Raw genomic sequence first — 64,487 nt, forward strand, 5'->3', positions numbered from 1 at the left:
ATTTAAACATATGCATAACACAATTCAAGGAAGGTTTTTATTTATAAAAACTTAATAGAAATAAAAATATTTTCATTATTATAGGCATCAATTGGTTCAAACAAGTAAACTCTTAGGATAACATTTGGATTAATTTAAGAAGCAACATCGTTCTTTGTGAGATCGATAACTCGAATTCAAAATACAAGTTCTACTCGATATATATATGTATACTAGTGATAATGTGTGCGTCATCGCATATCAAATCAAATTTTTTGTACTGTTGTTAGGGAAATTTAATTCAGTTGTATTTAAGTTTATATAATTGTTGCTTTGATTGTTTAGTACTGTTGTTAGGGAAGGATAATAATTTCTAATTTTAGGATAATATTATTCTAATGTTTCAAGTTTTAATTCAGTTGTATTTAAGTTTATATAATTGTTGCTTTGATTGTGTAGGTATTTTTTTAACTTCTGCAAATTGTTATTTTTTTTGTAGCATAATGCCGTAGTATTATCTTGTTAATGCCGCAACATTATCTTGATAGAGCTGCAACACTTACGTGAGACTCGTGTTGTTTTTATTTTTGCACTTGCATTCAATATTGTGCCTTTTTTTAAAAATAATTTATGTTCACTATCCATGTTTGTTAGTTTGAGGTCACTAGATAGTTTTAAGGTATATACAAATGACTTAATCTGCTAATTTAGTGTTGTTTGAACCTGAAATTAGAAGCGCCATAAAAAAATAGAAAACTAAAAAAAGATAAAAAAGTCATTAGAAAAAATGACAATCCCACAGAAAGAAAATAACTAGCTTAGATGAAATTCACCAGAGTATCAATAATGTCACTATTCAAGTGAACTTTTTTGAACTTAAATCTCCAATAATACAAATGTTACAAAACAATCGGTTTTGAAATTCAGTAGTAGGATATCCTAATTTGCATATAGCCAATTTTCTAAGGTTTTGTGTGGTCTCTTGGTATAATAATGTTTCTATCAACATTGTTAGACTTAAAGTTGTTTCATTTTGTTTTAGAGACAAAGCTAAGGTGTGGCTACCATTACGGTCTATTACTAGGAACGAAATTGCACACAAATTCCTTCCTAAATACTCCTCTCCATCTAAAATGTCCAAACTTAGGAATGATATTACATCTTTCTCTCAAATAGATTTTGTCTTTTTATGAGGATTGGGAGAGGTTTAAATAATTCTTTAGGAAATGTCCATATCATGACATACATGATTGGCTGATTATGTAAGTATTTTATTATGGGTTGGTGAGATTGTTCAGGTATATAATAGATACTACATAGGGGGTTCATTAATATCAAAACCCTTTGATGAGACCTATGCATTTAGTGAGGAAATGTCACTAATAATTTACAATTGTCTTTAGAGAGAGTCAATTCTAATAAAATATCTAGTACATACATACATATATATATATATATACATACATATACATGCATACATATATATACATGCATACATATATATATATATACATGCATACATATATATACATACATATATATATACATACATATATATATATATATATATGGGCAATATGTGTTATCTATTCTAACTTCACTGGTCGTAGCAATTTCTAAGTAATTCGATAACTTAGGCTCAAATTCAATACCATGATCATTAATAACTATTGAAAGTGCTCATACAAAATCTTGGTCACCTACTATCCAGATCGAAAAAATCACAAAAGTTTTGATTTGAATAATAATTAAATTATATGAAATATTCATTGGGATAGTAACCAACAAAACTCCTTAGGCAACTAGAATAATAAAAAAAATAATCTTGCAACCTTGAGACCCACTTACTGTACATTTGGTTTTAATACTTGTAACACCAATGTCTTGTAAGCTTGAAATGAAGTGGGGGAGTCGAGACAAACAAAATAAATAGAGTCGAGAGGAGGAAGAAAGAATATAGGCGGAGAAGAGAGCGAGAAAGACAACGAGAAGAGGAGTCTCATTCGTACCCCAAGTGGCAAAACGACGTGCATGAAGAAAGCCAGAAAGCAAGATTAAGAGGAAGAAAGAGACAGGCAGATACAAATTAAAATAAGAAAAAGAATAAGAAAGAGAAGGAAAAGGAATACTCACCTTGTAGGACGATCTAAAGGAGGCGATGCCGACTAGTGGATGTCCATGGTCGTCATCGAGCAGGTGAAGGAGACAAGGGCAACCAAGCTTGCGATTAAAGATGAAGGAAAAGTCTTCGTTGAGTAGGTGAGGGTGACAGTGTGGGAAAGTTGAAGCCGAGGGTGACTGTGGTGTCTCGCAAGGTCGATGTAGAGAAGGGGAGGAAGAGGGCATTGAGTGCAAAGTTGGGAAGATCGAAACAAACGGGTCTGGGTGTAGGAAGGGCCGATGAATGAGCTTGGTAAGTTAATTTTTTATTTAAGTTAATATAAATATTACTTAATTAATAGTTATGTATATATTTTTTATCATATGTAAGTGATATATAAATGTGAGAGAAATGATTGTCGATTATCCTAATATTGCATAAAATAAATAAATAAATGCTAATTAGAATCAAAATAATTAAATCACGACATAATACTTGATATAAAATTATTAGTAAATAAATAATGATACTATTTGAAACATAAATTTGAAGAATTAAAATAAAATGTCAAAATAAAAATAATAGTCATAAAATTAATTTTTATAAACATTTTTATAGGTGTCAAATTGAAGGAGTTGAAGTCAAATTAAACGATTAGATTCCAGCTAATTGATCAAACTGAAAATTTGTACTTTTAAATTATAATTGCTTTTGTTTCTTCTAAACTGAATTCATTGATTGTTATTAAAACTTGATTGCACTATTTTACTATGATTTCTACGCTCTTTTATATGTTGGTCATATCATTATGATAAATATGTATATATATATATATATATATATATAGACAGAGACTCCCTACATGTTAAACTGAAATAAAGGTTACAAAGCTATATGGGGCTTGGCTCACAAACAAAAAAACAAAGGTTCAGAAATACTAATGTTATGTGTTATTTTGATATAAAATTAAATGAAAAAAATATATCAATGATATGAATTGCATATACCAATTGCGAGTGTATGCTTGACTATGATGAACTCGACGTCGTTATGATACTAACCAGAGAACGCTAATGTACTCATGCACGTAAATATAAAGGGATATTGATATTGTTGTAACTTCATTGATATAAGTTTAGACAGTGTTTTTGTATTTGTTGTATTCATTTTAAAAAGATATTAATATTGAAACGATATAGTAAGACATAATGAATGTTTTGAATTACATTCATATTATATAGTATAAGCCTTCAAATACTCTTCAATTGATTTATATAAAGTTTAACTGACATGTATATTATTCTCTTCTCATTGTGTTACTATAGTTAGGTGTATGTGTATTCACTGCTATTGTTAGCTCACCATTGTTTTAAACTACATTTTAGATTTAATTATTTGATCAAAAGATGAATAATACAAGATAAAATGTTTATAGCATAAGAGGACAACCAGAAATGAGATAAATTTAATTATATTATTTTAATTAATTTTTTTTGTGGCAATTTCATTTGTTAAATGTTAATTATAGAAAATGAATTTAAAAAAAATTAATTTCCAATATCTGATCGTTTGTACTCATCTTGGTTAATTCTAAAGCCTTGGACCGGGTCGTGACAAAAGTAGTGTTAGAGATAGTTTAAATTTAAGTAATGTGAATCTTTTTGAAAGAGCCAATATGATAATGAACCTGAAACTTTTTTATGAATTTTAAGAACGTTGTAATAAATTATGCAATCTTAGATAGAACAATGATATGTAAATTTTGAGGATAATTTTTAGATATTGTAATATTTGAAAAATTAATAGTAATAAAAATTGAGAATTTATATTAATTCTAATTAACTAAGTATGTTAATTCATGCAAATGAATGCACCCGAGATTATAGAAGAGGTAAGTCAGGTTGGAAATAAAGTATCTTTTGTTACAAATGTGAACATAGATTCCCTGACCTAAATGATGGTTGCGGTGATGCAACTAATTTAGGAGTCCATATCATAGTTCATTAAAAATGATACTGTTGTTGTGAATAAGTATTTGAAGATATTTCAAGATCTACGTCCATCGTTATTTAAAGGAACTAGAGATTTGATTGAAGTGGAGAATTGATTGATGCAAATAGAGAAGATATTAGATAACATAGTGTGTCCCTATGAAAGAAGAGTACATTTATCTACATTTATGCTGGATGGAAGAACAGGAACTTAGTGACGACGACATGACATGGTGGGGGACATACTCAGCATGATGACAAACTTGGAGGATTTTGTAGAGCTTTCCATAGAGTGGTTTGTGCCCCTATTCCGCTCAAAGACAGATGCATAAAAAGTTTATTAAGTTGGTGTAGGGACGCAGGACAATCATGCAATGTGACTAAAGTTCATTGCATTATCGAGCTATGCATGACAATTTATATCTACTGCAGCAAAAAGGTGTTTTCAGGTTTCTTTTTGGGTTAAAGAATTCAATCAAGCAAGCGTTGGTGCTTTTAGGGATTAAAGGATACTCAATATTAGTGGAGCGATCTAGAACGTTAGAGATTGATTATTAGCTTATTTAGAAGAGTGAGGAGATACACATGAGGAAAAACATGAGTGAAGGAGAGCAGGTGGTTCAATTAGAGGGATCAAATGGGAAGAGGTCTATTTTTAGCTCAGGTGGATTCATTAGTGGCACGATTCACAGCACTGTAGCCTCATGTGCCAAATGTGGTAGACAACATAAGGGCGAATGGTTGATGGGCTCCAACACATACTACTTGTGTCACCATTCTGGTCATATATTGTCCATCACTTGGTCATAAGACCACTGAAGATCAGAAATCAAGTGGAGCTCTTTCATAGAAGACTGCTGGTGGACAAAGAAAAAGGTAACAACTTGAACTCCCACGCAAGGTCCACCAAGGCAACCAGCTTGACCGTGAGTTTATACCCTTACTTATAGTGAGTATGAAGAACCTACTGCTACTGATATAATTGCTATAGGGTTTGATGAGTGTTGTGTTTTCTTACATATTGGGGTGTCTTTCTAGCGTACTTTTTTGCTTAAGTGATTGTTTTATTTTAGTTATGTCACTTTATTTGAGATATATTGTTATTTTGATTATCTTATCATGTTTCCGTTGTGAGGGAAGTTTAGTTGAGTTGTCTTTTATTAGGTATTTACTTTGTAGTGATCACTTTTCATTTTAATGAACGACCCATAGTTTTTTTCATGAAATTTATGGACAATTCATGTTTATCATTGCGGCTAACGGACAGGATTTCCTTCCTCTGTGAGTTCCGTTAGGAGCTGTACGGCATGAGAGATGAGGGAGGCGAGCGGCTATGGCCTCGATCCCGAGAGGAATAGGTGCGGAGGGCGAAGGAGAATCGAAGCAGCTGTGTGGGATTTACCGTGAGGGAGAGAGGCGAGGGGGGATCTTCAGCGCAGAGGAAGAGATGGCGGAGGGCTTCTGGTCGCACGAACGAAGAGGACCGGGAACCTCTGTCGCGCGAGAGAGGGTCTGTCGAGCGCAGAGAGGGTAGGACGCTCGAGCGGACAGCAGATCTGCTTCGATCGGGGGCTTCGATCCAGTCGCAGAGAGGAGCGGGTGAGCGAATGAGAGTCTTCGGCGCGAGAAGGAGGAGATCGCGCAAGGGGTAGGCGATGCAGGGGAAGGTCTCGGTGCAGAGGCAAGCGGAGGAGATGAATCGTACCGAGACGGGAGGAAGAAGGCGGGCTTCGGCTGAGTAGGCGTGCGAGGGACTTTGTTCGATGCCGAGGAAGGAGAGACGAGCGCGAGTAGAAGACGGGTTTTCAAATCCAGCCTGCTCTATCGAGAAGAAGAAGCAAATTAGTATATCCAAAATTTAGAGCGAGTCGTTACCTAAAGGATTGGCGGGGAATTAATTTGTTTCCATTCACGCAGCCCCTCAAATGGAAAATCCTAACTCTCCATTAAGATAGAGATTAAATGTCACATTTGAAATTCAAAAATTTAAAATTCAAAATGTTTAACCCTTGATCAGCCCAAGTTCAGCTCGAATCAAACCCGAGTTGAACATGAGTTGAGCCCGGGCCCGCGTCCCGCTAAAAGAATGTGCATCAATTTCGGTGCCATTTGCGCGCACGCGTTACCCTAGCAATATGGGTGTCCTTCCTAGCTAAAGTCGACGTCCCGGACGCGTCGGCGCGGTCTGTTTTGTCATCCAGGGTCGTCCGGACGAGTTTGTTGACAGGCAATTCGATTTAAGTCAAAATCGTGTGTGGTGCAGTGAGTGTATGAATTGCAGCGTTCGCGAGTAATCGAGTCACAAAGGGTTCACCTAAGGCTGTTTGATCCTATAAGAACTCAATTTCAGGCCTTCTACATGTTGGTCCTTAGCCTTTGCAACTAAAAGTTGAGTGCTTGGAACCACTCATGAGAGTTCTTCACAAAAATGAGTCAAGAAGTGGATTGAAGTTCTACGAGAGGTGGACTTCATTACTAGTCCGCTAGGATAGTCAACAAGGAACTCCTAAGGCTAGATTATCGGTTCTAAGAGTAGGAGACTAAGACCTCACTAAAAATGAGGTCAACACAACTATAGTTTGATACTTCACCCTAACTCGAATAATTTTTGGTTCCAATATGTTTATCAACGAGAGATGCTTTTTACATCCATTCAAACTTTTATCATATATTTTATGCTTCTACGCCACATGCAGAGACCCACTTCTTTTGGTGTGGCTTAAATATTATTTAATTGAGAAAATGACTAAAATGGTTCTAAAATTCGTGGAAAGTGCTATATTTAGTCATACACTATTATTGGATCAATTTGATTTGTTTTATCTTAAAATTGATCAAAATTAGTCAGATCATTAGAATTTTTATTTAGGGTGATGAGAAGTTCAAGCTAGAGGTAGGATTAATTATATAATGTTTTTCTAAATCTTCTTTTTTTTAGTTATCACAATACCTTAATTCAATTGTTAACTTAGATTTAATTTATTACTCAAGTTGTAGTCATCACCAATAAGAAATATTGGAGAAAGGCTATTGTAAATCATGACAAGCAATGCAAAAAAATTGGAGATCGTGTCAAGCACCACTGCACAAACACAACTTGCCATAAAACTTTTTTGCAACTTCCAATCTTAAAGAATTGTTTTTCGTAATATTCATTCAACATTTGTTGCTCATAGCAATCTCCCATCTCTCTTCTGCTTTAGCACATATAGGTTAGCATGATTAGAAATGAAATTAGAGAATACAATAAGTAATAAAAAAAAGCTACGGAAAAATGAAAAAGATGGATTGTCGGCATTATTTTTGGTATGGGGTTTGCCCGTAAGAAGCTGTCGGTCATCGGAATTGAAATCCCGTTGCCTGCTTCGGAAGGATGTTTTAAAAAAAAATTTAGTTTTGAAAAAGATGAAGTCAAACTGACCTCATAATTTTCATAGTTTAGATGAAAGAGCGCTTTATCTCAAATCATGTATCTATCCCGAAGGATGAATGCAAGAATTGAGAGTGCGGCTCGATCAAATAAACTAAAGAAAGTTATGACATCCGTTTGGTCTGCGAAACCAATGTATTGGCCGACAAATTCCCCTATTTAATATAAGGAATTAAATAGGGTTTATATTATCGTGTGTAACCCTAGAGGCAAAATCGCGTGTGAAGGAAGCCGAAAGGCAATATTGAGAAGAGAGACACGAATAAATAAGAAAGGGAAGGAAGATGAATACTCACCCTCTTGGGATGAGTCTAAGGTGTGGACGTCAACTAGGGACGACGTCCTTGGTCTTCAACTTGGGACAACGTTCGTGGCCATCATCGAGCAGGTGAGGGAGATGAGGGTGGCGATGTTTGTGATTGAAGCCGAAGGAAGAGGCTTCGTCAAGCAGGCGAGGGCAGCAATGCGGGAAAGTTGAAGTTGAGTGCAACTGTGGTCTCCTGCGCAAGGTCGAAGTAGAGAAGAGTAGGAAGAGGGCATCAATCATGGAAGTGGAAAGATCGAACTGAACGGGCTTGGGTGCAGGATAAGGGCGTTCGAATGAGCTTGGTAAGTTAAGGTTTTATTTAAGTTAATATAACTATTATTCTATTAATAGTTTTGTATATTTTTGGTAATATATGCAAGTTATATATGTTGATTATTCAAATATTAAATAAAATAAAAATAATTGTTAATAAAATCAAAATAATTAAATCATGATATAATACTCAGATATAAAATTAATAGTAAATAGCTAATGATATTATTTGAAGAAATAAATTTAAAGAGTAAAAAAAATTGTTAAAATAAACATAACAGTCATAAAAGTAATTCTTATAAACATTTTATGAGTGTCAAACTAAAGGAGACAAAGTCAGATTAAACGATTAGATTTCAGCTAATTGAACTATGGGAGTACTTTTATTTTTAATTTATAATAGATTTTTTTTCTTCTTAACGAAATTCATTGATTGTTATTGAAACTTCACTACACATTTTATTGTGATTTATGCATTCTTTTAGATGTTTGTCATATCATTCTTATGAATATATATATTTTAGAATTACTAATGTTATGCATTATTTAAATGTAAAATTGAATGAAAAAAATATATATGAATGATGTAAATTGCATAGTCATATTGCATTTATGCATGACTATATGAATAAATAATTGTTAATAAAATCAAAATAATTAAATCATGATATAATACTTAGATATAAATTAATAGTAAATAGCTAATGATATTATTTGAAGAAATAAATTTAAAGATTAAAAAAAATTATTAAAATAAACATAACAATCATAAAATTAATTCTTATAAACATTTTATGAGTGTCAAACTAAAGGAGACAAAGTCAGATTAAACGATTAGATTTCAGCTAATTGAACTATGGGATTACTTTTATTTTTAATTTATAATAGATTTTTTTTCTTCTTAACGAAATTCATTGATTGTTATTGAAACTTCACTGCACATTTTATTGTGATTTATGCATTCTTTTAGATGTTTGTCATATCATTCTTATGAATATATATATTTTAGAATTACTAATGTTATGCATTATTTAAATGTAAAATTGAATGAAAAAAATATATATATGAATGATGTAAATTGCATAGACATATTGCATTTATGCAGGACTATATTGGAGTCCGCTCTTTTATGGAACTAGCGTGGGAACGCGAAAGTACATGGGCACGTAAATGAAAAAAGATATTGATATTCATGTACCTTCATTGTTACAAGTTTAGATTGTGCTCCTGTGATGATTATATTCAAATTAGAAAGATATTGAAATTTAAATGATACAGAAAGACATAATGAATGTTCAGAATTACATTGAATGAACATTTTAGATAACACAAACTTTCAAATGCTCTTAAATTTATTTACATAAAGTTTTACTGACATGCACTTTATTCTCTTTTCATTGCATTACTATTGTTTAAGAGTATGAGTATTCAGTAACTATGAATAGCTCACTTATGTTTTAAACTACATTTCAGGTTTAAGTATTTGATTAAAGATGAATAATAAAAGATAAAATATTTATGACTAATGCAGACAACTAGAAATGAGAAATAAATTGTTTTGCTTTAATCTTTTTAGTTCCTTTTTCATTTATTAAATGTTAGTTATAGGAAATGAATATATAAAAAAAAAAATTAATTTCCACTGTCTGATTGTCTGTGGCCGCTTTAGTTAACTCTAAACCTCGGATTGGATCGGGCCGGTGACACTTACCCACATGGTTATCATTGGAAGGTGTTGAAAATGAAAAATCAGTTGTAGAGTCAAGTTGCAACCATTAGAAATATTGAAATAATGTTTGGGTAATTAGCTAACTTATCAAGTCATAAACCCCAAGTGATGTTATCAGGCAACACTGAGGTGAATCTTAGGGACTAAGGTGTAGAACAAAGTCATTAAACTTGGGAGTTGGGAGTTATAAAGGATGAAGATAGAGCAGCTAGATTAAAAGAACCTGAGCATGAGAAACTTGTTGAGAATCCTACTCCGAACTTGGGGAAAGAAGCCCACTTTTTAGGAAAGTTGCAGAAATATCCCCATCACATTTTCCTCTGAGATTAATAAAATAAAATTGTATCAACAATTTTCTAGATTCTTAAAAGTGTTCAAGAATCTCACTATCAACATTATATTTTCAGAAGCTTTTGAACACATGTCCAATTGCATGAAATTTATGAAAGAATAAAAAAAAATTTAAATTTGAAACTGTGACATTAACTGAAAAGTGTCTAGCTATAATTCAATAGAAACACCCACGAAAATTGAAAGAATTGGGCAGTTTTATTATTTCGTGCACTATAGAACAGTTTATGGGAAATGCATTATGTGATTTATGAGCTAGCATAAATTTAATATCATTTTCAATATTTGAGAGATTATGATTAGAAGAGGTTCAACCTACGATCATAACTCTTCAATCAACTCGATCAATGGATCATCTTAATTGAGTGTATGAGGATACTTTAGTTAGAGTTGGTAAATTTATGAGTTTATTATTTTGGATATAGAGAAAGATGTTGAATATATGAGGATACTGTAGTTAGAGTTGGTAAATTTATCTTCGCTGAGTTTATTATTTTGGATATAGAGAAAGATGTTGAAATCTCAATTATTTTAGGAAGATCATTTTCTGATTGAATATTAATTTATATAAATGGGAATGGACTATTAGAGCATAAGATCAAGAATTGATTTTTCAAATATATCATCCAACTCTTTCTCCTATATATCTCCTTGAAAAGTTTTATAGAGTGAAAATAGAAAAATTGTAAGAGATATTGAAAGATAAATTAGAGAGTAAAGAATTAATTATATTTTAAAGGAAATATAAGTTGGAATCACAAATAAATGATGAGGGAAAGTAACTGGAGGATAAAAAATATTGGGAGATTGATACTAAACGATTAGAAAGATAAATTAATTTTGGAGAAAATTTTTAGGCATAATTTGACTGTGCTAAGTTGATGACATAAAATTAAACAATCATTGAAAGGTAATCCAAGCATTATCTTGTGATAGGATTGAATGTTTATTTTATTTTATGAAGTATATGTTATTTTATTGTTTGGTCAAGTTGATGACGTAAAATTAAGCATTTATTAAAAGAACGTAATATATCTTTTCTTACTTTACTCTTTGCATTCTTTGTTGGTTAACTTGTATCTTCAGAGTCATCTATCGTCCACTCATGTCAGGAGCAAAGACCCGATCGAATTATGGAACTAGATTATCAGGGGAAGAATACAGGGTGTGTGTGTGTTTTATATTTGTTTATTTGTGTTATGTTTGTTTTTATTGTTGAGCTTATTTATTTTATTTTGTTTGTATTTATGTTTTTGTTTTAATTTTTTCTTCTAGTAATTAATTTATTTAAGCATTTATAACTAGAAGTAAAAGCAACTTAATTAATTTACGATTATTCACTTATGAATTAATTAATGAGTATTAATAATAAACTTTTTAAATTTTTTGAAATTCATATTGACCTAATAATAATTAATTTACATGAATTAATAAATCTTTTAATTTCAAGAACCTTAGCCACACTTGAACATAATTGACTAAAATTTAATTTAATTAAGTAAATTTAAAATTTTACAAATATCAATTCATATAACTTAAAAAGATCATGATCATTTAAATTATAATAAATGAAATGAAAAATGAGAAAGCATAATTAATTTTAAGTAATGATAGTTAAAATATTCAAAATTATTAAGTGACTTGTCAAAAATAATTACCTTAAAAAAACCAAAAGGACAAAAATTTCATATTACTATAAGAAAAGTTATATAAAAGAGTAAGAAAGGAAGAGTCAATTATAAGTCTTTAATATAAAAATTAGCACCTATTATCTTCTTTAATTCAAACAATTCAAAATCTCCCTGAAATTTTATGTGAAAAACTAAGTTAAGCTTATATGATTGATTAAGTTACATTTTATATCTACTGATTAAATAAATTTTGGTCAATATTGCCCCTTGAGTACTTAGGAGTCTTGGATTGAAAGAATATCAAACTTTTATAAAAAATAATTTTTAGTTAATAGAAATTCATATATTTTAGGATTTTTATTTCAGCTTTAGTTATACACTCACTAAATTATTCATGTGATCCTAATTGTTAAAAATTTTTATTCATTTCCTCTAAAATATGAACCCAGATAAAAAGATTACTCGATGACAAATAAGATGTGATTTTGGGAGAATTTTTTAAGTATAAAAATATGTAAAAAATAGTTGTGTATTTGTGCATAAATATTATGTTACTGTATTTTTTTATGGTGTTTTTGTTCAATGTTATACATGAAATTTACACGGCAACAAGTTGAGAAAAAAATTTCAAAAATACTATAACAAAATTACTGTAGTTGTGCTGAGGCCCAATTATAGCAGTGCCAGGGGATCTGACATAGAAAAAAAAGTTGAGAAACCCGAAAACTCAACACTACGACGCCCGGAATGTAGCACTGCATCGCTTATTGGAGCGTTGCAGTGCCACAAACCAACAATTTTTAATTTTTGATGTGTTTTGATGGTTTCGGCGCCAATTTTTTTTCAAATTGAATAAAAGGAGGTTCTACAAGTTGTATGGAAAGTTCTAGGTGTGTTTGCTAGTGAGGGTGTGTAAAAGATCAATTGGAAGGATTTTTGCAAGTGATTGAGGCGATTTCAAGTGAAGATAATGTTAGATGTTTTCCTTAACACTTTCTTTTGTTATAGAGTTACGATTTTCACATATATATTTATTCTTATTTTGTAAACATGGTTTGAAACTAAGTTCAGACTCCTGTGTGCAGTGTTTGTGCTTCATTTAAATTCAATATGATCAATTGATCTATTAAAACTTATTGTGTTCTTTGAGTTTAAGGAGGAAACCAAGTGAACTTAGTTAACACACTTTTTTGGAGAATACGAATATTGCTTTGAGGATAGTGCAATCAATAGGGAGATATAGAATTATGAGAGGTTTTGCATGATTTAGGGAACTAAATTTTAATATGACATCTCAATACTTTGTATGACTTCAGAAGAGTCTAAGAAGTAGATTTGTTCCGAATTGTCAACCACACCAGTAAGACTTGTATTAGATTTAAATATAATCATAATACTACTTAAGGTAGGTTTTTATCTAATAACTTGATAGAAAATAAAAATATTTTCATTGTTGTGGATATTGAATTTTCAACCCCAATTTGAAATTGATTTAATTTGATAAAACAAGTAGACTCTTAAGTTAATGTTTGGCTTAATTTAAGTAACCTCGTTCCTCGTGGGATCTATAACTCCTACTCAAATTCGAATACTACTTTATCGACGCGTATATTTGTGTGATAATGTGTGCTTCATCGTACATTAGATCATATGACTAGATATCATGTGTGGTTATTATGTTTTTATGACAAGCATATGCCTGATATGGTGCTTTGATGATAAATCACAAATTACATGGCCAAAAATATGATCTTGAAAAATAATCTTCTTCTCTAGCCAGTGTGTCATGGATCCTTTCACAGATGAGATTCTTTTCACTACATGGTTCTCTTTTTTCATGATTTTTTAGTTTACATGGTATGCATTTGGATTCATAGGCTGCCTTATCATGTTTTATGTTTGCTATATGGCAGCAACTGAATGCATGACAGTTCAACCAAATTTTAATTCTTATTAATTCAATTGCCGTTATATATCTGTGATCTTTTTGCAGGTTTATATCATTGATTATGGTCTTGCAAAGAAATATAGAGATCTGCAGACTCATAAGCATATTCCATACAGGTGAAACTTGTATTATTTTTATTTGTTTTGTTGCATTTAGAAGTCACATTTTTATCTGCTAGTACTTTTGGATAATGATCATCTAAATTGCGGTAGTAATGGCCTCATGATCATTACCCTTATCACCAATATTACTTTTTTTTGAAAGAGAATTTATTACTTATTTTTATTTCAACTGTATTGAGTGTTGCATGTCATGCTTATTTTAGTCTTTTTTTATTCCGCAATTTTTGACCTGAGTTTTCATGCCTTGCAATGAATATCATTTGTAAGATGCTTAATTTTAGTGTATGAAATGGATAACTATGAGTTTGGGAGATTAAATAATATTTATGATAATTTTAAGTATCTTATATCTATTGGAGAGAGGAATGAAAAATTTGAAGTTAAAGCTAATCAATTGGAAAATAAAGAAAAGCTGGAGAATTATTGGTAAATTTGATATAATCATGTTTTGAACCTCAATGTTTTATGGATTTTAGTAAATAAGTCTTTGGCTGTCAATTTGAGTTAGGCAGACATGTGAATGTTAGATGAAAGCGTAGCGATCTATGAAGGATATATTAAGAATTATAAAAGAGGTACTATGGAAGTAATATATATTATGAAAAGATAGTTGAAAGAAGGTTTTGATGTTTTATATAGATACACTACATGGTAAAATATGTGGTAACAAGAAATGCAATTAATGTTGAACGATAATGAGAAAAATGGATAAACCAAATATTGTACATTTTTAATGAAATTTCAAACGTTTAATGGTCTAGAGTTCCTAATGCAACTTGGATGAATTAATGAATGTTAATTACACAAAAAGAGGGATTTACATACCAAAGACCAATGGTTACACAAAATTGCTTTCTTTAGATAAAAAACTAAAAAATGCTAGAAACTTGGAACAATATGATAAAACATGAACAATCAATTGGAAAAAAATCACCGAGAAATTTCAAATTTTTCAAAACACAAAGCAATTGTAAATTTTATGCTCCAATTGAACTTGTAGTTGTAGCAAACTTAATCGAAATTGGGCCTTCTATAGAACAACAACTATGTAGTTAAGAAGGAAAAAAGTTAAGAAAGTGATTTCGTAAGTAAAGCAAATTTAGGCCAAAGATTGTTTATCATACTCGTATCACACTCGGAAGAATTTCACATTCAACAAGCACTCTATAAGACTGAAAATTGAAATATAAATTTTTAGTGATCAGCATCTACTTGCAATAATAATCACATAACTCCAAATTAGATGTGACAAATAGCAGTCAATAGTTATCTTTGTTTCATGAATTAGAACATGAAATCATAGCAGCTCATCCTTTTATCATTTATACAATTACAAAATTAAAATAAAAATGGTTTAAATTTGCTCGTCAAAGTATGCACGTTTTGCATTTTCAGCAACTGTGAGCCCTATTATCTCCATTTAATTTGTCCAGATTGGCAAAATTTGGCTCTGTTGAACTTATGATTTGATATTTGCCTGATATATTAGGGAATAAATTTTGTGCGTCATGCCAAATAATTCATTAGTCATATAAATAGATTTTAAATGCCATTGTATAAAATATCTTTCAAATTCACCATCAATAGTGAACTTAATGTTATCATATAGAATAAGCATACAAGCAAGTTATATAGATTTGGCTGGATACATGTTCGATGCGAATTCATAGGAAGGAGATCCAAAGATAGAAAATTTCAAAAAATTGACATCGAGTTCATAAAATAAGGTCAAATCAAATATGTTGAAGATTAGATTCATTTCATATATTCTAATTTATGAGTGTTAATATTAATGCAAAATTTTAAATGGTAATTTCTTTTTGAATTCAATTGTCTGATTACTTCAATTCCAATTCACTTAAGCAAAAAATTTAGATTTATCATAATCAATAGTTCATATTCTACAGATATCTTCATATTCCATCCAATAAAACAAATTGTGGAAGAGACAAATTACTAAATTGTTTCAAGTGATATTAATCAAGACCCACAACTAATTTCTAGAATTTCAGATGTTAGTTAAAATTAAAGTGGACAAATCACACATTAATGATATGTTTATATATGTGAACATCTTTAAAGAAAATCCACATGATTTATGCACAAGAAATTGTGCATCTTTATTGACCGGATAAGCATTTCTAGGTTCGTTTAAGGTATTAATTAATTATAAATTTCTTGAAATATTGATGCAACTAAACTCTGTCCTGATGCCGGAGGAGCAAGCCCAAACGACAAATAAAATGCGAATAATAATATTTTTGCTGAAATTCAAAACGGGGACAAGACTTGTCAAAAAATAGGAAATAAACGTCAACACAAACAAGCACTGCCGGTTGGGAGGCGGGTGGCGACTGATGCCGGGGCAGCAGGTGGGAGTAGAGGGTTGTTGTCACTATATCAGGGGAATAGGACAATGGCTTCAGGTAGCAGAATAGGGTTGTGGAGGAGGCTGGCTTTGGGTAGGAGGGCAGGCAATGTACTGGCAGTGGAAGAGATTGGTCATGCGATGTTGTGGGCAGGTGGGGGTGGGAGTAGTGGTAGGTTGGAGGTCACGGTAAGGCAGATTGAAGGTCTTGCAATTCGTGGCGGGAAGCAGATACGAGATCTGGGTTTCACGGGGATGGGACTGCGGCACTGTTTTACTGGAGAGGAAGGCAAGGCTGCAGATGGAAGGAGTAACGCGATCTGGGAAGGAGTTACGGGAATAGGGAGAGCAAGGTTGCGGCTGTTTCACAAGAGGAAGGAGATCTGAGACGGGTTGCTGTAGTGCGGGGGATTGCGTGGAGAAGGTTGCAGCGATCAGCGACATAGGCAGCAAAATTGCAGGAAAACCTGTAGGCGGCTAGGAGGGGGGAGGGAGGTGGACGTCGGGATGATAAATGACCACCGGGGAGAGGATACAGCCGGAGCACCACCCAACCGTTGGATACAACCCTCGAGCGAAATTAGGATGCAGGCGGCTGTACTTACAAATCTGAAATAAAAAATAACATCAAACTGTTTTCCTAAGACCTAAAAACACATGTAAATAGAAGTGAGATGGGTGGGAAATGAAAATAAGAAGGCGGGAAATTTTCTCGCCTAATGATAAGAGGGGAGGAGGGGCCAGTTCAGCCCCTTCTCTCAACTGAATCAGTTCAGCTTTTGGAGGAAACCCTCCGTGTCATCTCCATAAGGTTTTTTTTTTATGAACCTATGCTACTAAATCAAAAATCAAAGAAAACCAAATCGTTGTTTGATTATTCGGCAGAGCCGCATAGGGATAATTTTCATTGTCACTCATCATAGTTTATGCTATCAAATTGCTTGATCATTCTTCTATTTCATTAGTCAACTGTTTCTATTTTACATTTATGAATACTCAATTCCTGTTAATATTTTAGATATAGATATAATTTTATACTCAATTTCCATTTTATATTTTGACTTGTTAAGCTCAATGTGAATTATTTAACCGGCCATACTAGTTATCACAATTATTTCACTAACACCTTATGTTTTATGATTGCCCAAACTAAATCTGATGTTATTCCTACGCTAAGTATTATTGTATTAAGTGAGAATAATGTAGATTTTAAGCATAATATTTATGAAACTCTACAAAATTACTAGACAATTTATGGTGCTCATCAAATTTATCATGCAAGCTTAAACAATTATATATGTAAATAAATAAGAATGAACAAGTAAGCTAAGTCATAGAGCCATTGGGGCACAAATCTTTTATGTGATTTAACCTCTATTACATGCTAGTCTTCCATTCATCTAGGATTCTCACTATTCTGGTCTTACTGCCACAAGATTTTCTTTCTTTCTTGTCGTGGAGAAATCTTTTGCACATTCTTTTTTAATGGCGAAAGTTAGCTACTTTTAAGCTACCGCAAAATCTATACTGAAACTTCACAACCCCATCTCAAGGGTACAAACAAATTCTTAAGACCGTTTTTTCTTGAACATTGAAGGTGATAAAAAAAAATGCTTACAAATCTCTTTTTCACAATCCCAAGCCTTACATTGTAATTATACAATAAAAATATCTTAAAAAATATAAATTGAAAGATAAACAGAAATAAAAACTAAGGCATAAAAAAAAGTTTAGCAGCCACAAAAACACCTTGCCTAGATGAACACTTCACTTTGGTGATTTTTTCTCCAAGATATATAAAAGTTTTGAAGCCCTTTGTAAAATAGCATGAATTTATTCAAATTTTTGGGCAATTTCTCAAAAATGCTTCCATATGCATTTTGGATGAAGATAAGCAGGAAAAGTGAAGCATGGAAATGTATGAAAGTGCACATAGATGGCTTCATTTATCATCATAATGTATTTTGTTTGGATTTTTTGATCAGTTATTAATTCGCGGGGAATGATTACTGAAGAAATAAAGCAAGTGCGATTAGACTTTTCTTTTTAAAGTAAAGAGTGTAAGTATACAACTTGGTGGGAAATTATCTTTTTTTTGCATATGAAAAATATTAAAATAAAACAAAGTTTTTAATTTAAGTAGATATTTTGCATACAGGCATACAATGAAAGGGTTAACTTTAGAACTGCATATAGGAAAAGTCAAATCTAAATAACTATTATTTATAATAAGAATTTGCTTGTTGCATCTCTATATTTCTTTTCACTGAGGTTCCCATGAGCAATGTTAATTATTTTTACCATCAATCAAGAAATTGTGTTGATTTCTGCTGTTCATATCATAAATTTGTATTTTTATTATACTAAAAAAATTGTATAATTGGCAGTTTGTTTTTCTCATTACACTACATCCTCAAAATACACAAATTAAATTTGACTAAGCATCTTTGTTTATAAACATTGTAATCAAATTTCAATTTGGTACAAAGAACTGTCAAGATTTATTAATTGGTTGAAGCACAACTTTTCAATTGAAAAATGCTTTGTGCAGTTGTTCATTTGATTAGAGAAGATAATTGATATATAATGGAGTAGACATAATTTTTTTATTTTTTAAATTCTAGAAACCCATTTTACTTTTGACTTTTTACACTGAAATATTTATTATTGTCCAATGTTAAGTCAAGTGTTTTGCTGAATTCTGGAGTAGGAATATTGCTTGCTTCCTGAAATCTTTATCGTTCTTTTTTAACAGAGAGAACAAAAATCTGACTGGAACAGCTCGGTATGCAAGTGTTAACACTCATCTTGGAGTTGGTGAGTTTCCATAGTAGATGATTGTAAAGATTATTTTTTTCATGCTAGTAAAATGCCAAAAATATTTACATGGGGTCATTTTAGTCTCAAGGGTCTATAAAAGCGCCAAATTTGTCCTCAGACTTCTTAAATATGGGCTAAAATAAATCCCCATGGAGACCTTTTTCAGCCTCAATTAAAAAAGTGTTGGGACTAAATTGACACTTTTATAGATTATAGGACTAAGTAACCCTCATGAAAAGATTCAGGGGACTATTTTGACCCTTCTTTTGTCTTTATACTTTCAAACATTTATTTTACTCCTTAACTGTCATGATTTATATACAGAGCAAAGCAGGAGGGATGATTTGGAATCTCTTGGTTATGTTCTCATGTACTTTTTAAGGGGAAGGTTGGACTTGGATGGATGAAAGCAACTAACTTTATTATCTTTTTTAGTGATATTTCCTTGAATATTATAATTTATTTGTCTTGAATTTCAAGTGCTAAATATCAATTTTGTCAGTCTTCCTTGGCAGGGATTGAAAGCTGGTACCAAAAAGCAGAAATATGATAAAATTAGTGAAAAGAAAATGCTTACCCCGGTGGAGGTAATCGGTGCATGCCCCTTTCCAAAAAAAAAAAAAAAAAAACCTTAATTTTTTGTAAGGTTTGGTTTGTTTAAAAAGCATCAGGTAATTGACACCCTCACTCTTTAAAATCAGGTATTGTGTAAGTCTCATCCACCTGAATTTCTCTCTTATTTCCACTATTGCCGTTCGTTGAGATTCGAAGATAAACCAGATTACTCCTATTTGAAGAGACTTTTTCGTGACCTTTTTATTAGAGAAGGTAGCATCTTTCTGTTACATGCAGATGCATGTGCCATAGAGAGAGAATCATTTTATTTATTACAGCTAATGTTCATTTTTTAAAAGATTTAAGTTGTCATATCCTACTGCAGGTTATCAGTTTGATTATGTTTTTGATTGGACTATGTTGAAATATCCTCAAATCGGTGCTAATGTCAGGGCAAAAGTATGGTTTTTATATATGTTTGCGCTTCATTGTGTTTTGATGCTTTTTCAGATTGTCTGGCTATTGTTTTATTTTTGGGCATAAGCTACAGGCCACCCAATTTTTATATACTTACATATCTAACACCTAAACTTTACTTTTTAAATTTAAACTACCCAAATCTTTCATATCACATCAAAAATACCACTATTTTAACTTTTAAAATGTGATGAAACTTTTAAAATGTGAAATGCACCTTTTCATGCATAGGCAAGGAGTACGTATGTAAACATTAGGGTTTAGGTGTAAGATATGTAAATACACAGGAATTGATTGTTATGTATGTAAATCTTCTTTTATTTTTTTTCGCAGCCTGTGGGGAGAGCAGGTGGAGCTATTGGACCTTCTGTGGAAAGAACCGAGAGGACTTCAGGTTTTCTTCTCTCTCTCTCTCTCTTTGACACACACACACACACCACTCACCGTCCGATTCATTTTGTGCTTCTGGTTTTAGCATATTTACATGTTCCGTGATCCAGTGGGACAGGAGATTCGAGAGAAATTCTCTGGCGCGGTAGAAGCTTTAACTCGGAGGGGTGGTGGTGGTGGTGGTCATCATGGGGACCATTCTAAGCACAAAGGTTTAGAGGATACGTCATCTAAGGATGTAAGTTATTTTAATTCATTTTGTATTTTCTTAGATTAAACCTTAAAGTAGTCACTTATTCGTCCATTGCCAGTTTAGTCCTATAATATTACATTTTTTTCATTTTAATTTTTTTACTATATAAAGTTGATCCAAAATGGTCTCTCATTTGAAAATTGTATGCAAAATCTATCTCATTCTATTCCATCAACTGTGCAATTTTAATCCCAATTCAGTCTCTAAGGGCCCATTTTAGATCAAATTGGTATGGTCAAATTGGACAAATATGATTCTCTGAGACTGAATTGGCCATATGTTATGTGAATAAATGTGGGACCATTTTGGAATTTATTCGTGAGATCCTCTGGCATAATTTTTGTTTTTTGTAAATTTTTTTTTTTTTGTATTTCTAGCTCCTGATTCACAAAATGTCTCACATGTAAATCTGATTTACATGTGAGACTGTCAAACGACCATGTGTGCTCATAGATTTGATTCTGTAGGTTATGGATTATTAGAAATGCTTTCTTGAAATAGGAGATTTATCAACTGAGAAGTCATCCAACTGATTTTCACTTAAAATGTTTTGGAATATTTACATACAAACCACGCAATTCCTATGTATTTACATTTTTAACACCTGGACTTCAATTTTTACATGCATACCAACTTACCTATACATGAAAAGGAGTATTTTACTTTTTTAAAGTTAAAATGGTGGTATTTTTTATGTGATATGATAGGTTGAGTGTTATAAATGTAAAAAATAAAGTTTAGGTGTTAGATACTTAAATACATAAGAATGAGTGGTATGTATGTACATGGCCGTAATTTTTTTTAAAAAATCTAGTTAAATCAAGCTACCATATCTTGCTTTAAAACAAAGTTAAAAATTTATGAAAAGAATACCATAATATATATATATATATATATATATATCTGTGTGTGTGTTCCCACTATGGCGCGGGGGCTTTAGAATTTTGGGTACATGACGCGGGCTCTAAACATGGGGCCAAAAAACGCATGAGAAATCGATATTTGAGTTTCTGCCAAATATTGATTTCCTTTTAAAAAATGAAAAATACATATTTATACATACATATTTATATAACTAGTTACCTGAAGGAGAGCTTCAAAATCTACTTCATTGCTTGTGTTTGGATTGGATTCATCCAAGATTGAAGTGATCTCTTCTTCTGTAAGTACTTCATTTGCTCCCTTTAGCTTAACCATGAAGGATGACAATTTGCTATGATCACCTTGTGATTTCCCCTTCAAATTTATAAACTAAACGCTCGATGCAAGAAAATAAACATTGCAGAAGATGAATAAATCATTTCATAAGTAAGGAAGATTGTAGCCTTAAGATTACGTGAAATGGTTTTGGAGCACGGGATCGAAGAGATGATCTTGACATAACTCGTTCGACATAAGTCGACATTCTTTCTACCTATGTCCTCTTGATTGGGCAATTGCATGAATGAAGGTAAATGCATAAATGTGCAATGCATAATTACACCCTAATGTTCAGCAACATGATTTTCAAGTATTTTTTCATGGAACGTGATTATTTAAAAATTAGTTCGAGTATTTGAAAAAAAAAAAAGTTGATTTTTTTCTTAAAACTATTATAAAAATATGTGAAAATAATACTAAAAATGTATTTTAAAATTAAAAATAAAAGTGATCCCAATTGGTCCCTTAGCGTGTCTCAACATGAATATGCAATCATATAAAATTCAAAATTCCGTTCCCTCTTCTAAGTTCTGCCCACATAAACCCGCAAAGTTAGTGGAGAACTACATTATACACATGAACATTAGAATTTGAAGACTATATTAATGATATTCTTCTCATCCATTTTAACTTGCTTTCTAGTTTCCATGCAATATAATTCTCCCCCCTCCTAATAACCTTTTTCTGTAGGTGGTGGATTCAGAGAAAGCTCGAGCCTCCTCTTCTCGACATGGCAGCACCTCTAAGAGGGCCGTCATCTCAAGCACTCGGCAAAGCTCTGCAGAGCCGAGCGAGCAGCAATTGAGCCGTGCTAGTAGATTGGTCTCGAGCAGCAGCAGCAGCCGCCCAGCCATTGCCGTGCCGAGGAACGCTCAGCCAACCGCAGCACCTTCCTCGCTCTCTCGAGCAGCGATTGCAAGAGGTTCCCGTGCCGAAAACCCTATTCGAAACTTTGAGCTCCTCTCTGTTAGCGCCGGTAAGAGGAAATAACTGATTCAAGGTTCTTATGATTTTGCCTCCCTTATTCGTGTTTTCGGTGTGCCTTCGACCAACCAAAGGTATTGATCCTTGATAGTGAAGATTTATAAGCAATTTGATATTTTTGCCTTGGCGAAGAAGAAGAGGGAAAGAAGGGACTAATCCTGTTGTATTGCAGCTCTGTGGTGATCCCATTGTTCAAGAGCCTGAGACAAGCAAAGGGCTTCTGGGATAAACAGTTTTATGAAAGAAATGTTTATTACAAATAAAACCTTTTAAATTTGCCTTTTATATTCTGATTTGTTTTTATTAGTGCTGCTGCTATTTGTGTGGAGACTAATGGCAGTCAGGACTAGGGAGCTAAGCTACATGGGAATTCATATCATTCTTTATGAAGTAATAATATTACTTGAATTTCATAAACCATGGCTTTTAGGTGACAAAAAAGCAAATAAAATCCATATATGAACTATCATACAACTTTGCAGTGATCGAATTCAGGCTTGATGACCACAACCTGAAGCTAAACCTTACCAAACCTTTGTTATGTTAAGACTTACCCATGGATTCTTGAAGTTAGTAAATATAAATGTTGGCATCATTTTTTGGTTTATTATTGACTATTGGTTCTTCTATATATTGTCCTTTTTTTATAAGGTTTGTCCAGTAGTTGTCTCTTCCTCTTATATATTTGGTTTTTCTATTGCGGTACATACGCCCAATATAGTTGATTTACTCACTCTTTAACACATACATTAGAATTATGAATCATTTTCACATTCTTCTGTTGACTGATCGACTTAGATCTCTCCCCCATATATTTGATCCGAGTCATTCTAACGTATTCGTGGTGCATGTTCATGACTAACTGTGTCATTTACCTGATCAATTATACACTCTCAATCAGGTTAGACTCACTAGCCTTCTCTGATCAGACAATTGGTTTGATCCGGCCCGCTCTTGAAACAGCATCACACATTCTTGGATCTTGTACAGTCATATCAGCTCACATACTAACACTAGAGATATTTAGATTAGTATAGTTAAATTATGAGTTGACACTCAATTAGTCTTGGATCTAAACCATCCATACCACCTTATGACAAAACTTATAACTTATAGATTAGCCAAATGCACTTCATATTGGTTCAAGTTTTCTTAGATTTGGCCCAACCTAATTCCCATCAAAATGGGTTACATTAGGCCAATCCAAAATTGCTGACCAACCCACTTATTAACCAAATCATCCCTCTTAACTTTTTGTTCATTAGGGATTACAAGACTCATTAACATGTCTCTAGACCCCAGATGACTTAACTTGGATCCATTTAGGGGGTTTTTGGCTGCCTTTATGATTATTAAGATCAGTAATCTCAGTAATAGAGATGTGTTCAACTCATAATGAGTATAAGCATTTAGAAAGGATTAATAACAATGTTAACATCAATAACATCATAACATCCACTCTTGTGATTTGTTATACCTGTTTACAAATTAAAATCCATCAATTACTTCTTCTTCATATTTTGCATAAAATCATCTTAATTAACCAAAATTTTAATGGAGATTTCTTCATTAAAAGATTTAAAATAGAAAAAAAATTTATGTCAACATATCCTCATAAACTTATATCAAGATGATTATAAGAATTAATGAACTTGCCTTAAAATTAATGTTATGTATGATGAGTATTTATTTTTCATAACACTAATTTTGAAGCAAATATCATAATCATTTAATGTAATGTTGATATAATTTTTATTAGGATATTTTGCAAATTATTTGTTCATTAAAACATTCTTTGACATTTTGTTATTGGTGTCTAGCTTCATATGTATATGCAATATGCTTTTTTACAACACGCTTGCATGCCAATTTAATTAATGAACATTCCAATTGATGTTACATTTGATCTTGTATGGATTTATATAGTTTACAATTCAATTCCAAAATGATTTTATCTCTTTAAATGATTTAATTATTCATGAAGTTATATAAGTGTAGCATTAACAATACCTAAATAAAAACTTGTACTTTTATTTTTATTCATTAATACTACCAATAAATTATAATTTATGGGAAAGTGCTCACTCAATGAAAAACTCATCACATCACTTTCTCAGCACTAGGATGAGTTTATTAATCTAGTATGCAATGGTATAATGTATAAAGATATAAATAACATACTAGATTGGGGCAATTTCTTTAGAGCAATGGCCTTGTAATATGGTATATTCTTTTTTAGCCCACTTAATGTATGCTCCCATAACATCATATCCCTTGGATATAAAAAATGTTTTGTCATCTTCAACAATGCAACTTACATCTATGAAAATAACACCATAATTTTATGGTCAAGGTCACATTTTATAAAAATGCTTAGTCTAGTCGTTTATGGTCAAGGAGGTCACATTTTATAAAAATGCTTAGTCTAGTCGTTTGTGTTTTGTCTATCTCAGTGCACTAGAAGAAGTTAACATATTTTTATTTTTAAAGTTATTATTCTAATCTGAGTTATTGAAAATCCTTCTAATTCTTCTCTTCCTTGTATTTTTAAAGTTATTATTCTAATCTAAGGAGTTATTGAAAATCCTTCTAATTCTTCTCTTCCTTTATAACTCCTAACATTTGAGAATTCTTTATGAATGTAAATGAATTGAGTTGAGCTCGAGCCAAGGAAGTAAATGAATTGAGTTGAGCTCAAGCCTTGAGTGCATGGCTTGAGCTTGAGTTTGATAAATTAAATGGGAATAAGCTTGAGCTGAAGCTTAATTCTACGAGCTTGAGCCGACTACCTAGGTAAATCATTATTTATTAAAGATGAAAAATGATTTTGATTTAAATAATTATTAAAATAAAATGATAAACATAGTTATAGGAGAAATAATTAAAAACCATTTAATATAAAAATATAATTTTAAAATAGTTTAAATAATTTATACTTAAATGGTAAATATTAATATATTGTAAATGCATTTTATATTAATAATTTTCTAAAGTAGCTTGCTCATGACCTAACATGCCATTTTGAAGCTAAACTAAGTTTGTTTTATTAACTCATCGAGCAGTATGTGCAAACCAATTATTGGGTTGAGCCCGAGTTGGCTTATGTGTTGTCGACTTAGCTTAGTCGCACCCCTAAAATTCCTTAAAGGTGCAACCAATTGATCAAAGTAAGCTTAGTAGCTTTAAATATTATGTATTTTTTTTAGTATTGAATATAATACAGTGCCCCACATTCTTAGCTTCATTAATCATCTATAATTACAATTAAGAACTTATAACACCAAAAGATTGTACTTCATAACCTTTGAAGGACTGATCAAAAAAGGATTTTTGAGTATCAACAATGAGATTCTTATCTTCAAACTTTCTAACAAAATTTTTCAACACACCACCAACTCTGTGTAATCAAACACTATAATGCGTATCACCACCACACAGCTTCATGTATAACAAATAATTCAAATAAATTAATTTTAAAGGGATAATATTTCTAAAACATGCCAAATCATATTAACACCATATTTGAATTATGATTCACTATTTTTGAAGCATAATTGAATTATGATAAAAAAAAAATTATATAATCTTCAAAGTATCTTTAAGCCATAATCAAATAAGGGTCGATCTTTTTTTGAATAATGATTGAAAAAATTCAAATAATTTAAACAAAATATAAACTTATTTGAAGCATCTTCAAATATTGATCAAAATATTGAGTAATAAATCATTTTTAAGCAATGATCAAACAATCATAAAAGGATCAAATAGGAATCAAATAATTTTGAAGCATCTTTGAATAACGACTAATCAATCATCAAATAATACTCATATCATTTTGAATAATCTTTAGAGTACTATCAAACCATCTTCAAATAATGATCGCACAACTTTTGAAAAAATCTACAAATAATGATGAAGCGATGAGTAATGTAGCTTTATACAATGATCAATTAATCATTGACTATTATCAATCAGTATTTGATTTATATTTGATCATTGTTTGAACATTATTCAAATACTAAGTGCACCATCTTTAATTCACCTTCGACTAATCGATACATGATCTTAATAATTAATTTGAAGACAATTCAATCATTTTTTATCATCATTCAATCAAAAGTTTAATAGTAATTTTATATCTAACAATGTTCTAAGTTTATGGTATATTTATCTTTTGAATTCTGGTTTGTCTGTTAATGACTAAGACAGGAGAGAGATCAAGCGAGAGAAGTGCAAAGAATGAACAATAATTTTAATTATTGATTAGCCCCATCGCATGAAATAATCACCCTATTTATAGAGTAAAGGGAGGGGAGTTGAATGGGGGAATTATATGTTATTTTAAAAATTTACATGTATGGGTCTTTGACTCGATAACTCTATAACTTAGTGGTTGAAATTGATGGGTCTTGGTTCGACACAATCCGCTCATCCAACTGTGTTGAATTAAGGTTGTTGATCGACCTTTGATGGTCTTCGGGTTGGCAAGGCTCGACTTGATCAACTTGGCTTTGTCGGCTGGGTATTATAGTCTGGTTGCCGACTATTGAAATATGAATGATGAACTCCTATCTGCAAAGCAAGTCTAGGTTATCAAGCAGTGAGTGAATCACCATAATCTAATATGTACCTCACTTCTTGATAAGATGATCTTTTCGGGATGCTCCGTGTGATTATGTTGTGGTCAGTTCTTGACCCTTGATGAGGAATCTCAAGGATGTCTGTGAGATGACTAACAATGTTGAGCTCTTTTCTTGATTCAAGTTGTGGCGAGAGGGAGGTCGATGCCTTCGGTCTGCTCAATTGGCCTTGGTCCTTAGTTCAGATGACATGCATTTGGTCGACATCTAACACCGTTTCATGAGGGTTATACCTAGTCAAGTAAGTCCTTTGATATTCCGCTAGTGGAATCTTGGAATTCCACTATGGGCCCTTTGATCTTCTGCTTATGAGCCCTCTTTACCCGCATTCCTTTTTTCCTTTTATCCATCTGATCTCCTCAAATTTTGTGTTAAAGAATTTCTGATGTACACTCGATGCTCTAAGTTTAGAGTTTAGGTTGCGAATCCATATTTGATCATAAATTAACTAAAAATATTATCATCAATCTTCATAGATGATAAATGGAGTGAAACTATCATTTTAGAGTATTGCCGCAACCCACAGATGTATGGTGAAGATAGAGTGTGTACTTAGAAGAGAAAGGGTCGAGAAACACTTATGATTAAAATATTACTTACCTATTCCATGAGGGTTTAGATTATTTTCTAAAGAGTGGGAGCATTTAAAAATTGTAATTTTTTCCGTATAACCAAACATTAAAACATATTTCTCCAATACATTAAACAATGTTCATATTTCTTCAATCCCCCCAATTTTAGGGCGCATAAAGCTATAATTTTCTTATATACATATACACAAATTTTTTTAAATTGTGAGCAATAAATTAAAATACGTGCGACTCAACTCATAACCTGACTAATCTATCTCACACAAACATACTTTATGATTCATAGTTCTTCAATTTAGGGCAAGAAAAATGCTATAACCCTTTGTATTCTACCTAATCTTTATATGCCCAAAACCAAAAAAAAACTAGATTAAGATTAATAACCACTTCTTTAAGAATATAATTAACATATAATTATAATAATAAAACCCAGATTAAGATAAAATTCCTTAACCCCTCGAAATATGGATCAGGAAAGCGCAGTATTAAAAATGGGACCACCGGACCCTTTTCGGCTTCGTTTCTAAAATTGGGACTTTCTTCCTCATTCGTGCTGTTCCACCGAGTTATTTGAAGCGCCCATCTCCTCTTCCTTCCCCCGTCAATTGTTCCTGATCCCCCGCTCGATCTGAATTTCCGTTGTTATAGCTTCCTCTCTCTCTCTCTCTCTCTCTCTCAGCGGCACGGTTCCATGTCCCGATAGCGAGGATTCCGCTTTCTATCGCGTTGTATGATGCCGGTGTGCCTCGAAAGATTCTGGCCTCGCGTGGAAGGGTAGAACCGATTGACATTTGGTAGACCAGAGCGCGTTAGTTGAGTTTTGCGTGGAGTCTAGTGAGGAATGGTGGCGAGACCTGTAGGTTTGAGGATTTAGGGTTTGTGCTGCGCAAGCGTTGAGTGGAGAATCTGAATTTTGGCGTCTGTCTGCTGGTTTGCGCTGACAGTTGTTACATGAGAGATATAGGTGAAATCTGAGTTGGGATGGAGGTGAAGTTATCAAAGGACGGTGCTTCTTTGGACCCTGATTTACTACAGCTGGCGGAGATTTCTCCCTTGGCTTTGAAGGAAAACCCTCATGTTGCGGAGCAGCTGTATGCCCAGTGGCTTTCTATCCCGGAGACTGTTCGTCTGGTATTGGTTCTTTGGCATTTGTTTTCTCGCAGTTGTTGGTAATTTTCATAATGTTTTAAATTGAATGCTGTTCTGGATCAAAAGTATGTGTAAGTAGTGCTGCTAATTAATTTTTTTTGGTTAGCGTAGTGCCGTGTTTGTGGAGAGTAGCAGTGTAATTGACATCTAAAGCCAAAAGAAAAAAAAAAAAGGAATTTAGAGATCAGAAATAAAACACATGAATTCATTTTTTCAATGATATTGCTAGAATATTTAAACTAAATCTTTTGCAAGCGGAGGAGATGCATACATGTTGAAAAATGCTATGCTTTTAAAAAAAATTATTTGAAAGATGAGCCCATATAACTTTAGTTCTAGTCATGTTGGTGCCAATTATTTTTCTTGTTGGAGCTACTTGAAATGAAAACATGAAAAATGCTTAGAATTACGTTTTTTAACATTAGGGTGTTTTTTGTTTTTTGTTTTGCTAACTTACATGCAAAGATTGTAATGCAATGTCGGCATAGTTTTGCATATATTGCCATTAAAATTAACCACATATTTAATAATCTGCTAAATTTGGCTGAAATAGTTAAAATGTTTGTGTGGTCGACATATATTCATAACCTGCATTTTCATTCCAGCCATACTTGTTACTGATGAAGGGAAGCAAGGTTCAAAACCCCTCAAAGATACTGGTGATAGATGAGACTCAGGCTCTAATATCTCCAAAATAGTAGAATGGGTTTGGTTGCAAGCATTTATGCTACTGGAGTATTTTAAATGCAATGTGAATTAAGTATATTGCTTTTTTTTTATTTTGTAAGATAATTTGGTTGGTCTTTTGTTGATTGTTAGCGGAAATTATTTATAGGGCATAGAATTATAGACAAATAGGACAATGAAGAGTCATGGGATCACAGTGAGGCTTACGGGTTGCTTGGGGGCTGTGAATCGCCTAAGGGGCATGGGTAGCCAGGGATTCAAATATCAGAGAGAGTTTACTGGTCGATATAGGGTTTAGTTGGCGACGGGGTTTTCAAATTGTATATTAACTTGCAATTACATGAATTTTTATATTAGTTCTATCCAGTTGGCTTTATACCATTGTTAAAATAACCATTTAATTTTTTTTCCGTATATCTAGTTTATGGAATTTCACATTGAGATTTCCATTGGGGTTGGTATGGGACATGCTGTGAGCAGAAATTTTATTCTAAAGCTATAAATACTTTTTATTTTGGGTTTTTTTGGGTGAAAATTGTTTCTTGTATGTGATTGGATTGGATGATGATGATTTTAAACTATATATATGTATGTATATATATATATATATATGTATATATAAATTATTTTATATCCTTCTATTTCATTATTCTAACATTGAAAACATTTTTTTTCATCACTTTGCTTGATTTTTATAATGTTGATTTTAAAAGATATTAATATTCATTTTCTTATTTATCGTCCACATCTGTGAAGATATGTTGATTTAAAAGATATTTCATAGATATATTTTTTTATATTTAATATATTATTAATTTAAACTATATCATTTTTCATTGTTCTCTATTAAAAACAACACAAAATAAAGCATGCAAGAGTAAAATTTATCTTTATAAATTGAAAAATTGGCTATTTTAAAATGAGATATATTATATTTTTTGAAAAAATTTCTCCAATTTATCTATTAAAATTTAAACTGTTCTACGATTACACCTTTTTCAATTAATCAAGTTAAAATTTAACTTTTAGAATTAAAATAAATACAAATTTATAACTATTATCTCATTAAATATTAAAAAATAAATATAAATTATCACGTATAGAATTGAGGTGATTTTGACTCTTCGATGAATAGAGGCTTTAGTGCATGCATCGTAGGGTTCGACTAATGCTTCAACGCAACGTATAACATCAACTTCCACAAACATATTCAACTCTTGCTAGGTTGCGACAAAGAAGCTTGCGGCTTCTTCTTTAGTGAGTGCAATTTTAACTTCGTGAATAAAAAGGAACTCCAACGCTCGACTTCGACGAATGCAGGATGAACCTTTGACTTTTGGGTTTCATGAACAATGAGGGGACTGCCAATGCTTGGTTTTGATGAATGTGGGATGCACTTTGGATGCTTGACTTCTTCGACCCTGCTCTGACAAATGTTGGAGAGAGTTTTGGCACGATGAGAGTGGAGACATGTTCGACTATGAGGTATAGTTAGGGCTACAAGTATATTTCTAATTTTCTACTTTTCGTGCCCCATTTTTCTTCAAAATCGTGGGAGCTTGTGTCTAATGGCATGCCGAGGCATGTCCTGAATGTGTTCGGGTTTGAAAAAAAATTAAACATCTTTTGCAATGTTGGACAATTGTCGGAGTCATGTCTGTGTCCGACATAGGTAGAACACTTTTTTAGAAGTGTCGGTGCTACATAGATCCATAGTCTCTTTGACTTTTAAGGTGAAGATAAAACTAATGCCACACATATCTAGTGAAAATTTTAGGACTTGTTGCTATGAAAGTTGTAGTTGAAGCCTTAACTTTCACATTTTGCTATCATTCTAGTGGTTTACCTTAGATGTGTGTAGAGTGTCATCCATCTTCTTAAGAGTTTGCAAGGTTCTTCTGCAGAAGATGCATGTTACCTCAAGGTCTAAGAAGGTGGAATTAGGAAACGAGGCTCTTTTCTTAGCGAGGCTAGGCATAAACCTCTAGGAGGATTGAGAGGTTAGCCTTGAACATGAAAAAACTCATAAAATAAAGAATAATTAGGAAATTATCGTATCATAATAAAGAAACTGTCATATTCTCATTCAGGATATCAAATATGCAGACTTTTAAGCCAAACAATAAAATTATTATATTATTAAATTCTGTTACAATAATAGCAAATAAAGGAACCCTAAAAGAAACTATAATAGCCATATTCAATAAGAAGTAAATAATACTAGCTATAAAAAACTATGAACAACCTTATAGCAACTATAAGCATTAAGAGTTATAAGAAGAAAATAAAAAATAAGATTACTTGAATAAAGAGACTCAGATTTCCCATCCTCCTATTCTTGATTGTTTCTTGCCTCACGCTCTGCTCAAACACCTCTTGCTTTCCGCCTCTACAGATACTCCCTATCTTTCTCCCTCAACTCTCTTGCACTTGCATAAGGAAGATGACTTGCTCTATCATTCTTGGCCATAGATCACATAAGCCCAATGTCAAGCTATTGGATATGAATGAATTGTTATACTTGACACACACACACACATGTTGTCTCATTAGTTGTGGTATACTTTTTCATGACATATTTCATTGGAAGCCTAAAGCTAAGCATAACTCACTCTTAGGGAGGGTTATAAAATAAAGTGATCTATGTTCATAAACAATTCATGTTTTGCACAACAGGCTTGATTTTATCTTATTCTTTAAATAAATGGCAAAAGCTTGAACTTGATTTCACGGCTCTTTTACTGAATGAGCCAAAGTTAAACAAAAGCTACTTGATTATGTTTTTATCAAGAAGACCTTGATTTATTGATATGCATAAATATATTTATGTGTATAAGTTATATTTTACTATCAAAAGCAATCAAATGCATGCTTAAAAAATCGTGGACATCACATGTTTTACGGTTCCTAAAAAGACCATGCTATGAAATTCACAAACCTTTCTTATTCAATCAGAAACATCAAGTTAAAACTTGGCCTTGGATCAATAGTCAATCCCTCGACTTGTCGTTTGTGTTTAGCTTATTTTTAGCTCGATAATAAATTAGCCAAGGTTGAACTGCTTTAAATTTTTGAACTTGATCTAGGTTTGTTTTGGACTTATGATTAATAAATTGAGCCAAATAAGACCCTACTTTATTCATGTTGGTTCTTTACACCTTTTCTCTCCATTTATCCCTATCATGAGTTGAATTTTGCATGCATTATTCTTTTCCTTTATTTTTTGCTTTCACGTGATCTGAGACCTTAACGCGCAGTTTTTTTTTTAATTTATTTTGAAATGTTAGTCTTCACATCTATAGGTTAGATCTTTAATTGAAGATGCGAAGGATGGACTGCCATTGAATTCTCCTAGCTGTACCGGTGGTGCAAATTCTGCTACTAGCAATGCATTGCCTTCTTTGTTCCCTGCTGGCAGTGCACCTCCTCTTTCACCAAGAAGCAGCTCGGGATCTCCTCGTTTCATGAAACGTGGTTCAGGTGCAGGGCCATCATCTCTAGGATCTCCATTAAAAGTAGTTAGAGAGCCAGCTAAGGAAGTCATCCCTCAGGTATCAACTGTCTTCTCACTTTTTTTCTAAGGCTCTGTTTTTATACTGGGAAATTGAATGAAAAGAAATGAAAAAAAAAGAAGTTGAAGATCTTATATCAATCGCTGCTATTCTTTCTCAAACCCGTAAATTACTTATATTTTATATTTTATTTTGTTTCCTTTAGCTTTTCCCCTTCCAAATAGAGCCTAGGTCTTTATTGTAAAAATGCTTTTATCCTTTCATAAGAAACAATTGATATTCAGCTCATCTGAACATTGTCATTTCCCTTATTGATACTGTATCAATGTTTCCTTTGTGTGTGTGAACAGTTCTACTTTCAGAATGGACAGCCACCCCCAAATGAACTAAAAGAGCGGTGCTTAGAAAGAATTGCTCAGATTTTCTCTGGCAAGTTGGATGGATTGCAAATTCAAGGTGCATGGCATTTCTATCTTATTTGTATTTGGATGATTTGAATACATAGCACTCAATTCCTATGTATTTACGTATCTGACGCCTAAACTTCAATTTTAGCATATATGTCACTTACCTATGCATGGAAAGGTGTATCTCACTTTTTTAAAATTTAAAATAATGGTATTTTTGATGCGATATGAAAGGTTTCGGTGGTATAAAAGGAAAAAATAGAGTTTAGTTGTTAGATATGTAAATAAATAGGAATTGTGTGGTATGAATGTAAATGTCCCTTTTATCTTCACGTTAAATTGCACCTTAAGAAGGTGAACTATTTTCTTTCTATGGCATCAGAATTTAAAATTGTTACTAAAGAAATTTGCAAGCTGCCGTCCTTCTTTTCTAGTGTTCTTTTCAGAAAGATTGATGCTGACTGTGCTGGAACTGTAAATAGGTGTGCAATCTTCTTTTACCCTAAATTTTTTAAGCGGTATTTTGTATAATGATAAGATCAACTAATGAGAGTTTCTCTTCCATATTTGCTTGTTTTTTTATGTAGGGAAGATCTTTGTTTATTCTATCTAAATTAAACTGCAGTTGGTTGGGTTCACTTTTGTTTGCGAGTCTTTGCATCAAACCTAATTTTTATATATAATTTTTAGCTCAGCATTTACCACCATCTGCATTCAACTAACTTTTTAGGGGTTGGGCTCTGAATATAAATCTTTTGTGTCTTTCAGTGGTTTTTTATTTTTCTATAGTGGCTGGTGTAGTTATAACCGTAAATGCTGTTTTTATTGAAATTATGTTCCTGTAAGCATAGGTTTATTTGTCGTTCTTTAATTTATATGATCTCTAATTTGCCAGTTCGACTTTGGTATGATGATAGGGATGCATTTGTTAGTTATTGGGTGAATAACAATATGATGACTATGGATACACCAACTCAAATATTTAATATTTTGAAGCATCCGGACCGCAACTACCTTATTCAGGTTAGTTTTTACCTTTAATTATCTTTCTTTTTGTTGAAGCATTTACATCTGGCATTTTTGAGCTTTTACCACCATATTTCTTCTTATTTTCATTTTATACATGTCCGTTGTTTGTTTCTACTTCTTACACTTCAGTTCAGCAAGGTGATGAAGCACTTGGTGCTACGTTGTCTTACTTTTCTATTTCTGAGTGGATTAAAATGAATTGGTGCAGGAGGACTTCAAACCGGTACTTAGGGATCTTTTGGCAACTCATCCTGGACTGGAATTTTTGCAGGGTACTCCTGAGTTTCAGGAAAGATACGGTGAGGTTTCTCAGTAGCTTGCAAGATATTAAACAATTTGTTGTTGTTCCCACTAGTTGATGTTATTTTATTTTTGTATGAATTGTCAACGTTAATTCTATTTTGATGTTCTTAATGAGGGTTAAGTTCCCCATGTTTCCCCTCAAATGTTGGAATGAAGAGGGACTATCATGGGTTCCATTTAAGATTGCGATTCTCTTTCCTCATGGCAAAAAGCCCACACCTCTTTTGTTCATTATTTTATTCAAATTAGTCCTTCTCAGATGCCCAATGCCATTCCTATTAATTTACTCATAAATAAAATCAGTTAAGTGATTCAATATTATTGGAAGCCTAATGCTTCTTGCTTGCTGGTGTTGTGATAACTTTTTTCCCTTTGCCCAATACCCTTCTAGTAATAATGAGGTTCTGAGTAGTAGTTATAGCAACCTGTGGAACTTAACCAAGATTGGGGACTCAACTAAGATGAATTTTACAAATAAAGAAAATACCAGTTTTTGTTTTTTTGTTGAATGTGATTTTTGGTCTCAAGTTGAAGTGGTTCAAAAGTGCATGGAAAGAAGAAAACTAAACTTGAACACTGGTGGAAGTAGAACGATAAACAGTAGGCTTCTTGTAATGGTATTGCTTTTGAATCAAAAGGTCAGGATTTTGGATCCTGCACTCAATTGCAGTTCTTGATGGATAGCGCCATGCTATTTTTTTCAGTAATTTTATTAAGTAAAAATAGAAGCTGCTAAGTCTACTCTATAGAAAATTTGTGATAGGTTGCACCTTGATTCACGTTCTACAGCAGGCTAGTGCTTAATAGGGGTGTAAACGAGTCGAACACTAGCGAGCCCAGGCTCAGTTCGTGTTCGGCTTGTTTATATTTCGAGCTCAAAAAATGTGTTAGTGTTCGGCTCTATTATTTAGCGAGCCGAACACGAGCCGTACACGAACAAAGAGTCGTTTTGAAAACCCTAATCACGTAGTCATAAGATGTTAAGGATTGGGGAAATATTTAAAACATCATTTGAATCTAATTTAATATTTTTTATTCTTCTTTCTTAATTAATACTTTTTATTGATTATAAATCTTTTGTAGCCTTGTATTTAATTAAACTTTTTAAAAATATTACAAAAAATTAATTGATTAGTAGTATTTCGAGCCAAAATGAGCTGAACGCGAACGAACGAATATTTATTTGTGTTGTTTGAGTTCGGCTCGTTAACTTAGCGAACGAGCCGAACACAAGTTGTTCGCGAACAACGAGCTGTTTTGACAGCCCTAGTGCTCAATAGGGCGTGCATCTAATCATGGTCGACCTGCAACTCTGGTTTAGCCTTTGTCCGCTGCAGAGCTAGTTTTCTCCCAATTGAGGGGGCCAAATAAATGCTCTCTCTTGAATCTTAACCTTAAATTCTGAGTGCCACTCACGATTTTCTCATTTGAAATTAGTCCTTCATAACTCAGAAAAGCTAAGGGGGGCCCTTCCTTCTCTTATAAATTGGAGGGGATGAGACTGATAGACACATGAGAAAACATAATACCCACTTGGCAACAAATTGTTGGTGGATTAACATTATGAGCCTCTCCAACAATATGTTATCCCATATTTCTATCTTTTTTCATATGCCTCCTAAACTTCTAGCTCGCTAGAGCATACACTCTCCCATAGAGCTGATGCAAGAATGCTGCGAATGCCTACTTTTTTTTTGCATTGAGGGACAATGTTTTGTCGCCTATATGACCTAGGCCCACTATGCATGCTTTTCTTGGCTTGGGTATGATTTGCTCAGCTTGATACTTGTTGCCCTTTCTTTACTGGGAAGCACTGTTGAATTTTTCAACAAAATTTAAAATTAGAAAAAATCACAATTTCGCTCTGCATTGCTGGAATGGAAATCATATGATCGATGCATAGCAAAACAAAACATTGAAGAAGGAATAAAGAAAAAAAATGGAAAAAAGCCTAAGTTCACAAAATTTGTACGAAAGTTTAAATAAGAGCCCAAACATATATTTACTTACAAAAGTTTGTTTCTGTTGCTGGAAACACAATCAAGTTTGGTCTTTTAGTAGGGGAGGTCAAGAATGAATCATGCTTCCCAGTTTATTTAAAAATAAATAGAACTAAAATCTCACAAAAATATCATCCTTGAGCTCCCTTTGTTCTTTGTTTTAGTCATCCGTAGTATTTCACTAGTCAATCACTATCTAGTTGTAGGAATCCTTGACAATTTTTTTGGAATATATTCAAAAAGGGTGATGAGTTATACCATTGCATGACCATCTACAATGTACCACAGACATACTTGTTGCATGCCTTAGGCCCGATCAAATGACTCAAAATGATTGTGCTTCAATATTTGATGTGTGCGCTTGAATTGTTGTTATTTGTTGGAAGGAGAAATAGATTTCTTCAATAGTTTAATGGGAAATAGTGGTGATGCAATCCGTTATTTGGGAGAGTACTATTATGGGTCACCTAAATGTTTGTGGGGATGACGTCAATATTGGAATTGTTAGGATATAGGACTCGTAAGGAAGCAGGGACATGATAATTGCGTCGTAGTTGTAGATAGGGGTGTAAGTGGGCAAAGCCAATTTATGAGCAAGCTTGGGTTTAGTTCGATAAGTGGCTCGTGAATTGAGCTTGATGAACTAACAAGCCAAGCCCAAGTCAGCCTTGACTCGACTCTTTGCTCGTGAGCCGACTCATTTAAAAAAATATTAATATAAAATATACTCAAAATATATGAAATTTCAAGATATTATCTTTATACTATTAAAGTATTAAAAAAAAGATATCTTATATTTTATAGAAGTAGTTTATCATTATTTATCTCCCAATTACTCATTTTATTATTATTTTATTTTAAAGTCAGTTTAAATTAATATTGTTGCCTTTTATTACAATAAAAAAGGAAGTTCGTGAGCCGGATTGAACTCATAGACTTATGCTCATACTTGATTAATTAATCAAGCTCAAGCTCAAGCAGAGTGTGACTTGAGCTCGACTTTACTTGTTTACACCCTTATTTGTAGAACAAGATCACTATGCATATGGGTAGTAGGGACTAGGATGCAAGTGTAAGGCTCTAGTATGCTTTTGTCATAGTTTGTGCGAAATAAGGGTGCATTCAAAGTCACATGCATGATCACTTGCATGATCAGAGGGTGGTTCTTAGCACAAGCGTAAAGTAGTATGGTGTGACCATGACAAGTAGCTATGGGCTTGAGGTTATGTGTTTGGGATTGATGCTAGTGGCCAATGTTCTCCAATTGCAAATGGGATTGTTGACGAGGTCTGGGAGTGCACGCTTAATTGGTCTAGTGAAGAAAATTGGAGGATTGTCAAGGGCGTGGAAGCCTATGCTGAGTGCGAGCATGAGGCTTGCTTTGGTGGGTGTGCGATTGAAAGGTCGGTTGATTTGGGACGGTGGAGAAAATGATCAATTTTGGCTTTAGACACTAGTAGATGAGTGTATGGGTGAGTTTGATGGATTTCGATTATACAAAATCATAAAGGAATAATACTTGACCACTGCACAAAAAATTTGATGAGGAAGAGGGAATATCATGAAGGGCATCCATCCTAAGATGCATTTGGGGCAAACAAGGCCATAGTGATGTTTTTAGAGATTTACGTCTCCCATTATTCTCACTAGTACTCAAATGAGAACAAAACTTCAGCTTCCATATTTTGTAGCCCATGATAGAAGAGCAACAAAACAAAAGTTATAAAGGAAGGAACTTATGTAAAACATCCCTCTATTGTAATTAATAAACAAAATAGGAAGTGCTCCAGAAAAGGAAATCACATATAAGTCTCTCAAAAAGCCCAAACCAGTGAAGGTATAGAGCCCTTTAAAGTAAAAAATAATCAAATCAAGAATCTGGATGCAATTAGATGCAGTTGCTCTGAGATACCAAATAATGAAGGAAATATGTAGAGAGAGGAAGGAAAGTTATTTTGAGCATTAAAAAAATATATTTATTCACTTTTAGTAACAAAAAAAAAAAAAAAAAACACCCCAAAAAAATATCCCAAACAAATATCCTAAAAAAAAAAAACTGAAAAAGAAAAAAACAAAAAACAAAATTGATCCCAAGCAAGCCCTATGTTTAGGGCCAAACAGGAACTGGTTCCACAATTTGTTTGGGTCATGCAAGTTTCTCCATTGTTATTCCCTGCTATATTTAGCTTCTTACTGAAGGCTGCTTTTAGAGGCTTCTTTGATGGCGCTTATAAGGACTAAAAAAGCCTCCTACTTCAGTTGCCTCTGGGGTCCCTCGTATATTTTGGGCTCTAATTGCCTTTTCAGGTTCAGCGTTAGTTCACTTTAATGTAAGGTTGTATTTTGGTCTTTGTTTACTTTAATGGTATTTTTAGCTAAAGCACCTATCAAGCATGCAACCCAACATAAAAGTAGAGAGACTTCTGTACTCTATAAAACTTTGATTCCAAATTCAGTTGAAACTAAGAAATGTCATTGCTTTTAAACTCTTTCTTATTTAACATTATGTTCTTATATCTTGCCTTTTTATAAAAGTAAATTGGGAAATTTACATACTTAGCACTTAATTCTCATGTATTTATATATCTATCCCAATCTTTCATATTTACATACATAACACTTTGATGCTTTAAACCTATGCATGAAAAATGAATATTTCACTTTTAGATAGTGGAAATAGTGCTGTTTTTGTTTTGATATTAAAGTTTCAAGTGCTATGTGTGTAAATATGAAAATTTTAGGTGTGAGATACGTAAAGACATAAACATTGTGTGCTATATATGTAAATGCTGCCAAAAATTATGTTTTTTGTTAATTTCTTTTGCAAAGATACTTTAAATCTAGTTTATGCATGGGCGCAGTGTTGCGGATCTTAGTTCATTCGTGTTGTTTGACTCACTTCCTTTAAAGGCTTGAACCACTGCTTGTAAATTGAGATCTAACAACTCCCATGCTTGATTCAATTCCAAATGTGCTGCTTATTTCTTCAATGAACATTTTTCATGCTAATTTATGCGCCACCCAAATCTTTTTTCCAGCTGAAACAGTCATCTATCGAATATTCTACTATGTGAATAGATCGGGAAATGGTCATCTAACCCTCAGAGAGCTTAAGCGAGGAGATCTAATTGCTGCAATGCAACATGCTGATCACGAGGAGGACATCAACATGGTTTTGAGGTGAGAAACTCATTAACAAATTCCTAAAATTAGTCATATCCGAAAAAATGCTCCACGATGAGTATACTTTCCTTTGCCTCCCTTTGACTGGATTTCTGATATTCTATTTAGTGGCGGATGCTGCTTTTCATTTCTGTCATTAATTTCCTTGAGATCACGTTGAAGAAAAACATTATAGTTTGATAGATTTCCAGGTACTGTGATCTGATGTACTGATTTGTCGTTAATGTTAGCATTTTCATAGAGACTTGATAGTTATGAATATCTTAACCCTCAAATGGGATCTTTCTTAGAAAGTAACTCAGCCCACTCAAAATCTGAACCATTCATGTGTTTTCTGGAGCATGGAACATCGGATATTCACATTTACGCAAATATTGAAGGGAACTAACATATTTTTCCTACAAGCATGACGATATCTTAATTGCATTTTTCTTATCAAACCTACTTGAAAGAAAGAATATTGAATAAAAAATTCTCTCATATAAACGGTATTTCAAGGTTCCCCTACTGATTGATCTTACCCTACAGATCTAACACGTCTTTCTCTGTAAATATTTTAAATACCCGAAACCTCAACTCAGTGAGAATGGACCCACTTTGACAAACCCTGAAAGATGAGAAACTGTAGTCTACAATCTGGTCTACAGTCTCTAAGTGAACGGAACTATATTATGTTAGAAGTCATATCTAAATTAACAAGTGCAACAAAAAATAATTACATAGACCATGTCTGGATATTTTTTGCTTTCGTTTTATTTTTAATTTCAATTTAAACTCTCACATATTTAGGCTATCTCTCTATTTTATATTTGTAAAACAATAATATAAGACATGTTTGCAGCTAAAATATAAAAAGAAAAAAAATCTAAGCAATTATCGATTAACTCTATTTAAATTTTAATTAATTTTTGCCATGATTAATCTAATTAAATATTATTTAACCCTTATTTAAATTTACCTATCATCATAAACACTTGGTTAATTAGTATTTGAAGTAATTATATTAAATTAGTCGGTGAAACTTTCTTTTTATTAATTTAAATAATTATCTTCTTTAAAATCATAATTAATTTGTAATTAATGATGATAGATATCTAATTATTATTCATGAGTTATTAATTATACTATTTATAATAAGCATAATTCAATACAGATAAGCTATAATGATTTTAATAAAACCTAAATTAATCCCTAACTAACCTAAATCATTAAGAACTTAATTTGCATAATTAATGCTAATAAAATATTTATCAGCTTAACTTAAACCTTGTTAATAGTTTATTAGATTAAATCACACACTATTTACCAATTACTATTAATTATTTAATCATATCATGCTTAATTTTCATAATTTAATACTGCCAAGATCTTAATAAACGTAATAAAATACTAATTAGTTTCTAATTAATTTAAAAATTTAACTGCCTTTTGGCTAATTAATCAATTGGTTTATTAACATAGACTTTTTCATTAAAAAATAAAAAAAACTTGTGATCTTAATTAACACACTGATTAATTTCTAATTATATTTAATATACAAGATGATAAGTTATTTTGATTGATTAATTAATTAGAAATGATGGATAGGAGAGTAAGAACCCCCCATACCCAACTTGAAGTGATTTGTTTGTATAACTTGGAACTTAGGAGCACTCAATTAGCCACACAAATAATTTGATTTTATTCTCTAATAATCAATAACCAATTACACAGCATGGTTTGTTTCTTATAGAAATAAAGGATAAGGCCAAATATTTGAAATCAAATTCAATCTTAATAAATGTTCAAATTTCAAGCACTCTTTCTGAAAAGAAGATACAATCCTATAAAATAATTTAATTTTAAAGATTGAGAGAAATTGACTTAAATTGACTTAAAACATGCATGGTTCAATTCTGTTTTGACTCTTTGTAATTGGTTTATGGCCAGTTTTGTTTTTACGGGATGATTTGGGTAGTTTACAGGCCGATATTGTATCAAATCCTCCAGGGTGCAAAGAACTCTTCTCTGGAGAGTTAATATCCATCTAGTCATTCAAGATAACTCTTTGTAATTGGTTGGTTTTTGTAGTTCATCTATGGTTTTATCTAGAAAAGGAGGTCTGTCTTTTATTTGCTAGTATTACTTATTTGAAATGATACTTCTAACATCCAAGACAGCAGATAGCCGGACATAATTAGAATGAGATCAATGACAGAGAGAACTTTAGTAGAAATTCCTCTTTGGAAGAATCAACAAGAAATTTTTGAGGTTGCAATATTCCTGGATAAGATAACATATCCTCAATGTTGAAAATTAGATTAGTCAACATATATGAGACAAATTTAACATATAAGCATTGAAACTGATTTTTTGCTACTTTTGAAAACCTTATGCTCTTGCATTCGATTTCTTATGCTTGTTTTTACACTTATATGACTCATGATAGCCACCCTATTTATATGATTACAATTGTTTTTAACATTCATAGTATTAAAATATTTTTTTGTTAAGAAATTCATTTTACTTTCTAATATCATCATGTAAAGCATTGAGATATTATGCAAGGGATGCAACACAATCATAATTTACATGTATTTAGAAAGGGAAAAGAACTCTAGGCTTTCTAGGGTCCGATCCTTGAACAATTTAAAATGATGCCTTGCCCATAGATTTGCATATAATGTTATTGTATGTATATTTAGTAGTAGGAAGATATATATCCCAATTACCATGATTTTTTCTATCAAACATTTTAATAAATTTCTAAGACTTTTATTTATTGCTTCGTTCCAACCATCAATTTAATGGTGAAAGATTGATGAAATCTTAAGAATAGCATCTAACAATTTTTTTATGGTTTTTAAAAAATAAGAAACAAACTTGTCATCTTTATCAATGTTCTTGGATAACCTAACAATTTATTTGAAGAAAGTTCAGCTACATAAAATGTATCAATAATCCTGGTGCATGATATGAAGTGAGACATTTAAAAAAAAACTACATATTGCCACTAGTACACTATTCTGAACACAAAAAATACTCATTAACAAAATTAATCTAGGGAGTCAAGGGTCTCATGGCGCTTAGCAACTTGATCATTTGTTCGTTCTCTTGGTTCTTTTGCCACGCTCGCATGCTTATCCCTTGTCATTCCATTGCACGTTTATGCTTTTCCTTGTGCTCAAAACTCTTGGCTTCATGCAGATGTTATATTCTTGAGCCCCGTGCGTCTTTTCCCTTTGTTGTTCGCTCATGCATGTGAATGCTTTCTCTCATGTTTGTGAGTGCTTACATGCATTGTAGCTCCTCATGGTTCTTGGGAAGGTTCTTGGTGCTTCAAACTTGTTCTTTGCTATGACTAATTTCCACTCTCCCTTTGAGATGCCTTTCATCTCTTGCTTTAGATTATTGTTATTTGTAACCTCATAGCTATTTGGGTAGCACTTATTGGCTCTCCATCTTCTTTGTCCCATCTCCTTTGCATTCTTTTCCTTCCATGAATGTTCCTTGGGTTATAGTGGTTCTTCAAAATTGTCAATTATCTTCACCTTTGGTGTTGATAGCTCCTATTGCTTTGGAGAGTCCTCTTGCTGCTTACATTTCATAGGATACCAAACCTTTTATTGCTTATAATTTTTGTTGTTTTGCAAAAAATTGTAGGTGGTTTCATCGGACTCATTTCCAATAAAATTTAGTTATATTGAAACATAAGCAATCACCTTTATATGAACGCAAAACTATGTTCATTTTTTTCTGAGAGTGATATATTTGGGCGTGGTAGACTGCTTTTGATATTGTAAGCTTATTCCCTTTGGGCCACAATATGGAGTTGATTAATGAATTCCCGTTAAACTTACTTTTTGTTGGTTAAAATTCAGTTGGGTTTAGTGATTCTCATCACATCATAAAAAGACTATAGCAGTTACTATATTTAACTTTTCTCAAGATGCACTCATTGGGAAAAAAATTGTGGATTAGCTCAGTGTTGTGGATGGTGGCATAAAATAGCATTTGAAGGCATCTCCTCATATTGGTCCTTTTGTATAATACTTCAATACAAGTTCTCTGATTGTTTTAAGACTCGTCATTAGTTCACATTTTGAACCCAAAATTTAGAACCTTTTGACTTTCCTTAGAATCCTGAGACAATTGTGATTTCGCATGCTAGCCCTATAGAAATGTTCTCTGTAGCTTTTGCAAGCTAGACAATGGAATTTAATTCTTCAATTATATAAGTTCCCCTCCTTATATCAGAAAAGATATAGATGATCATGATATTCAACAATCTAAATGATTTTTATGGGAGTATTATGAAGGAAGACATTCTGATTGATAGTATATTTCAAATCCTATTTGCTAGGCGTAGTTGTAACTGAAAATCTTATAATTCCATTCTCCTATTTTTACTAGGCTTTGAGAAGGCAGTTCAATTAAGCTTTTCTTCCTCATGATTGATGGTTTATCCTTTAACTTCAATTTTTTATACTTTATTTGTGCTCTTACAATTCTAGGTAATTGCTCTTGTTATGCTTGTTATTACTTTGCTTTAAACATGTGCTTTAAAAAAATTCTATGGAGTCGAAGGGATGGGAAGAGAAGTGTGCATGCTAGCAAGTTGTTTAATAGTATTTCTTATTTTGGCATGCATGCATTGACCAACAGTTTTACTGGTATTCCTTTTCAACGATGTCTAATGGTACTTGCATTCAAGTGAATGTATGATTTCATATTACTATAAACAACAACAAGCCTTTATCCCACAAGTGGGGTCGGCTATCTGTATGGTTTTATATTACTTTAAACATGATAAAAAATGTGTAAGCTCATCTTCGATAGTGAGAATTGCATGAATGTTGTATCAATTTAGAACTTCAATTATTCAACTTAAAGGCCAAAATCACATCTACAATTTTGCAAATTACACTTGGTAGGTAAAACTATAATCTTCATAACCCAAAGATACTTTATTCGCATTATGCTTGCCACATTTACTGATAAAGATATAGTTAGTGTTTTCAGAGCGTAAAGCGCAATACGATGCACAAGGCTTTATTTTTGCTTCAAATTGCAAAGTGCAAAACAAAGTGACGCTTTAATTAACCAAAGCGTTAACAAATTATACAAAATCTTTAATGTATAAATATATTCATTAATAATCATAAAATATAAAGTATGACTTAAAAGTTTACATAAAATAGAAAGAAATATGGTAAATGTATAGTATGTAACTTGAAGGAAAATATTGACGGTAAACCTGTAAATTAAAATTTCGAACAATTTATAATAGTTGCCGTAATAATTAAAAACTTAGCAATTGCAAAAAAAAAAAAAAATCCTAAAAATTGACTTCAACCCTTCAATCCTAAAAATTGACTTCAACATCCTAAAAATTGACTTCAACCCTTCAAAGCACGCTTAAGCGAGACAAAGTTGGCGTCATGTGCTTTGCTTCACTTTAATCGTGAAACATGCTTCAAACTACATGTATAAAAATGTTGGATATAGTGTCACTCTCAAAGTTTTGAGAAAAATAGGTTGAATTCTGAATAGGCTCGATACCATTTTTTTGCTTTCATTCCATTAAATAATAATCTTACAACCTATTTTAGGTACAAAATATTCTGTATAATCTATTTTAGGTAACTTAATAATACATATTCCTAATATAAAGATATTGGAAATAATTTAAATGGGAAACTCCTAATTATAGAAAAAACCTAATTTAGCTGTCTGATTTTCATCTTTCTTGATTGACATCCCCCCTCAAATTGATACTGACTGATCAAGAAACATCAATTTGTCAACAAAAAATTAATAATATTGTCGGGACCAAAAATCCTCAAGTCGTGAGTGTCGAAGCCTAAGCGATTTGTAGTCCGTTGACCAGGAGAGACCACCGATGAATAGACGAAATTCAACATCGAGAACAACCATGATAGAAATACTAAGAGCTTTGGAACAATAACGAAGGAGAGATTCTGTCCAGACTGGCTGAGTTGAAAAGGAAGACGAAGTAGAACGAAGACGATTCAGGCGAAGAAATAATGAGACGACGAGCAGAAGAGCGAGAATCAAAGCAAAGAAATAATTCTTCTCTTCCCGTCCCGCAAGAGGGCTGGTGGGAATGGAGTCTTGATAGTACTCTAACGATTATCGGTGGTTAGGGCAAAAATTTGGCTTTGATACCATGTCAAAGTTTTGAGAAAAATTGACTGAGTTATGAATAGGCTCGATGCCCTTTTTTCCTTTGCTTTCATTCCATTAAATAATAATCTTACAATCTATTTTAGGTCCAAAATATTTTGTATAATTTATTTTAGGTAACTAAATAATACATATTCCTAATCTAAATATTCAGTTAAAAGAGAAATAATAGAATAAAGATATTGAAAAGATATTGAAAATAATTTAAATAAGGATGCTCCTAATTATTAAAAGCTCCTAATTTAGCTGTCTGATTTCCGTCCTTCCTGATTGACAGTGATTTCTTATCGTTAGATGTGCAGGTGCTTTTATCAAGCGGCCTTAATTTTATGATTTGGTTGTCACTCATTCTGGTAAGGGAATATTAGGAGGATCACTTCATATCCTAGCAATGTTAAGTCTTTTTGCATCAAAAAAGAATTTAGCATATTTAATAAACTAGAGAAATCTCTACATATTCTTAACTAAGACGTTTTTTGAAATGATACGAGGTTCACTTTAAATCTAGCAAGCTCAAAAGTCTTTTAACATCAAAGAATTTAGTGTGTTTAATAAACTAAAGAAATCCTTACATATTCTTAGCTAATATGTTTTTCTTAAAGGAGAGTAGAGCTGAAGGAGTAATACATTCCTTGATTGCTGTTGAATTGAACCAAGATGATACCAAAAGAACAACAATATCTAAGGATTTTAGCTAGTTATTATCTCAATTTAAAGAACCGTGTCTTGATGAACTACTTGAAGAAACCATAACTTTTAGCATACTCTGGATCTTCCTTAACTATTTTACTCCATTATAAGATGAATCCTACTAAACATGCTGAGCTTAAAAAAATTTTGGATGAATAATTAAATATTATAATTTATTAAGGAAAATATATTTTTATATGCGGTGCTTGTTCACACCTTAATTGTACAAGGGTAAGAGAGTGTGTGTGGATATTCTAGATATAAATACAATTATATTTTAATATCAACTTACCATGCCAAAATTCGATGATATGCTGGATAAAATGATTGAAGCTGTGATTTTCTTGAAGATTGTTTTACAAGTAAGAATTAGAAATGGAGATGAATATAATATTACTTTCAAGATAAATGATGTTTTATATGAATGGTTAGAGAGTTTTTTTAACCTTGAGAGCATTTTTTATGAGAATCATAAGCCATGCTTTGTGACTTGTTATAGGAAACTTTCTAGGTTTATACTTGGACGATGTTCTGATTTAGTTGAAATCAAGGAAGGAATATCTAGTACAGCTCAGGAGAGTCTTTGAAAACTTGCAAATCAAAAAATTGTATCTAAACTTGATGTACTGCTTTTTTTGCTCCATTTATTATATTCTTTGGACTCTGGTGACGGATTAATTGTTGATATAGATAAGATTATAGAAAGTAAAGAGTGGCTTATGCCTATCAATATGACTTTATTTATGATATTTGGAGTTTCCATGATTTGGCTATTTCTTACTAATGATTTATCAAATTATTGAAGTGCTTTTTTGACCTAAATTACCAATTGACTGAAAAATAGAAGATTCAAATGAATGAAATCTACTGAGCATGCCTTGAATGACATCAAAGAGAGACTTATCAATGCACTTGTATTATGACTGACCGATTTCGATAATTTTTTTTTAGATTTCCTTTGACTCATTTGGAGTAGGGATTGGGAGATTGTGGAGTTAATATGGATGCTAATTGCTTATTATAATAAGAAGATTAATGATATAAAATAGAAATATTTTAATTATGCCAGAGCTTTCTATGCTTTAAAATCACTTTGGTATTGTAGGCATTGCTTATACCAAAGGATTTTTTTGTATTTCTGAATCATCAGGCTTTAATATACATTCTGAAGATAAACTAGGTTATAAGCATGCTAACGGGTTTAATTTTATAGGACTACACTTACGTGCAAAGCCATAGCGTTGTAACTGTAAATAAACCTTTAGATTCCTTAAGTATGGTTGGCATTATTTTGCACACTATACAAGTTTAGGGAATAAACTTCGATCAAATTGAAGTGGATTGTGCTAATTATGAGGACTGCAATGAAATACATCTCATTTTAATTGGTGCCTCACTTATAGTTGATTAGAATTTGATGATTAAGGATGATCTTATTTCTAAGGGAACTCATTTTTGCATTCTCATTCATTTTTTTGATATTTTCTTAGAGATAAGTTTATGACCGTGATTGAGGATTTGTAATAATCGCCTATTTAATGCAAGTTGTCGTGTAACGCATGATTGCTAAACAACAAATGGAGAAAAACATAATACTGGGCTTTATATTGGTACCTGTCCCTTATAAATCTTGGGGGAATGTGAGCATTGACATTGTTCTAGGATTACCACGAATACTAAGGAACATGATTTTCTTTTCGTTGTGGCTAACGACTTTTCAAAAATAAATTATTTTATTTAATAATTTCATATTGTTGAATGCTATATAGAAAAATTATTTTTCAATGAAGTGTTTAAGGGTCTGTTTGGGGCGGCTGCTGATTATTTGTAAGCAGATTATTCTGATAATCTGATAATCTGTAAATTATCAGAATAAACTGACTTGTTGTTTGAGGCAGCTGCAAATTATCAGAATAAACTGACTTGTTGTTTGAGGTAGCTTATTCAGAACAGCTTTCTGGGAGCTGTTGTTGAATAAACGACAATTTTGCCCCTGTTTGGTTAAGCAGTTTGCAACAAAACTGTATATGAAAAATAATAGATAAAATAAATGTCTCAAATATTACACAGTTCAGTTACAAAAATTAAAATACATTGCTCACCACTTCGTGAGTATCAAAACAAATAAAATAAGAAGAAATACAATTACAAGTAAAAATATTAAAACGTATTAAAACGTTCAATTAATTTAAAACTCTGATGTCGTCTGTCCTCAGCGGCACTGTCCTCTTGGAAAACCATCGTAATACGATCACTGTCGGCATGAGAGTATGTCATAATGTTAGCCCAACGGATGAAACTGCATCTTGCTGAAACACTCCTATGATAACCGTAGAACTGTCTCCCACTGCTATGCAGCTGGCGTGACGTGAGTGAGGGAGCCGGTAGTCCGCAGTAACACAAGACCATTCGGGCGGTCCCTAAAACCCTAGAGCTTATACTGCTACTGAGATAAAAAAAATCAAAAGATATAATCTGTCAGATCATAAAAATTTCACACGAACGATCACAAAAAAAAAGATATAATCCTAGAGCTTAGACGAAGGATCCCAGTAAAAAAAAAAGATGAAATCCTAGTGCTCATTCTGCCCAGTAATAGCATTGCCCAACGCATCCCGGTAATAGCATTTCCCAACTCACCATAATTCATACCATCCCAGGCAACGATACAAATAGCGATTCTCTACAGGGAAGAGGAGATACCTGCGAAAATTTCAAACAACTTTCGATCCACCAACCTAATGCCAGACGGGAAATGGGAGTGCAGAGGGGCGCACGGGATCGAAGAATCCGATCACAGACGGGATCAAGGAGCAGAGACGAGATCAGGGGAGTCTGATCGCAGATCTAGGTCAACGACGTCGAGACGGGATCGAAGGGTAGCCGAGTAATAATCTATCCCTAAACGCGGAACGCAGGGTAATAGTAGAGGCGAACGATTCGGTGAATAATAGCATAAATTCTTACGCGCGTATTTTTACCACCGGCCCGAATGCGTTTTTCAAACGCCACCCCGGCGTTTCGAAAACGCTGAACGCAGGTATAAGCCCAAACGGACCCTAAATTTTATTGCCTAAAATAGTTGTTTCTAACATAGATGTAAATTCATGAGCTACTTTGAAAAATTCTAGTAATTAAAATCTTAACTTTTTATCACCCGCAAATCATTGGTCATAATGAAGTATTTAATAGAAGTTTGGGTGATTCGTTATGTTGTTTGATTAAAGAGTGCACATCCGGTTGGGACATGATGCTATCAGTGAGTATGAGTCCAGTTGAAAGTGCTGTAAGGCATTAAACTCAAAATGCTGTAGGTCTTATTGAACTTTCTATTTAATCTCAACATAACCAATTTGCATAGCATATATATGATTTATATGAAGTTATTCATATGAAATTAAAAATTAACTTTGTTAATTATAAGCTTGTTGTTAGGAGACATGGAATACTAATCGGGATGAGGCAATGATGCATCCAAATATAATTTCAAGGGTTGAACTAATCAAATCTTGTATTCTCGAACTCATTAAATTTTGATCTAGTTTTGTAAAATAAGCTAATTTCATGCTTTTGATGATTAAGAAATAGGGAGAGCTCTACCTGAAAAAGTGGAACAAGGTTTCCATGAAATGAATCCTTGATTTTATTTCTCCTTCTTCCAATTCCTTATGATATCCATCTGCTGGGACCCAACATTCTCTATGAAGTCTCAACTAGGAAATGTTTATAGCTTTTCCATCACATCCTTTTTATTGAACTGAAGTCGTATTTGTTTTTTTTATTTTTAATATTAGCCAATTGTAATTACAGAATTCAAATTTAAAATAGGTTGTTTTGGCTAACCTGGGATATAACAGATGCAGGGCATTTCTGACTTTTTTAATGATTTTCTGTGATGGAATGGAAGTTATAGTTCCTAGGGATGATTCTTTTACAATTGAGTGATGCGACTGTTATTTCAAGTTTGCTTCAAATCATGTACTTAAGATGTGGTTAATATAGACGCATGCAAAAATATAATAATAATAATAATAATAATAATAATAATAATACTTAATTAATTAATTAAGTAATTAATAATTTAATTTAATAAAATACACGCTTGCACCTTAGTAGTTGGTACAACCCACAGTACTTCCACAAGGATTTTGAAATGCTATATTTCTAGTTTTTTTTTTCCTTTTTATATTTTGAAATTGCATTATGCATGCGTCACAGGTACTTCTCATATGAGCACTTTTATGTCATATACTGCAAGTTTTGGGAGCTGGATACAGATCATGATTTCTTGATTGATAGAGAGAACCTTATAAAATATGGTAATCATGCATTGACCTATAGGATCGTTGAAAGAATTTTGGCAGAGGTTTGTTTCTGTTATTTGTGCTAATTTGCTAAAGTTAATATTTTTAAATGTTTACCTGTGGATTCCTGTTCTTTTCCTTGAGAATGTTTTGCTTTGTGTATTAGGTTCCTAGAAGCTTTAGCAGCAAGGTTGAAGGGAAAATGGGTTATGAAGATTTTGTTTATTTCATACTGGCTGAGGAGGATAAATCATCTGAGCCTAGCCTTGAGTATTGGTATGGTATCGATAATGTTAATAAACTTTTATAAGTTGTTGAAATGTGTATTCTCTGTAATGTTTATTTCAACTAGTTTTAGTTTTTTATTATTTTCCCTTTTTTGGAGAGCAGTGGCTTTTGAACAATGATATAGCTTTCAAATTCTGCATAGGCTTGCCGTTGTTTGCTTCATATCAAACAGTAAATTTGATCTAGTCTTGGTATTTGCTCTTTCTTTCTTCCATCAGAGAAACGAAATTTCATCTCAGATAAGCATTATATTGGATTAGTATATCAGTTCATCATTAGATTCATTACATTCTTGAGAAAATAAAATTTGGAATCTTAAATTTAGTGCCTTTAGTGCTCACATAACTTAAGAAATGTTGACAGTATTACGGTGATAGTTAGAAAACCTGGTTTAATCCGGATATCTGCTCCTAAATTGATCAGTCCTTTGCAATAAAAAATATTTCCTCTTTTACCTATGAATTTATTTCGGCCCACTTTTTTGTGTTGTAAATCATGAACGTCTTGATTCCTACGCAGTAGTTCGGGAGAAGTGATGCAATCTAAGTAATCTCAACTTAGATATTCTGTGCTTCCTGTGCAATATGCATTGTTTAATTTATACTTCTACCCCATCACCACTCTTTGTTCTGCATCTTCCACAACTTAATTTTTATATTCATTTTGGGTATTTTGTGAATAAGTCATGGTTCACAGCTAAAAAACAATCTCATTGTTATGCAAGGGAAGGCTGTGCCTTGTATTATAGAGAACTTCATGTATTAGATTGCACCCTTTTTGTTTTGTTTATGTTAATTTTTTATCCACCATATTTTTCTATTCTCTTTTAAACTTATGGCTGGATCGAGCCAATTTGAATGACGCTAGACTTAAATCTAGATTCACATCTAAACGCATCATCAGCCTTACTTCATATCCAACTAAATTATTTAAGGAAATGGCACATTCTGATTTTGACACAACGAGGGTGATAGTTGTGTCAACCTTGAACAAAACTACGATATACTAGCTTGCTTATAGCAAAATATGTAGAAGAAATTTGGTCAAGAAAAATTTCATCATAATAAAAGGAGACATTGCTAATAAAAGGAGACAACTTACTAGTCACAGTTGTGCCGTACTCAACATAATCAGGCTTACAACTAGCACACACAATATTGTAAACTAAATGGAGTTTTATTTAATTAAAATTATCAAATTACATGCCTTTGATAATTTATTTGTAGACTCATCTTCCATAGGGTAATAAACATGATCAGATGATATAATTGGCCCAAGATCAATCCGTTTAATTCTATATATTCTTCCCATTCAAACTGAATTCCACAAGTCACTTTTGAAGTAGTATCTGGGTGGAATAGCTGCAACAAATAACCCATGACATAGAAAATTCTGAAGTTACAGCAAACAGGGAGGTGGTTTTGATGGTGTTTGACATTGGCTTCTAACTATATGCAGATAAACTACAGCCTACATTATTATTTATTTTATCTTCAGCTACCAAATTGGACTATATCAACCAGTTTTATTATTATTATTATTATTATTATTATGTTTTTTCTTGTGGAAACTGTTAAAGATGCTCCAAGTTTCAGTACAGAATCAACTTACAATTCATGTACTTGAAACTAAACTTTAAAACCGCATGTTTTTGCTGGACTTTTTCATCTTCTAGTGGGAAATGATCATTCTTTGATTGATTTAGTATTTTCCCATTGTTTTATAATGACTGCAAACTAAACATGATGTTTGATTTTAATCTATGGTATGAAAAATACTTGTGGGTCAAGTTTCATCAATTTTCCTGAGAATTTAACAAACTAACCCTTGTTTCAGAATGAGTTTAGGGGAATTTATGGACAAATTTTTTTGTTTATCAAACTAATTCATAGTCCAAAACAATTACCACTGAATCTCTTTATTCGCTCATTTCATTGTCAGCTCATCGAGAATTTAATAAAAATAGTAGTTTTAGGTTGTTTTTGGTCATGGTCTTCGAGATTAGGGGTCGTACTATTGCAAATAGGTTGAGTTGGATAATTTTATAAATAACTAAATTTCAGGTTCTACATTGTAAATCGTCCAATGTTCTTCGTGCTAGCTGAAGGCGGCTGATACTGGAGTCAACCCAAACCATGATAGGATGCAAATATTTATTGCTGAATTCAGCAGTACAACGACTCTTCAACATAAACAACAGAAACAAACAAACGGTCAAGTACAATCATGATTCTGCAAAATAAGAATAAAAACAACACAAAATACATAAGCATGTGTTGGGTGAAGCTGACAGTGCATAGGACTGTGGTGGCCTGGACAACAATAGGAAGATGGTCGGTGGACTTGACAACCATAAGATATCACGGTGGAGCGGACAACAACGGAAAGTGTGGGCGGTGGACTGGACAGCAGCAAGAAGGCTTGTCGGTGAACTGGACAATAGCGGGTGGGATGGAGGGGATTTCTGGTGGTTGGTTAGGTAGGGGCGGAAAGAAGCTGATAACAAGAGGATGGCAAGGGGGGGAGGGCGGTGGGTACAGGGAGACAGCAAGGTAGCTGTCAGGAGTTTCTTGTGGTTAGAAAAGAGGATTACAGAAGCAACAGGGTGGATGCGAGGGAGGGAAAGCCGAGGGACCTAAGAGCAAGATACAACCGGAGTATTACTCACCCTCAAATACAACCCTATAAGGAAAAAGAGGACGTCGATGGCTTTCTTGACAAAAACACTTAACAAAAATTGAACCCTAATGACAATAATGTAATATATATATATATATAGTAGATAACCCCTTGGGCGGCAGTGTTGGGGTGAAGCTGACAGTGTGCAAAAGGACTGTGGGGGCGTGGACAGTAGCAAGAAGATGGGTTGTGGCCTGGACAACAACAAGAAGATGGTTCGTTGATTGCACAACAGTCAAAAGAGAACGCGAGGGATTTGATAGTAGCAAGAACGGTGGGCGGTGGATTGGACATCCACGGGAAACGTTGGGGGTGGACTGGACAACAACAGGAAGGGTTGGTGGTGGATTGGACAGCCACCCGGGAGGGGTTGGGGGAGCTGGGTACAAAGAGGGGAGAGAGGCCGGTAACCAGAGGATGGCAAGAGGGGAGGGCGATGGGTGCAGGGAGACCGCATGATAGCGGTCAGGGGTCTCCTGTGGTGAGAAAAGAGGACTGCAGTAGCAACAGGGCAGATGCGAAGGAGGGAAAGTCAGGGATAATCACCACCTCAAAGCGATATACAATCGGAGCACCAATCAACCTGGAATAGAACCTTAGAAGAGAAAAGTAAACGTTGGTGGTTGTCCTGACAAAAAACGACAAAAACAAAACCTTAATGACAATAACATAACATATATATAGTAGATAACTAGGAGGGGGAGGTTGTTACCTTGGAACCTAGCCTAAGGAAAAATTTGTCTTTTGTACACCTAAGGGCAATTTAGTCTTTTATTATTATTATTGGGTATAAATAGGTTTTTTATGTCTATAATTAGGACATGCATGAGTTTGATGATGTGTCTTAGTTCTAGGGTTTGGGAGAGATCTCCTACCTCTTGAATTATAAGAATTGAGATAGATTGCCTACCTCTTGAATTGTAAATGTTTATTTTGTATTCTTATTGTTTTTTTATTTATTGAATAAATATTGTGTTTGCTCTAATTTTTGTGGAAAAATGTGCCAATTTTGAGATCATATCGTATAAGATTGGTATTAGAGAAGTCAGTTATGGGAATCAAAGAAAAAGGATCGAGAGGCATTGCTTCGATCCATGATGTGACAAGGAAAGTAACGAATATTTCTGTGGAATGACGAATCCTTGCAGTTGGGAAGCTAATTATGATCAGGAAGAAAAATGATCGCGACATTTAGTGATCGCGTCGTTCAAAGTTTAAACAGTCACGAGAAGCATCACGACGTACACAATCACAAAGGGAAGAAATGATCGAGTTGCTATAGTCGTTGATAGCTCTTGTGTGACCGATGTTCACCATACACTCGCGATTACATCGATTTGGGAAAGCAACAATGGGATCATGGCTTACCAATTCACTAAAGCGGACAAGGGATAGCGTCTTTCTCCTTTCACGTGGGAAAGGATCACTTCTTTTAGTCGTTTTGCACGGCTTCGACGTGAAGAAAAAGTGACTAATCGTGCAAAGCAGAGCATGCAAGGTGCCCACAATGGGATTACGGCGTGCCTCGTGTGGTACAATCGCGACTCTCGTAGTTGGTAAGCAAAGAGGATATCACAGCGTATTGAGTGATCGCACCCCCGCCATTTTCTACAGGGACATCTCTGAAAATTTAGGAATTTTCAATCATTTTACCTCGCCCGATAATGCACAGGTGCTTTCGTCTTTTGTTGATCAATTTTTTTTTTCTTGGAAGAATGACAACTAAGAAAATAGATAATTTGGATAAAAAGTTAGAGGAAGTTATCAACTAAATTAGATATGGGATATAAGAAAGGTTTGTCGTCATAGAGGATAGGCTTTCTTCCCTGGAGAATCAAATGGGGGACCGATTTGAGAGCATGGGAAAATTTGAAAGATGATAAAGAAACTTATTGTGATGCAATCCAAGACTTTGTTTGAGTTTTAATTTGCAAACCCTACCGAACTGTTGACTAGAGATTCTTGGCTAAATCGAAAGGAAAAGAGATCGAACGTGAGAAGTACGTGGAGGAAAGCATCTAGCATCACAAACCCCCTCTCAGGGCTCTGATTAGGAGTAGATTAGAGATTTTTAATGAAGGCATTTGGGCTGAAACATGGAGAAGATATTATGTAAGAAGTATGGAGGAGCGCGAAGAAGAAATGAGAGTAGTGAGGGGATATAGCTACAATCGAAGGAGGGAGGTTTACCCTCACGACATGGGGGAAACAACAAAGGAAGAGGAAGTTGAGATAGATATCTTAAGAATTAGGAAATTGAAGATGTCGACTTTCGAGGGGGAAGACGCACATGGGTGGGTGTATCGGGTGAAGCGATACTTTACGAGGAATGAGCTTGATGGGGAGGAGAAACTCATGACAACAGGGTTATGCTTGGAAGGAAAAACTCTAGCATGTTTTAAGTGGAGGGAGTTTAGATGCCCTATTCTTTTTGGAAGGGATTCAAGGATTGTTTGTTGGAGCCTTTTTGAGCAATTCAGGAAGGAGACTTACATAAACAATTCTATGTCTTGATTCAGGAGGAGACTGTCATGGAATAAAGAGAGATTTTGAGCTATTGTTGGGATAGTTGAGGGGGATTTTTGAAGCAGGATTGGAGGGAGATTTCATAAATGGCTTAAAGTCTAACATACGAGCATCACTCCGACTATTGAGGCTGCGGGGATCTAGGGAGATGATGGAGCTAGCTCGGGTGGTAGAGGTCAAGAATCAGATGAAGAAAGCCAGCATGAGCAAAAAAGATGGAATGCCGTACCGAACAACTACAACCACGAAAATATCAAAAGCTCAAACAGTAAAAGTCCAGAGGGAGGCTACACGGGACATAAATAATGGATCAGAACCGGGAGCAACACTTAAGCATCTTACAGAGACGAGATTCGGGAGAAGCGAGTTTTCGGAGTGATGAGAAGTTTACCCTAGAATACCATTGTAAGGATCGAAAATAACAAGTTCTCCTAGTTCATAACGAGGAAGCTATGAATGAAAAAATAGAGACAGCTACGGGTGCGGAGGAACACTCATTTTTTCCCACCTTTAGGACATGGTTTCATTTGGGGGATGGGGAATTGTTACATTGGAGCCTATGCTAAGGGCAAATTTGTGTTTTGTATGTCTAAAGACAATTTAGTCATTTATTATTATTATTGTTGGGTATAAATAGACTTGTTATGTCTAGGGTTGGGATATGCATGATATTGAGTGATGAGTTTGAGGTCTAGGGTTTGAGAGATATTTCCTACCTCTCGGATTTTAGGAATTGGGACCTGTTGAATTATAGGTATTTATCTTTGTATTCTTGTTGAGTTGTTTGATTTACTGAAGAATTGTGTTTTCTCTAATTTTTGTGGAAAAACATGCCAATTTTGAGGTCAGATCGTATCAAAGGACCCTTCCCTTGGGCGGCAACCTAGCCCATAAACCTAGAACGGCAGCCTTGCTCCCCCCTTGGCTGAACCGTTTCAGGAGGTCCAACCGGTTCAACCCCCTAGGGAGCCCTGTATCAGTTACTTTTTATTACACCAAAGCATAATTCATTCAATGTTTTTCATCTTCATTTTGTGATTCTCGTATGTAATCATTAGCAAAAAAATCATAGAAATCTTATGTTCTGCTCAATTATCATGTTGAATTTTGATACAACTTCTGTATCAAGTTCTTGACAACGAAGTCCACTTATTAAAACTAATATGGATCGGAAAAGATTGTATTTTTAAAATTTTTTCGCATTTTTTCATCATTTTATACTAAGCTTAAAAACAATTCAGTTCACTCTTACTGTAACTCGTTGAAAAATGTAATTAATCATAACAGGTTCAAGTGCATAGATTTGGATGGAAATGGAATTATAACAGGTCCTGAGATGCAATTCTTTTATGAGGAACAATTCCATCGGATGGAGTGCATGGCGCAGGATCCAATACTCTTTGAAGACATGCTATGCCAGATATTTGATATGGTTACTCCCGAGGTGCTTTTCCTCACCGTTCATGCTGAATTAATCAAATAAAACCCCAGAAATGGATTCAAATTACCCTATAACTGTCTAACAACAATTTTTCTTGTGCAGAATGGAACTTTTTTTTCTCTACGAGATATAAAAGCATGCAAGCTTTCAGCAAATGTTTTCAACATTCTTTTCAATCTCAACAAGTTCATGGCATTTGAAACCCGTGACCCTTTTGTAATACGTCAAGTGAGCACCGTTCATCTTTTTCATTGATCACAACTCAGAAAAACTGGGTCACTATGGCCATTAAAATCTTCAAATTTATTTTGAGATTAAGAAAAGTGTCAAAATGGTCCTATGATTCTTTGGAGGTAGCTATTTTACTCCCAGAGTATATAAGCGCCAATTTAATTTTTAGACTTATTTAAAATGGGTTGAAATAATATTTTAATTTTCGTTAAATCAGTCCGGGAATTAATTTAACACTTTTATAAACTATAAAATGACCTAATGTAAATAGTCGGGGAACTATTTAATGATTTTTTCATGCGGCCAATATGCTTCATGTAGGAGCGGGAGAATCCAACGCTAACTGAATGGGATCGTTTTGCACGTAGAGAATATATTCGGTTATCCATGGAAGATGGTGATAATGCTTCTAATGGAAGTGGGGATATTTGGGAGGAAACATTGGAGGCACCTTTTTAAGGTAGAACTATTTGTCTGCCTTGATTCCCAACCATTGTTGATATTTTATTATCCATTTTGTGATTAGGAGTTCATTTTGGATAGTTTTTATGCAATTTTGTTTTTAATGATACAATTTTCTCAGAAGTTTTTATGGTGAAAAGCTGTTTTTTTAAACCAAATTCACTATTGTGATGGTTATAAAAATGTTATGGGCATTCACATGCATACTGCCCCAATTCCTACGTATTTACATATCTAACACCTTAATTTTATTTGTTTACATTTACACCACCCAAATCTCTTTCATATCACATCAAAAATATCACAATGGTAACTTTTAAAAAGTGACATACACACCTTTTTTCATGCATAGGTAAGTTTGTATGCATCTAAAAAAATGAAGTCTAAGTGTTAGATATGTAAATATATCCGAATTGAATGATATGCATTTAAGGTTCTTTTTGGGGCAGCTGCAGCTGCAACTTATTAAAAATTGCTGTGAAGTTGCTGAATAATAATCCGATGCTCAAAAATTTCGATGGCAATTACAATTTTTTTTAACTAGTGAGACCGCAGTTAGAAAGTTGCAATCGCACCTAGCCAGTAGTAGTGGGAAAACACAGATTTTAGCGGCAGCTTTTTGAAAAAGTAGCCAAAACACAGTTTACCCAAACAAACAAAACTGCGATGTTGTGCCGCACCGCCACCGCCACCGCACCGCCAGCGCCACCGCACCGCCGCCCCAAACGGAAATCCTTAAAAAATTTTGTTCGATTTTTCGAAAGTAAATGGACTGTTTCTTTATAATTTTTCCACAGTAACTTTTAAACTGTCACCGCCACCTTAAACGGACCCTAAATCTTACCCCTCAAAAAATTATTAAATCCAAATGACACAACTCTCGGCGTGCCTACCGATTATAAAGTGGCATGCCTACACTTATTCAAAAATAAATTTCACATTTTTGCATTTGTGTCCTCTTCATCAAATTGATCGGCGGCCACCGCCCCCACCGCAAACAAAATCTCATCATCTCATTCATGTTTTTTGTAGGTACACATATATTGTTTCTTGAGGGCCTAATCTGTAAAGACTCTTCTTTTAGAGGTGACCTGCTGCTCATCCTTTTTGTGTTAGAATCTGGGTAACTTGGATTTGTTTATCTTCTGTAGGTCTAACCTGATTTTCATTGCTTTCCCTTTTTTCAGGAGATTTTTAGGTCAGAATTACTCCCTTTTTTTTTTTTTTGGTGCGTTTGATTAGTATTTTTTTTTCTCTATAGTATATTGTCTAGTATTATTATTGTGTTAAATATCAATTCTGAATAAAATACTGGTCAAACGCATAAGAAAATTTTTTAGCTAATTTTTACTTGAGAAAATTGCCTGGTTTGTGCAGCTTTTATGTTTAGTGTTGATGGGGCCAAGTTCTGCTGTTTCTTATGTTGAATAGGATTCATGCATCAATTCTTTTTATGAAAAAATATTATCTCACTAGTATTGATGCATCAGTACTCCAATGAAGAGGTGCCACGTGGCATTATGATGGGACCATTGCATACGTGGCACCTCCTCATTGGAGTACTGATGCATCAATACTCAATATTTTTTCTCTTTTTATAGATATTGTTGTAGTTTTTTCATTGTTATTTTTAAAATGGCATTTTCATTAGTTTTTAGCCCATTTCTTGCATCATATTTAATGGAATTTAGATGCATGTCATATAATTCTTATGTATTTGGATATCACTTTCAGCACTGCAGCACTTCAGTGCTATAAATCTGTGTGAAAGAGGTGTATTTCACTTACAAAAGGTATATTAATGGTGGTGTTTTTGATGTGATGCAAAATATTTGAGGGGTATGCATGTAAATATTAATATCAAAAATGTAAATGCATAAGAAATGTATGTAAATGGGCAGAAGGTATTAATAGTCGTCCCAACTAATAACAAGCGATCAATTTAATTTTAAATTTTTAAAAATTCTAATTTAATCACATATTATTAAAAAATTATTATTCTTAATTGATACTAAATAAATATTTACTTTTAGTTTAACGTTGAACTTCATAATTTTAAGAATTGAGGGGTCTTATTATATGCTCCTCTCACTGATCCACCACTCGTGAAGTGGCATGTTGCTCCTCCGCTGCAAATCTATCTTGTTGATAGAGATTATTATGTCGGTTGTCTGGACGTCGAGCTGAGTCTGGGTGACGGCCGTGATACAATGCTCGGTCGTGACTCGGCGTCCGAGCGATCGATGTAATAATTTTATCGCAGATAAAAACTGATGCAAGTTTTAGGTGGAGCAACATTAATCTGTTGTACTTTTGATTGTAATTACTATTATTTTTTTTTTTATGAAAAGTTTTTATTCTTAGAATTGTATTTCTTGTTGAAGTTTTTTGGTAATGGAGAATGTTGGAGAATTTTGCTTTCAAATAAATCATCCTAATGTTTTATTGTATGCACCAAAAATACCGGCATGAATCTCAAAGCCATTAGCTCAAATGGAGGTCAGGCAAACAGAGCGTCCTACCACCATAACATTGTTTGGGTAGAGAAAATTCCACCGATCTGCTGCGGCGAGAGACACCAACTGTGGACCATGCCTGCGGTCTCGACTGACTAGGACGCATGTAGGAGTGCCCAACCACAATAGACTGACTGATCCATGACGAAAGAGATTGTCACGTGACCGAGCACATCGACCAACCTACAGGTATGTCGGAGGGCACAATCGTCACTCCGCCGGCAGTCTCAGTTGAACGATATCAAGCCAATCGGCCAACCGATCACCGTCATAATTGAAATTCAAATTGTAATGCAAATATGACATAAAATACATACAAATAATTAATCCTGACAAGCGTTTTACTTAAAAGCTTAAATTCATTGATTAATCGTCGGAAATATCAAAAGCAAAAATTTTTCTTATCATTACAGATGGAATTAGGCTGTTGGAAAAGACCATTATTCCTGTAGTGAAGGTGAGCTCCGACGGGTATCTCCAATCTATTGCAAAGTTGATTCTTGATTCAAATCACGACCACTAATTAAATTCTCATCTCTAAGATGCAAAAGAATTTTCTCACGTTGAATAATTTTAAGAGCAACACTCCTCTCATAAGAAGCTCCAAAAGTATTTAGGATTCTTGAAGTAAAAATGATGTCCAACTTGCCAATGATTTTTTGCTATATCTACAAAACACAATTGAAGCTAGAACGAAACAATGAGCATATAATGCTTGAGGATTACAATTAAGAATGAATGCATTCAAATCATCGAACTCGTCTCGCATATTAGCTGCCCCATCATAGCCTTGGCCAAGTATCCCATGAAAGTTTAATGATTGGTTTGCAAGTGAAGTTATTGAAGAAACTCGTTTAACACCAATAAATTTTTCAATAACTCGTCTTTTTATATCATCATCTTTTCAATTGAGTGCTTTTAACGTTTTAGGACTACTCATCGAAATTTTAAAAGATTTTCATATTACAAACATGCTGCTCACTTCCTCTGTGTTTACATATATAATACCAAAATTTAAATTTCTTACATATATGTCAGTTTACCTATGCACATAATATATGTTTTTCACATTAAAAATATTAAAATACTAATATTTTTGAGATGATGTGAAAGATTTTGTTGATATAAATGTAAAAATTGAAATTTAGTTGTGAGATTTGTAAAGTAATAGAAATTGAGTTGTATCCCTAAAATTTTTGTCCAATTTTACATGCATACCAATATACCATACAATTCTTATATGGTGATATATTCAACCCTAAGCTCTCAAATTTACATGCATGATGCATTACACTGAAGTCTTAACATTACTTAAAAGATATCAATTTTTCAAACTTTTTAGAAGTTCAATATATTTTTTAATGTGTAAGTTTGTAACACCAATATGTGTTGTAAATATAAATAAGTAAATTTAGGTGTTAGATATCTAAATATGCAAGAATTGTGTGACATACATGTAAATTTCCCTAATAATTTCTCATGATAATATAAGAATACATAAGATTTCTTATATATTTTCGTTCTAGAGTTTCGCAATTATTATTTCATTATTTAAATTTTATATAATTGTGGGTCTAGACGACCCAAATGATAGTAAATATCATAATACCAAAGCTATTAAAAAATAACATATCTGACACCAATTATTATTTTATTTTTTAAATTTTATATAATTATGGGTCTAGACGACCCAAATGATAGTAAATATCGTAATACCAAAGCTATTAAAAAATAACATATCTGACATCTAAAACTAAGCTTTCATTTTTACACATATCACTTTACCTATGAATGAAATTATGAATTTGACTGTTAAAATGTAATGATGAGTGTTACTTTTCATATGATATTTGTAATTATGAAATTTTACGTATGAGATTGGTAAATATTAAAGTTTTATGTGCTATGTATGTAAGAAAATTTCTAATTAGTTATTTATTTATTAAATAGTTAATCCTAATTTTTATTTTAACTCTAACCTAACCTTTTTCTAAAAATAATAAACAAGGTAAATTTTTATTTGCATAAATATTATTATTTTGAGGCATTTATATTCATATATACCACACAATTCTTATGAATTTACATATCTAACAACTAATCATTCATATTTACATATTTACATGCATACAATTCAAGTTTTTAACATCGCACAAAAAATATCACTATCACTATCTTTTCAAAAGTAAATAAATATTTCATGAATAATTTTAAGTGCTATAAGTATAAATATCAAATTTTAGGTGTTAGACATATAAATGGATAATAATTGTGCACTACATATGTAAATCTTTCTATTATTTTTTAAGAATATTAGAAACTATTAGCCTCATTTTAAATTAATTATCCAACATTTACATCACTAATTCCTCATTTATGTTGCATATTAATTGTTAAATAAAATTTATTAAAAACATTTATACTGGGTTCCTTCCCATGTTCTTGGAAAAGTTATTGCATCAAGAGTTCTGATGTAGGGTCTATTTGGAGGCAGCTGCAGTTTATTGAATAATCTGCTGATAAACTGATTAAAAATAATTTTCTGATGAACTAGGTGCGGTGACTATTACAAATTTTATTTTTTTTTGGAACAAGGAACAACCAAACCGCTTCCAGAAATCTGATAGGTGCGGTGTGAAAATGCTGTTTTCAGCGTTTTGAAAACGCAAAAGCTGTCGAAACACAATTTACCCAAATAGATCGGGTGCATTTTCAAAAAATCACTGCAACAAATAAGCAGCCCCAATCAGGTCCT

The 64,487-nt window shown here is 33.0% G+C and overlaps 2 protein-coding genes across 5 annotated transcripts in view; both read left to right on the plus strand.

Moving 5' to 3' along the window:
* Nucleotides 1-23,483, plus strand: part of LOC110023742 (casein kinase 1-like) — a 34,618-nt gene extending 11,135 nt beyond the window's left edge. The window contains exons 4-13 of one of the 2 annotated variants that reach the window (XR_002293939.1): nucleotides 13,786-13,856; nucleotides 18,986-19,047; nucleotides 19,375-19,438; nucleotides 19,553-19,637; nucleotides 19,752-19,878; nucleotides 19,991-20,064; nucleotides 20,416-20,476; nucleotides 20,583-20,710; nucleotides 22,616-22,983; nucleotides 23,082-23,482. Coding sequence is in view for 1 of the 2 variants with exons in the window: in XM_020723300.1 (XP_020578959.1) it covers nucleotides 13,786-13,856; nucleotides 18,986-19,047; nucleotides 19,375-19,438; nucleotides 19,553-19,637; nucleotides 19,752-19,878; nucleotides 19,991-20,064; nucleotides 20,416-20,476; nucleotides 20,583-20,710; nucleotides 22,616-22,915 (972 nt within the window). In the remaining variant the exon portion in view is untranslated. Of the gene's footprint in view, nucleotides 1-13,785; nucleotides 13,857-18,985; nucleotides 19,048-19,374; nucleotides 19,439-19,552; nucleotides 19,638-19,751; nucleotides 19,879-19,990; nucleotides 20,065-20,415; nucleotides 20,477-20,582; nucleotides 20,711-22,615 lie in introns of both variants that reach the window. The other variant, XM_020723300.1, reaches the window with a different exon arrangement.
* Nucleotides 23,484-28,624: 5,141 nt separating this feature from the next.
* Nucleotides 28,625-60,443, plus strand: LOC110023751 (serine/threonine protein phosphatase 2A regulatory subunit B''beta-like). Of its 3 annotated transcripts, XR_002293940.1 has the most exons (14): nucleotides 28,625-29,270; nucleotides 33,278-33,526; nucleotides 33,838-33,943; nucleotides 34,277-34,376; nucleotides 34,812-34,917; nucleotides 35,132-35,222; nucleotides 40,265-40,406; nucleotides 51,504-51,651; nucleotides 51,756-51,865; nucleotides 58,370-58,526; nucleotides 58,626-58,751; nucleotides 59,076-59,214; nucleotides 60,249-60,302; nucleotides 60,404-60,427. XR_002293940.1 is itself a non-coding variant. In XM_020723311.1 (13 exons), the coding sequence occupies exons 1-12, from the start codon at nucleotides 29,121-29,123 to the stop codon at nucleotides 59,211-59,213; spliced, it is 1,623 nt and encodes a 540-aa protein (XP_020578970.1). In that variant the 5' UTR covers nucleotides 28,625-29,120; the 3' UTR covers nucleotide 59,214; nucleotides 60,249-60,443. The 3 variants fall into 3 exon arrangements, 2 of the variants coding, with proteins under 2 accessions (XP_020578970.1, XP_020578971.1); XM_020723311.1 differs by having other exon boundaries at nucleotides 60,249-60,443; XM_020723312.1 differs by lacking the exon at nucleotides 34,277-34,376 and having other exon boundaries at nucleotides 34,790-34,917; nucleotides 60,249-60,443.
* The last annotated feature ends 4,044 nt before the right edge of the window (nucleotides 60,444-64,487 follow it).

This window comes from Phalaenopsis equestris, unplaced genomic scaffold (genome assembly GCF_001263595.1).
Source record: "Phalaenopsis equestris unplaced genomic scaffold, ASM126359v1 Scaffold000229, whole genome shotgun sequence".
Classification (NCBI taxonomy): Eukaryota; Viridiplantae; Streptophyta; class Magnoliopsida; order Asparagales; family Orchidaceae; genus Phalaenopsis; species Phalaenopsis equestris.

Bases quoted from the DNA above. Each gene is read 5' to 3' on its own strand.
- LOC110023751 (XM_020723311.1), top strand. From the start codon at position 29,121: ATGGAGGTGAAGTTATCAAAGGACGGTGCTTCTTTGGACCCTGATTTA. The intron at 33,944-34,276 runs GTGCATGGCATT...CTATGGCATCAG, and splicing joins GGATGGATTGCAAATTCAAG to AATTTAAAATTGTTACTAAA. The intron at 51,652-51,755 runs GTTTGTTTCTGT...TTTGTGTATTAG, and splicing joins TTGAAAGAATTTTGGCAGAG to GTTCCTAGAAGCTTTAGCAG.